At 33.9% G+C, this 69228-nt stretch overlaps 3 protein-coding genes across 3 annotated transcripts; 1 reads left to right on the plus strand and 2 right to left on the minus strand.

Annotated features, from left to right (window-relative positions):
* Positions 1 to 5382: 5382 nt before the first annotated feature.
* Naxd (NAD(P)HX dehydratase) lies at positions 5383 to 13150 on the minus strand. Its single transcript, XM_085823343.1, has one exon. The coding sequence runs from the start codon at positions 13101 to 13103 to the stop codon at positions 12186 to 12188; it is 918 nt and encodes a 305-aa protein (XP_085679469.1). The 5' UTR covers positions 13104 to 13150; the 3' UTR covers positions 5383 to 12185.
* Positions 13151 to 13470: 320 nt separating this feature from the next.
* Positions 13471 to 14292, plus strand: LOC118183797 (protein YIPF6). The gene has a single exon (XM_035353404.2). It carries the CDS (start codon positions 13562 to 13564, stop codon positions 14213 to 14215), a length of 654 nt encoding a protein of 217 aa, XP_035209295.1. The 5' UTR covers positions 13471 to 13561; the 3' UTR covers positions 14216 to 14292.
* Positions 14293 to 31414: 17122 nt separating this feature from the next.
* LOC118183798 (uncharacterized) lies at positions 31415 to 59211 on the minus strand. Its single transcript, XM_035353405.2, has 6 exons — positions 59137 to 59211; positions 58808 to 58925; positions 52331 to 52404; positions 45441 to 45623; positions 40626 to 40712; positions 31415 to 32278 (listed from the first exon to the last, which is right to left on the minus strand). The coding sequence occupies exons 2-6, from the start codon at positions 58920 to 58922 to the stop codon at positions 32267 to 32269; spliced, it is 471 nt and encodes a 156-aa protein (XP_035209296.2). The 5' UTR covers positions 58923 to 58925; positions 59137 to 59211; the 3' UTR covers positions 31415 to 32266.
* Positions 59212 to 69228: the final 10017 nt, after the last annotated feature.

The raw sequence follows: 69228 nt of genomic DNA on the forward strand, positions 1-69228 counted from the left end.
CAATGAAAATTTTTAAAGCAGTTATTGACTTTGTTGTAAAAAGTCCCCTACTTTACACTATTCGCACTCAGTTTGAGTGTAGCTCTTGCAGTTTGAAAACTTGCACCGTATTCTTTTCTGACCATATTGGCCAATGATTTATACCAATTCTACGAATGTCCTATGGAACGGATTGGGCAGTCCCTTTGCATCTTTTAGTCTGAGACATTTGTTCTATTGAAGTATTACTAGGTCTTCCTCTTTTAGCATTTCGATCGTACCCCATTTTGCATAAGCATGATGCAACTTCAGATTTGAATTTTTGTAAATTCATTAGATTTTTTTTTAATTTTCAGATTTCATATCAGTTTCCACATTCTTTTATAGTAACCATGCATTTACGATAACTAGATCTAACAAATGAAAGAAAAATTCTCATATACCATTTCTTGCTTCTCATTAATATTTTGTGTCGAGCTATTATGCTATCGTGTAAGTCAACACTTCCCATATGTTTGTTATATTCTTCAATAGCATGAGGCCTAATAATTTCTACACGATCTTTAGTTTTCTTGTCATGTCTCGATACTTTTCCAAGTGGTTTTTCACCAGCAAATGTTGAGGCCATTATTACAGTTTTATTGTCTTTCCATGTAGTCACAGAGATTTCTACATCATTATAATTCTCAACAAATTCCATTGAATGTCCTCATTCCATTTTATTGAAAACGTTTTCAGTGGGAATTTTGGAATTAGGAATTCGGTTCCTATTTATGGTTCCTAAAGAATATATCTCTTCTTTAGATAAATATGCTAAAAGTGGAATAGAAGTATAATAATTATCAAAGTAGAGTGTATAATTTTTATTACGACGTATAATTCTTGCTAATCGTATTACGACATTTGCACTAGAACCTAAATCTGGTTCACCCTTCAGCCTACACTTTTCATTATTTTCTTGGCCTGAATGTAACTCTAATTTATAGGCAAAACCTGATATCCTACAAAGTACAAAAAATTTAAATCCCCATTTATGTGGCTTCAATCGTAAGTATCGTTTCACATAATGTCTTACTTTAGTTGATCATATTTGCTCATCGATAGATCGATGCCTTTCTAAAGGAACTTTAGCAAAATTTTTATTTAGCTCATCCTCAAGGAGTCTAATTTTATATAGCCTATCATGGTTAAGATGATGTCTTGGTAGTTGTTCGTCATTATCATTAAAATGGAGATACTGTCTAATAGTTTCAAATTTTTTAAAAGGCATTGTTTCTTTAATTCGATCAAATCCAAGCTCTTCTGATTACTTCTTCAATCAATGAAATGTTTTGGTTTTTCCATAAAATATTGTTTGACAATGTTTTATTATTCTTAACAGTTAAATTAAAAAAAAAAAAAAAGGTTCTCTGACTGAAATATATCAGCGGCCGAACGGTAAAGTCGCTGAACACTGGTCGTTCGGTCCGAGGTTCGAATCCCGCGAACGGGGCTGGCTGCATGATCGTTTTCGTGGTTTTTCCCATGTGTAACTTGTATACAAGCCAGTTTCCCTTAGAAAATCCTCCACGAAGGCATCCCTTCCCGTAGGCAGATAGCTCTCGACGCTTTACCATAATCACATACACACACTGACTGAAATATTTCTATCAAATTTATTATCATCATCATCGGATTTTTTTTTTTTATATTCTGAATTGTATTTTGTGAAACAACACTATTTTCACAGTCGCTATCCGAATCATCATTAGATGACACAATCAGATAAAAAATGAACATCATCAGCAGAATGTTAAAGACCATCCTCACTTAACTCACTTAATTTGTCCAAATTATTTATATATCTAGCAATTTCATCTTGGGTTAGTATACGCTTTTTGGCCATGTCAAAATAGTAACCAAAGACCAATGTTGCAGATCTGCAACATATAATTAAAATCAAATTTCTTTCAAACATTTTCCCTTAGAAAATCAAAATTACTTTTAAATGAACATAAAATGTTTAAATTTCTTACCTGGTAATTTTTTTCGTCAATAAACAAGAGGAAGCATAAAATATAATGGGTTCTTTTTATAGCAAAAACACAGTTCTTGAGGCATCAGAGATTTTTATAATTGTTGTGATTTCTGGAAAAAATGTGCTGCTATCTAGTGACAAAATTAGCATGTATTTCGTTGCAGTAATCTTTTTTTCTTAGATAAGTGATTTGTTGCTAATTAAAAAAAAAATATTGAGTCTGTTAAATTAAAATAAATCATACGTTGCAGAAATGCAATAGTGGGAAGTTAAGGGTTAACTGTGCTTTACTGTATTTTCTCTTTTAATATATGCAGTTTTCAAACGCATCGTAGTCTGGGTTGCAAAGTATTCTTCCGAAAGAAAGGCAATTCAAATAAATAAAATCAAATTCTGGAAAATTTATATTAATAAATATATTTAAAATGCTCAATTCGAAGGAATAAATAGAAAAATTTTAAACAATTATCTGAAGAGACAATGCAACACAAACGATTAAAATAAAAGTATAAAAATTTAAAAATTACCTAAAATAATAACTATGACAAAAAAATATATATAAAGAAAACTATTTGAAAAAAAAAATAATAATAATAAACTTTATTTACACAGTTCGAATAGGTAAATAGAAATTTTTAAAACAGTTATTCGAAAAAAACCATGCAACTTAAACAATTAAAATGAAAAAATTAGTTAAAATAATAACAGTTATAATTAAAAATATAATATAAAGAATATTATTTGGAAAAAAGGAACGATGGTGACTTTTTCCCCTCTCATGGGAAAGGAAACTAGGTTGCCATATATTAAGAAATTCGCCAAGTGAACTATTCTTGGCGCAAACTGAAAAAAAAAAAGTGGTGAATTTCTCCGTAAACTTGGCTCCAAAATTACAAAATTTCATATTTAGGCGTAATTTGAGTTGTAGAATCGAAATATGTAAAACAATTGGTATGTTATTTCAGAAATAGTTCGATTTTGTGTCAAAATACCTATATTAGAATAGTGCTATATATAAATCTAATATATATCTTAAGTCGCCCTTTCGAAACATGAAAAACGCAGTTTGAATTTTGTCAATCGGCCCAGTAGAACGGGAGATATAGCACTGTCCTTTTTTTTTTTTTTTTTTTTTTTTTTTTTTTTTTAACAGTGTACTTAAATGGATAACAAATATTTTTAATGTATATATGTTACGGTGAAACACCGAAATCTGGAGAATGTGGACTTTCACCGGTGAATGTCAACATTCACATAGTCGCTTGGTGTATGTCCGAAATATTTTCCAAATACTCTTATTTCTGACTTACACCGGTGAATGTCGACATTCACCATGTACTATTGGTGAATGTTGAACATATAAGAATATTATATTTCCTTCTCCGTAATTCATTCGCGAAAAAACGCACTTGAGACTCAGAATAAGAACTTAAGAACATAAGAACTTAAAACACACAGTACATGCAAAATGAGAAAGGAAAATAATAGAAGTTATAAACTTACCAAATTATTTGATTCAAATCTTATTTATTGCAATAACTTAAACTATTATGACACTTTGAATTGCACAAGAGGCCCTTGCTTTTACAACTGCATTTATTTGTGGAACACTTCCTTTTGGAATGGCAGTGTGTACATATACTCCTCTCTTTTCGACCTACACCAGAGCATATCTGTGATTGTCGACATACACCGGTGAGGGTCCGAATGTACAAGAATGTAAAGAAATATTCGATCTTTCACCGATGTATTTGGTGAATGTTGACATTCTCCAGTGAAAGTCGACATTCTCCAATTTCGGTCTTTCACGGTAACATATATACAGCTTGGCCTTTTTCAAAGTTAAAAAATTCTCAACAAAAGCATTCCTACCTTTTGGCATATAGTCTTCATGTGCTTTATCATAATTTTAGAACACCATATGCATGTTTCAGCTGGATTGTTCCCACATATAAAATCAGAGTAAAAAATATAAGCATATTACACTACTTTTTCATGTTCTCCAGTATGCAGACCCCCACCAGTGGCCTAGTGATTAAGACTTCTCAATACTGATAGTTCAGTCTAGGTTCAAATCCAGGAGAACGAGCTCCCTGCATAAGTTTTCCTCATGTGTAACATGAACAGCTCTTAGAACCACACTACACAAAGGCAACCCTTTCCTTAGGCAAATAGCTCTCGTGTGTTTTCGAATTTTCAATTAATTTAGCCTAATCTTCATTATACATATTTATATATATATATATATATTTATACAAGTTTGTTTGTTTCAGAGTAGGAAAGTTTCAATCGCACCGAATTAATGACTAGTTAGAGTAACTATTATATCAAGACTATTATCTACAAACATAAGAGAAAAAATCAACTTTTTTGAGGAATAAGCTGCAGAATGCCCTCGAATTTTACAAAAAATAGTTTAATTAATTCTAAGTCATTCCCTAAATTACGTTTTTTAATGTGCAAGGTTGTTGTTGAATCAACAGTGCAATATTTTTCTGTCTTTAGATTCCGAATCAGATATTCTCTATATAAGCTGCATCAGTTACACAAGAAATTTCACACTCATTCTTTTCTTCAACATAGCAGTCATTTCATGTTTAGTATTTTTCCTTAAATACAAGAAATTGCTCTTAAAAGGAATGCACACCTTTACTTATAACTCTCGTAAATTGATACAATTCATTGTAAAATTCTAATGCAATTTAAGCAAAGGAAAATAAGCTGACGGGCATCGCCTTAGAGGAGGCTAATAAATTTAAAACTCAGAAAATTTCATTATTGTTTAACTGTATCATATAACAACATTCTTATCAAGTGCTTTTAATTTGTAGCTATGTACTTAGCAATTGATTTTAAAGTCAATACACTTTAAAATCAATTGTTCAAAACGAAATGCGTCACACTGGCATTTCCAACTCGTCTTTCATAGTTAATAGCATTCAGTGTGCTGAACAGCATCAGCTTTCAGTTTTAGGTTCATTTTATTATACTAAAGCTCATGAGGGCTATCTCTGAAAGAGGAAGGATGCCTTCTTGGAGAACTTTCTAAGAGAAATGGCTTGTATTCACATTACACATGGGAAAAGTACAAAGGCGACCATGCAGTCAGCCTATTCTCTGGTATTGGAATCCGGATCAAATTACCAGTTTCAGCAACTTTAACACTCAGCTGTTGGTAGGCCCTCCACAGTGACACAGAAGAGAGTGATTGTTATTTCATTCATTCCTAAGTGTAATTACATTTAAGCTAAGGTGGTCCTCTTTTTTTTTTTTTTTTTTTTTTTTTTGTGTGTGTGTGTGTGTGTGTGTGTGTGTGTGTGTGTGCTTAAAACTTCACAGTGTAATGAATATTCAGTTTAAATTTGATTAATTTTTAATTTCCAGAATTTTTTTTTTTTTTTTTTTTTTATTTTCAAAAAACAGTGTTTTAAAGATGTAATAGTTAGCATTTTAGAAGGTGCTTTAAAGTTGTGAGAAAGTGTTTTAAGGTTGTAGCATTTTAGAATGTGTTTTAAACTAGTAATAGTTGGCATTATAATGGATCTCTTAAATTATTGCCATATCTATAAAGCTTTATTATGACACAGTAATAAAAAACCCATGGGTATTTTAAAATGATTAATAGATTGTGTAAGCCTCTTGGGAAAACAAAAGCTGCTATTTAGAGGCCATGAATGATGAACCTATAGATTCAATAAAGAGGGGAAACACTGGATAATTGCTAAATTTTCTCAGCTTGTATAAAACTATGCTTCATAATCAATAGAAAGAAAGCAAAATTTTCTGTGGGGCATTCCCTTCTATTCAGAATGACCTTATAAATTGCATTTCAAAAATTTTTATGAGTACTATAAAAAAAAAGATATAGCAAATTCTCAGTTTGCTTCAGTCATTATAGATAAAACAATACTCAGTCAATAAGTAACAATTATATACATGCCTCAGATATGTAAATGGTAAAGGAAAGCCCTAAGAAATATTTATAGATTTCTCTGACTTACACGCTCATTCTGCTAATGCACTATATGAGCCTGTTTACAAAATTGCAACAGAATTTGATTTTCAATAAAAATGTATCGAACAGATCTATGATGAAGCAGCACTCATGGCAAGGCAAATAACTGCACTACAAAAATGAGTACAAGAAAATCACTAGAAAGAAAATATCCAACAGTCACTTTTACATATGTTGCATTTTAAAATTGATTTTACAACAATCTGCATGTGCTATTAGAGAGTTGCCTGTTTTTTAAAACATTGTGTGGTATGTCTACATTTTTTTAAATGCCTATGAAAAGAATTCATGCTCTTAAACAGTTCACAGAGGAAAAGATACCTAAAATTTCACCTACAATATAGAACTTTTGATCCAGAAAAATTGGAATGAAAAAGAATTAGTACGTTTTTTAAAAATATTACAAAGAATTGTGATCATTGGAATCCATTATGTGTCACTAGTGCACGGATTCATTAAATTTTTGGCTGGATGTAAGAAACAATTTCAAGAGAGGTGTTTTCAATATTTTGCCACTCAGATATACTTTTTGAGATTTTAAAAAAGAAAACCTTTGATATTACTGTTAAAAGAAAAATGCAAAATTTCAATGTGTGCTCAGGTTACAAAGAAAGGAGTTCAAAGCAGTAAGGGAAAATGCATACTGCAGTCACAAGAGACAAATGAATTCTGAGTTAAAAGAATGTGTATTGACAGATATGAAATCAGGCAACTTTACATTAATAGTTTATATAACATAAAATCGAACAGCCACAATATTTGACTCCCTTACTAAACTTGAGTTTATGGCCCTTCTTAATGAACAGAACTTAGTTTCTTACAACTTTAATTTTCTTGAAATATTGTTAAATAAATATAGTTCATATTCCGAACTGTTTCATTCTGTAAAACTCGAGTAGATTGGTTTACATTCTTCTATGAAGTTTGAAAATAGACCTGCACATACTATATGAATATCAACATTATCCATAGCATTATGAGTGAAGTTACAAATTAGCTTGACTCATTCTATTAACACCAGCTTTACCTGCATCAGCAAGAATGACCATTTTCATCATTATATTAGATAATGAAGTCACAGGACAGATTAAGTGCATTTAGCATAACATCGATTGAGAAACAACTTTCGAGAGTTAAAGCATTGCCCTCACTTTATGAAGGTGCTATAAGGAATTTACTATTAAAAGTAGAAGGGACGAGTTCACATTCAAATAATTTTAATTCTATTGAGGGTAATCTAAGTGTTATTTCTAAAATTGAATTATATCTTAAGCCTCAGGTATATGCTGTTATTTACTTAAACTAGATAATATATGTATCATAAATACACATTTTTGACAAATATTAATAGATTTTATAATTCTCAGAAAAACCTAAACACATGAGTTTCAGGTGTTTATTATTTATACTTTATAATTTTATTTATTTATTAATATATAAATATAATGCTTTATTTTAATTAAATTAATTTGTTAATAAATAAATGCATTAATAAGAACAGAGAGTTTTAGATACAGACAATAATTTTCATGAAATTTCATCTCTGAGAATTTCAAAATCATCAGTACTTCTTAAATTATTTTCAGAAATTACATTAACTCAATAACCTGCATCTGTAATAGCAAGAAAATTATTATTTCTTATCTTAACAGTTAAACTATCATCATTTGTTAGGTGAAGTTTGATTTTGATAAGCTGAAGGGGGGGTGAACATTTCTTCAAACCGAATTTCAAGACAAATGGTCTTGCAGTATTATATCTTGATAATTAAAATATGGTTGAGGATTCTGCCTTAGAACAGTAAATCTGAATATATTAAGAATACTTTCCTGTTGTTGGGATGAACTTGAAGTTGCAAAAAACTTTTGCACAATGGAAATTCAGTTTTTAAGCAAGCAAGCATTTTGTACAGATAATAAAAAGCTCAATTATCTGGAAAGCATGGAAAATGCTGAATTCTAGATATATGAAAATTTTGGATAACTCGGCATATAAAAATTGTAATTTGCATTATAAAGGCCAAATGAATGGGAAATTATCAACTTGAATATTAAATGCCTACATTTAAATTACATGATATTTTGAAAGAAAAAAGGGCATTTTAGACATACACGCCAAAGAAAGATATCATATTTCATTATGAAATTCTGTTGACCATGAAAATTATTAAAGATCTCCCAAAACTTGAGCCAGTTGTTATGACAGAAGTTTGAAGGAATAGATCATTCTTTACTTGGTTAGATAACACATGCAAGTTATGGACATAGCATACAGAAAAATTTAAATCATTTACCATATTTTTTATGCTACATTGTCAGTGTTAATCCATTTTCACATAAGACACACTTTTCTTGATGCCAGAATTCCAAATTTTAAAAAATATTCAACTGCATTCCCGCTCCCTAGAAGACAAGTTCCAAATTTTAATCTTTTTTTTTTTTTTTTTTTTTGATAAAAGTATATTTTAGGCTACCCCTCGGAGAAACTTGGGGATTTTTGGAGGTACATGGATACCAAGTTTGTGCAATTCTTTGACTTGTTATTCTGGCTTGCGTAGCGCCGATTTTTGAGCCAAAAATGGCAACACAAAGCCAAAATAAAAAGACAAAGAATTGCACTAACTCGGTATGCATGTACATCGACCTACTTTCACTTAAAACAAAATCACAGAATTGCACAAAAATGGCATTATGCACTCCCTTGACTTTAATGTACATATCAACTATTTTCACTTAAAAAAACATCAGAGAATTGCACAAACTAGGCCAATTTGCAAAGACAAAGACAAAATAACAAGACAAAGAATTGCTCAAACTCTGTATGCATGTACACTTCAACCTATTTTCACTTAAAAAAAATCCCAGAATTGCACAAACTATGCCTTATGCACTCCTTCGAGTTTGTCCCTGTACACATCGATATTATTACGTTTTTTTATTCTTCTGACACCAGTTGTTGCGTTATTTTCTTCCTTCGCATTCTTACGGGGTCCGTAGATTGAGTGAATAATGACGACCCTTGATGAAGTATTGAAACACACTTTATTTAGCCAATATTAATCAGGACAGCTCCAATAACACTTTTTACAGTTGTCGAAGATCTACTCTAAACACGCTGGAACAATCAGTGACACAGCCTTCACACTTTCAGGTAATAACAGTGGAGACAGCTCCACTGCAAAGCTCCTGATTCTGCTCGGTCTTTCTCGAAACGTACTCTCGAGACTCTCCACGCTACAACTCGCGATGCACTCGACAACACACAAGCACAGCTCCCGACTCTTCGGTTCAGTCGTTACCAGAGCTGAACACGCTCTCTCGACGATGCACTAACCATGATATACTATGAGACTTACGGTGCACTCGATGACCCAGTCGGCAATTGCTGCCCAGCTGTCAACTCGATCCACTCCGCAAGGACCGACTCGCTAGACGAGACACACACACTAACTGACGGTGATTAGCACGGTTTATATAGCTTTCGGCTTGTGTTCGAGAACATTTTGGGCTAAGTCGGTAAGAATTCGTTCCAGAAGGTTCTCCATCCATCCATGGTATATCGCCAATTTTCCCTTGCCATTTTATGGCAACTCTAAAACTGCTTTGCGGGGAAGCTATCTCACTGCACCTGTACATTTCGTAACAATATATTTTAACTTAAAAAGTCAAAGGAGCAACCAGTTTCACAGTAGAGGTAAACAAAAAATACATAATCTCAATAAACTACATTTTAAACCAAAATGACACACAAAATTCTTTAACAGCATCCAAAACCTTCCTAAAATTATCTGAACTAGAATCTGTATATCGGCATCGCCACATAAATTCACAAAAGTAAGAGGCAAAAATATACTATGTAGTTCCGGACTGTCCAGAAAATGGCTACTAAGTGAACCTTCATTACACACCAGTCAATTAATGCACTTTTCCCCTTTCATTTCAAATCATACAGAAACTTCAAATTAATCTTACTACATTCAGCCATTGTAGCGTCTAAACAATGAAATAAGCAATGTATTTCCTAAGCAACACACACTACAAAAGCCCTTGCAAAACATCCCATGATTCAAAATTTTCCGGAATAATGCATAGGATTACGCCATAATAGAGTTTCCATAACATTCAACTACTCAGGTTACCATAAATGATACAACAACTTAACGATAAACGAAACAACTTGGCGATAAATGAAACAACAACATCGCAATAATACAAAGGGCTTGTGCCCTAAAGTCAACTCTAGCCATTTTTTTTTTTAAAGGTGCTTAAAAAACAAATAAATAGCAGTTAACTTATATCTTTTTTTTTTTTTTCCTTTTACAAAAATTAAACTAACTTATTGATAATAAATTGAGGTTTATATAAATACAAAACATTAATTCATGCTTATCCATTATTTACATTAAATCACACTTTTCAACAATAGTTCTTGTTTGATTTGAATCATAATCTTTCTTAATTATATGTTAAAAAAGTTTCAAAAATATTTCAAATACTTGAGCTTTCGAGTTAAGCTGAATGCTGGATAATCAGGCTTTTACTATAATAACATACCATATTGCTCTGACAATCTTTGTATTGAAGACATCAATTATAATTTTATTATTTAAATGTAATGAAGAACCTAATTTTAATTTTTGATAGAAATGCTTATTGATATCTTTAAAGTTGTTCTGAGTAACCAAAACAACATTTTCTTAACTAAAAAAGTACATTAAAAATTTTCTTTTAACAAATTCCTTTCTTTAATTTCAATACAATTGCAGATATAAAATAATAAGACTTCACCTTTTAAAAAAATCTGGGAAGATATTTATCTTTTACAGAAATATTTTTTTGCAATGCACCATTTTTCAAAAAACATGAACCATTTATATCTTTAGTAAGATCAGATATAGGACATTAAAATTTTCCTATCCAAAGAAACAATATCAGAATTATAGTAAGCATTATTTATAATAATGAACTAATAAATTTCTTACTTTATAACAACAACAAAAATAATTTAAACATATATCACTAACAAGATAACAACTCCAAACCAGAAATGAAAAGTAGATAAATGAATAGTGTAAGAAATTAACACATATTTCTGCTGATCATGGAGATGCACATAAATAAGTCACTAGGCATAACTTTACCATAAACACAATGCTGAAATATTTTTATTTTACTTGCAGCTCAAGTTCTCACTTGTTTTGAAGCACTGCATAATTGTTGTTAAGACTTAGTAAGTAACTTAATTAAACAATTTTTTCCTTTCTTTCACTTCTTGACATTTCTCTTATATAAGCAATAATTTAAATAGATACATTATGCCCTGCACTGAAAATTTGATTGTCTTTGAAAATTTGGTCACAAACAACACTTCTTTTTAATTTCGTAGATGAACTTCTTGATGCACATTAAAGATTAACTCATTCTGCCAATTCTTTATAAATGCAATAATTTAGGATGCAAGAGAAGACATGTACTTTTAATCATGGCCAATAGTTAGAAATGGCACTAGCATGTAGAATCTGTATTTGCAATCAGATGTAACCTTTGTGACTATTCAATACATTTTATTTCTGGACAAACCAATTCTTTAGAAGCATATTCTGATTCACACATCATTATGGATGCAATTAGCATCCATTCTTCCCATTTTTGCACCTTTTCAACATCTTAAGACAAACACAATGGATAAAATAGAGAGGAAAGCAAGGACACATTAGCTCAAAGTAAGTAAAGCAGGAGTGTGTCACATTCAAAAGAAAGGTTGGGAAAGAGTCAAAAGGTTATAGTTCTCAAAGAAGCTTGATTTCAGTTGAAATCTGATATGCTTAAATGTACCTGTATTAGCAGCATTATGTAAGATTATATGATATGGATTAATTTGAAATGGCACAGTAGTATATATTATTATTTTTAGGACAGAAAGGAAAAATACCCAAATTAAAATGAAAATTATATGGGGCTATTGCCAATTAAAATTAAAAGTTTGCTTAACATATTTCTATTTTTATTTATTTATTTATTTTATTTTATGTATATATAATAAAAAGGTTTAGTTTGGAAGATTATATACTCTACTAAACATTAAATACTGGACAAAATTTGAAAATTTAATTCATTTCTTGGAATATATACAACACAAAATGGGCACAGTTTTTTTAGCATACCTACTTCACAATCATGTTAAAGCAGGGAACAAAGAGGAAAAGGCATTATGAATTTCAGAAACCATATCACTTGTCAGAGTGCTTCTTTGGAACTTCTGAAATGCTAATTTGTTACATCTTCTTGTTAACATGCATGCTCCCAGTGCTGCTATAATGGTTGCATTGCAGGACAAATTACCAGGTTTTGACTGTCGCTTACTATAATTCTGAGCCCAAAAGTTAAATACGCCTAAGGATCCTGACAATAAGTCACCCTGTCCACCACAACGTCGTGGACTACCTTCTTCAGCACAAACTATTGTATCAATACCATCTGATATTACATCCACAAGACCTTTTTTAACTATAGTGACATTACCGAGAAGTTTTGCTACTTGTGCAACATGTTTATCAGTAAAATCATGTTCTATTTGCTCATTTGATACTGCACTATACAGCCGACCAAATTCGACTTTGTTAGGTGTGAGAATAGCATTTTTATAACCCGCAATACAATCTGGTGTATTTTTCAAAAGAAATAATGCGTCAGCATCAAATACTATCGGCAATTTGCTTTCCTTTGCTAATTTTATCAACTCCCGCGTAGATTCAAAAATAGATTCTTCACGACCTAATCCAGGACCAATTACGAGGGAGTGCAAATAAGGTAGATGCCCTGAAATTTCTTCAATGAAATTAGGGCTGTCTAGAATAGGGTGTACGATAAGTTCTGGACTATAAGATTTTATAACCGGAGAAGCATCTTTCGTACAAAATACATGGGCGAGATCACAACCAGTTTTCAAGGCAGATATAGCCGCAAAGTATGGTGCACCAGTGTAGTTTTTGCTTCCGCCTATTACACCTATTCTGCCATCAAGGCCTTTATGTGATTTGTTTGACAGAATTGGAATAATTAATTCAACTTCAGCTTTCAAGTCGGGATTCATCCTCTACCACATTCACCGTTTCGAATCAGTCCAAAACAAAAATAAAGTTGAAGTGCTTAGCTAGCAGTTTCATTAAAATACATAAAATTTATAAATAGATTTTTTTTCATTCTTATTATGAAAATCTGCACTAAAAAGGACAAGGAACGTGTCTAATCTCAATTAAAACATTTTTTATCTTTATCTATAACTTTCATATTTCGTATTGTAGAAAATCCATCTCCATGTATTAGAAATTAAAGTCTTATAATAATAATTTTTTCTTGCATTAATAATATTCAAATATAATCTTTTATTTCTATTATTTTAATTTTAATGCATCAAAATTAAAATAATTGTGTCGACAAACTTCAAAGAAAACTGTAACTATAGCTACAAATATGAACGATGATTTGTAAACGTCATTTCAGTGGAAAACGAAATATATTTGTTAATGTTATGTGCTTAATTAGTTAATTATGGAATCTCCTGACTCTCTTGCATATCAGAAAAGCGATGATACCAGTCTGGAAGGAGATATTTCTGGCAGTCCAACAGGTCAAGACAATGCGGAATATCACACCTTAGATGAACCTGTTAAAGAGACAATACTGCGAGATCTAAAAGCTGTGGGCACGAAATTCTATCATGTTTTATATCCTAAGCAGAAGAAAGCTCTGCTGAAAGATTGGGATTTATGGGGACCTCTTATTCTCTGCGTATTTCTCGCTGCTGCGTTACAAGATGAAAGTAAGAACAACGAAAATGACAGTGGATTGCAGTTCGCCGAGATATTTTTTATTGTATGGGTCGGCGCAATTGTTGTTACTATAAACTCCAAACTTTTAGGTGGAAATATATCTTTCTTCCAAAGTGTGTGTGTCTTGGGTTACTGCTTGCTTGCACCTTGTATGGCTTTATTATTTTGTTTATTCCTCGATGTTCTCTTCAGTCAGACCCTAGCACTTTTCATATTTAAATTTATTATAGCTGCTGCAGGATTTGTGTGGGCTCTTATCGGAGCTACTGTGTTTTTGGGTGACAGTCAACCACCAAGAAGGAAAGCTCTTGCTGTATATCCAATATTTCTGTTTTATTTTGTTGTCAGCTGGATGATTATATCTCGCTCGTAAATGTTTTATTGTGTATTGAAGATATATTATTCTTATTAATATGCTATAGAAATTACTAATAAAACTTCAATTTTTAAGTTTTGTCACTTTTGTATACGAGAATGTCAGCACTGCATTTTAAAATTAACACTAAATTGAAATTGTCACCCTAATTTAAATTGAATTTTTAAATTCATGTATTTCATGCCTTAATAGCTTTTTACTTTTAATACAATATAAACTTATAACTCGCATATGAAATTTTCTGATTATTGATATGTTATATCTTTTTCGAAGGTGTTTAATTGTAAAAGCTACAGTTAAAAACTTAAAAATATGGACATATATTTAAAAGTTATTTTGTGGAATAAAATCACTACCTTTATTAAAAATTTTTTAAAACAATATATATATGAAGGGAATTTTACTGATCTCCAGATAACAAAAAAAAAAAAAAAAAGATTAAAATAAAAATTGTAATTTAAAATATAAGACGAATTCGATAATGCCTTATACTAGTTTTGTTATGAAATCTCTCTAAGTGTTGCTTTTTAGTGTCACTACAATAATAAATTAATGAACTTCTAATGAATGATGAATATATATTAATTTTTATTCAAGTAACTTTTGTTAATATTTATTTGTAAATTAATTTTATTTTCTCTAATAACTAACATCTGTATTAATGTAATAGTTTTAATTTTCTGTGTATATGGTATAAGTAAGACAGATATGAGTTGATAATTATCCTTATTTTAGAAAAGTAGATGTAATACTATAATGTGTACTACTATTACTTTGAATTTAATATAAGCATTTCTAATGAAATATATTAATATAAAACTAGCATTTAATGCAATTTAAATTCTTTGCAAAGTTACTGTATGAATTTGTAAAAAGTTTTAATCTCTCATTTGTTTATCAGTTATATTTGAGTAAAATTCCAAAATTTCCATTTTACCCAAATACAAATAATATACAAACTTATACAAATACAAGTAATATTTTATAACTTATATCCAAAAGGGAATATTTATGATTGTAATAAAAATACAATTATTAACAAAGAATCCCCCTTTATTTGAATTATGAAAATAAATTTTTATATTAATTTGTCAATTTAGAACTGTATAGAAACTTTTATATTAATTTCTTAAAATTAGGTGTACAGTATGGAATTTTTGTATGCCTAAAGATTTTCAAATAATAAGCTTAATTAATATTTATTTATTGCAAATATCAAGGTTGACTGGCTTCTTATTTTTATCTATATATTAATTTAGAAAATCAGTTTGATCTGTAGATCAACATTCTATATGATATGTTACAATGCTATGTAAATTATTTTTTATTGGCAAATAGACTACGAGTAACTACGTTGATTTCATGATTGTTTCCCTGTGTAACTTGAAATGTCGTCTGTAATGTTTTTTTCTTCTGAGGCAAATAGTCCTAGTGTGCTTTGCCCAGAAAACAAAAAATAAGAAAAGGAGAGAGATTATGAAAATTAATGCTAAAATGAAATATTGTAATAAACTGGTCAATAAATTACATCTATTATGAGCAATTTTGGGGGACATTACTATATAGCTTAATTGGAGTGATTTAGGGATAGGGAAATATATTTTATGATCATTACCATTCATTCATATTCTGTCAAATGATGTGCCATGATGCTTTCAATTATGATTAGAAATTCTATAATTATTACTTTTTTTCATTTGAGTATTTGAGTATGAACTCCTTATTCAAACTCATCCTCAGATCTTTTTTCATTAAAATATATAAAAGTGTCTTTTTTTTTTCTTTTTTTTACATGGACAAGAAATTTTTGCAATAGATAGAGCGTTATGGATCCAGATTTCCTGTCTCTGGATACTTTTGCAAATTTACATATCTGTGTTATTTTATGTTATATTTTTGGACCAGTGAATCTCTGCAGAGAAGTGAAATTCATTTAGGCACTTATATATTTTTTATTAAACCATTTTTGACAAACAGAAACTATCGCAAACAGCACAGTTAGTATTGGTAATCGATAAGAATACATTTTTGGTTTTATGTAACAGTGATCTTCAGTAAGCTAGGTTTATTTTTTGTAAAGAAGGCAATAAGTTAAATGCAGTTTCTGTGCTTTTCTTTTGCATTTTCAAAAAATTATTAAAATTTTGAATTTGCCTTCTTCAGAATAAATAATGGAATATTTTCAAATTTACTGTGTCGTCATAATAGTATACAAAATACTTAAAAATTCTGGCAAAATGGTGCAGTAAAAACTCTACAAAGTCATATGAAACCATTTAATTCCTAATTAAGGGAATGCATGTTATGTCTAGATCTAGTTCACAAAGAAGACTACAGTCAAAAAAAAGTCTGTAATCCGGACTCTTCGGGACTTCGGCGATTCCGGATCATCAGTTTAAGTCTGGTGAGATGGCATGCAGAAATTTATAAAATTAAAAATATGAAACCGTAATTTATAAAATAATGAGCAATTATGATCTAAAGGGTATCAAAATTTAGGTACAACTCTAATATACGCCCTAATTTCAAGAAATGTGGCGATATGTGTTCTGCGCTGGTTTTTGGTGCGATTGTGTGTTCTATGGCAACCGTGTTGACGTTGAAAAATCTTTCGCTGGAGCTCGTTGATTCGCCTCTGTGTCTGAGAAGATGGGAGGGAAAGATAAAATGGTAGTTGTTGAATTGAAGTTCGGCAAAAAGAAATATCATTGTGGCTATCCTGTTGAGGGGTAGTGGGTATTTGGAAGTGTGGAAAGAGGGTCTGGGAGATTACTTTTAATGGCAGTGCATGATAGAAGTAGGGATTTGTGATTTTATTTATTTGTGAACCATAGTATAAATTTTCTGGATAGTGTGTCTGGCTGTCATGTAAATACAATAGTGATTACGTGGCGGCATGTTAAAGGCGGTATGAAATTTATATTTCTGCTATTCGAAAACGCATTAATTCATGGTAAGTGCATTTTATTTTATCCTTGTTCTTATTTTGTAGAATGTTATGTTCTTTAGTATGAATTTCTGTTGTTATTGTTGTTTTTTTAAATTGTTTGAAATTTATTTTAGTTTATTTTGTTGCTTAGTGTCTAGACTGTGCAATTCGTAGATGTTTTTTAAAGTTGAAACAGAACGCTGTGTACATGGTATTATTTGAAATTTATTGTTGTTACGTTATTTTATTAAAGCGAGGAGTGCGTAGATCGTAGATTCCTTCCTTGCCTAAATTGTGCAATTTGTAGAATTTTTTTTAAGTTTAAACAGGATGCTGTGTACATGGTATTCTTTGAAATTTATTGTTGTTATGTTAATTTTTAAAGCGAGGTGTACGTAGTTTGTAGATTCATTCGTTGCCTACATTGTGCCATTCGTAGATGTTTTTTTAAAGTTAAAACATGTTGCTGTGTACATGGATTCTTGTCAAATATTTTTGGTTAGAAACTTTACGTTTTTGCTATCTAAATTTTTTGTTTTTGTTTCGGATTTTTAGCTAAATTGTGTGTTCAAAACATAGTTTTTGCATGTGCGAAAACCGCGTTTTTGAAGACATTTTAGGCTAAAAGTTCGAAATGTAGACAAAAAATTTAGATAGTAATATGGCAGCGTAAAGTTTCTCGCCAAAAATATTTGGCAAGAAATTTGGCGACTTGAGGGCGCATATCAGAGTAGTTCCAAAATTTACAAAAAAAAAAGCTTAATATTTATTTGATTACTTTATCAAACATTTCTTTCAACACGCGCATGTATAAAGCATACATTATGCATAGCCGAAAGTAGAAAATTGCAACCAGAAAACTATTTGATTTGTATTCGTGATATTTATAATGACGAGGAATTTGATTTAAATCATATCAAAGACGGAGTACATCGAGATGAAATACTACATTTAGTAAGGAATTATAAGCCGAATAAAATAAAAACATCTGCCCTGAAGATAACGATAGTGCTGACAGATCAACTTCTAGTTCATTGCACGCCGCGACGTCCCCCCCCCCTTCCGCGCAGAGCAGCGTGAAATTGATAAACAGATTTCGGAACGGTTAGATAAACAAAGGATACGCCTTTATCCATTTTTTGGAGCAATTCCACTTTTTCTTTGATGGACATCGAAACATACTTCGTTTTAGATCCTTTGGGAGCTCCAGCATCGGAAATTCTTGTTGACATAATCGAAAGTTCAAGCTTACCTTTATAAAATTGCTCTAACAGTCTGCAAAAAATAATAAGCCGGATCCAATTCGAAGATTAAGGAACAACACAATCATCAACATTAATTGAAATAGATAATTAGATAATTTTAGCTTATACCGTCCGTTATACATTAAACGCGCACGCGAAAACGTATTCTGCGCTTGCTCACACGCATATGTGCAGTTTAAAGGTCTTACGTGCACGCATAAACGCCTATGTGCATGCGTCAACGCGGCGCATTCGCAGAAAGTTTTTAGCTTTGAGGTCTGGATTATGGGTGTCCGAATTAACGACTTTTGACTGTATTTTGTAGTTATATAACAAAGTCTGAGATCCGCACTGGTCGGGACTTCGGCGATACCGGATTTGGGATTTTTTCGGATATTAGATCATCAGTTTAAACCTACTAAGATGGCATGTAGAAATTATAAAATTAAAAAATGAAATTGTGATTTGTGACCTGAGGGCTATCAAAATTTATGAAAAAAGCTTAATATTTATTTGTTTACTTTATTAAACATGTCTTTCAATGTAAGTTTGTTCAAGTTACTTCGTTTTCTGTGCTAACACTTTCTCTTTAATTCTATAGATAGATCTAATTTCTTGTTCAGTTACAAAGTTCCATTGTTCAAGTCCCATAATTGTTGCTTCGAGAATTCCAACTAACTCATCAATCGAAATTTTTTCCTTTTCAGTAACCTCTCTGTCACTTTCTTCACTATCGGTTGCGGTATTTTCTGGATCTGGAACCATACTACAGATTTCCCCATTTATTAATTGATTGATGGTTGGGGCATTGTCATCACACTGAAAAACTTCTGTTGTATCATCTACATTTCTTTACGAAATGCATTAATTGGAAAATTTCACCTTTGGTTTGCAATATCTGAAATCTTTCAAATCCGTGGCTATCATCTTCATCAGGCTTACAATGAAATATGGTAGCTGGCCATAAATTATACCAAGCATTTTTTAAAGTATCTGGAGGCACAGCCTCCCACAACTCCCACTCCTGCACTTTTTTTATAGCTGAATGATGGACATATAGTTTGGAGGAAAGAATAATGTGGATACATTATCTTTCCACTAAAGCTTCAAGTGAAGTATGAGCCGAACAGTTTTCTATAATCATGATAATTTTTGCATTCATTAGGTAAACAAAACAATTCAAATGTTGCCGAGCCTCAGGTATAAAATGATTTAAAAACCAGTCATTCATTAACATTTGTGTTATCCATGCTCTTTCATTTGCATGGTATATAACGGGAAATCTTTACACCTTTAAATGCTCAATGTTGTGTATTTTTACTGATTACTAAAAGTTTACACTTATGCATTTGCGCATGCTAAAATCGTTAGTCTCGCTTTGGAATCTTTGACACAAACTTGAGCCTTTTCTGCAGAGTATGCCAAGGTATTTTGTAGTACATATTTTCAGAAAAACCCAGTTTCATCAGCATTGTGAATTTGTTGAGATAACTTTTCACTATTAGCAAATTCAATAAATTCATCTGCAAATAGCATCTGCAGCTCCAGTAATCGAAAATGTAAATGTTAGCTATCACAAGATTGGCGACGAAAGACAAGTTGTTTTGCTAAATTTTGTCTTGCTTCTATCGTGTACTAAGACAAGTAAGCCTGAATTGTATTATTTTAGTTATTTATTGTATGTGCATCTATTTCTCGCACATGCATAAAACTTAAGAGTCGTGAATAAATAAATTTCCACATACACTTAAGGGTTATCGACGGCCAGTGTTAGATAGCTTACCACCTGATGCAGTCTCTTCTAAATTCTGCTAACAAGCACCTCCCTAAGGTCTAAATTTTGGGTCCTAGTGCTTTCCTTAAATTCTTAAAATTTTGTTGCTCGGCCCTTATGTAAATTTTTTAAAAAATCCGGTGCGGCCATGCCAGTTCTGAGTTTATGTGAATTTTTAAAATTTTGTTGCTTGGTGCTTCTCTAAATTCCAAAAATTTTGTCTTCCCTAAATTCTGTCGCCTGGTGCGGCCATACGAGCTCTGGCGCCAGTTCTTGGTTTATGTGAATAACAAATCAGTTATTTGTAATTTAAATAGCACTAAATGTAATCTTTTAGCCTATGAATATCATTAACAAAATCTATTTTTAGCATATGAAAAGAAATTTTTTTTAAATTTTCCTCATCAACATTTCTTAGTGCATTTAACTTAAATCTGTAATCATTGCCAAGCGTATTGTCAAAAGAAAAGTTTACAGTATTCTTTGTTCTTCAATATAAAATATATATAAAAAATTGTTATAAATATAAAAAAATATAATATAAAAAAATTGCACGAGTCATTACGTAAGTTGTCTTGCCGATAAACATGCGGTGATGAAAGCCAATTTTAATAAATCATGATTTGCCAGGTTGGCATCCAGGATATAAAATATTAGTTTGAGTAAAATTAATGATGTTTCTATGTAGAATATTTCGGTTTGAGATGTATGCCAAGCAGATATTATGGAGTCAAATTATTGATCGTACAAATTTATGCTAAAATGATTGTTTCTTCAATAACGAGGTGTTTTATTTAGTGCCAAAGTGAAGGTAAGAATCAGGACTCTCCACATGTTTTATTTTGGGAGGAAATCAAATGCACATGCGAAAAGCATACCAAAAAAAAAAAGTTAATGCCTTTGAGGTCCGGATTTTAGATCATTCCAGAACTCGGACTTTGTACTGTATTTTAAATGTCATTAAAGAATTTGGGCAGTCAATATGAATGGCATAAGTTTAAAGGAATTTATTTGTCAGATAATTTCAAAGCTTGAGCTTTTGTTTATTTTAGTTTTTTGTGTTCTATATCAGTAACTTGTTGATTGTCTAATTTAATGCAGATGCAATCTGTGATTATCAAATTAAAGCAAGCTGTTCCTTCAGTCTTCTGCCTGAATGATTGATTAAAATTTTGAGGATATCTTTCATTTCCCATAGTTGAATGTGAAAATATGTAAATACCTTCATTTAATTCACTTTATTGGTGGAGTTTTGACTTTCACAAAGAAACTTTTTTGAAGGAAAAAAAATGGGTTTCTTTTCATCTCTATGACAGTGAAATATACTTTATTACAGATAAATAACTTCCTGTACTTTTAAGGTGATATATTTTAGAGATTAACAATTAGTAATGATACATTTTACAGGTTTATACTGTAGAAGAATAAAAACTGGTAGAATTTATCACTGGGCTCTCAGATAAAAATAAGGATTTTATCTACGATATTGCTTAAAATTTAGAATCCAGTAAAACAAAGAAAATTCTGAAATAATTTACTCCATGCAATCTCCTTTTTATTCAAACTGAGTATTTGGCCATGATTCTTGTAAAAACCAATAACAGAATGGAATTTGATATGGAGTCAAAAATGAGGATATCTGTAACTCATTTTTTTACAAGATTTGGGAAATTTATGTAACAGGCATGACAAAAATGCAGCTCTTTGACCCTTAATTATAACTTGTGAACCGAACACAACCCTTGACCCCTTAAATGCAATTTGCTTGTAAGAGACAGTAATTGCATTTTGAAACAGAACTTCTTTCAGGAGAAGAAAAAATTGTTCACACAGAGCTCTTTCAGTTTTAACTATATTTGATGGCTAGTTGATTCATATGTAGATTATTTGGTGGTTAATTAAAACTTCCCACTAATGATTTTTCAGCAGCGTTCCCATGTACAGTGTGTTAAAAAAAAATTGGGACATCCTTAAAATCCCCCCTCCCCTGTACTCAGTTGATTGATGAAATTCAACTTGCATTTTTCATGTTTCAAAAGCACATCTTAAGATATATACTAAATTAATATGTAGCAGTTTTCTAACTTGCAGACTTTGACACAGACTTTATCTGAAATGACATGATTTTTTATCCATATTTTGATTTTATGACTCAAATTATGCGTAAATATCGAATCTTTTTAAATTTGTCCAGAGTAATTTCAGAATTTAGCTTCGCACACTTTTTTCAATTTGCATCAAGATTAATTCATGTGGTGAACTCAGTTTAAAGTATCATATTTCATTTTTTCTTTGATTCTGCATAAACAGAAAACAAAAAGTTGCTTTGGCTATCTTGTAACTATATTTACTTTATATCATATTTTTGAATCACAGTTGTTAATGTTAGATAACTTTTTTATTTTATTTAATTTGAACTGTTTGAGTTGCATGATTAAATTATAGTTCTTAAAATAATTATTTTTAAAATTTACATTTATTATTAAATAATAATATTTTCATATATTTATTTTATTAAAATTTATATTTAATATTTATTTTATAATTTATATTTATATATCAACATTATTTATTATGATAATTTATCATATAATATTTATTATTATTATTTTATATTTTTAAAATTTATATTTATATTATTTATTCATTCAAACCTTAGTATATTTGTTAATGTAAATGTTTTTAGAGTATGATATTCATCTGAGTTGCATTTCATTTGAAAGAATACTTTGTGACTCAGTATAGGTCACGATGTATTTGGAAACTGTATATATTAAAAGAGAAAATAAGATAAAGCACAGTTAATACATCTTTCAGTGAGCCATTCAGAAAGAGCTCAAAATGAGAAAGATGTATAATCGATATTTTAATTTAGAAGGAGATGCATATATTGCTTTACATGGTTTTATTATCCTACTTTTAATTCGTTCAAATATGGTCCATATTCTAGAAAAGATTAAATATTTCATTTTTAAATTTGCAAGAATCAAACAGTACCGCGATTTTCTTGAGACATTCTACAAATACTGTCATCCACATGTTTTTATTTGCTATGAACTATAAACACTTTTGAAATATTTTGGTTTTGCGACATTCTTCTGTATTGCTTTCCATTTCATACAGTATTTGCTCAGCATAAAATTGTGAAGCGATTTAAACTATGATTCAGAAGGTAGGGATTTTGAAAACTGTACATGAAAGAAAAAGACTGATTTCATCAACAATGAAACATTTTTTTTTTTTTTTTTAGCTGTTATCCATATGCTTTTGATAAATTCTTGAATTTACAACAAATTTGGCTGAGGCATCTTTGATTCTTAGTTTATGATATTGTTGCGTTTTTGTTTTCTGACACCAATTTTTACGTTATTTTCTTCTTTCACTTCAAGTTCATATGGGATTCCTGCAGATTTGGAGTGAATAATGACAATACTTCTTGATGAAGTATCAAAACACACTTTATTTACTAATATTAATTAGATAGCTCCAAAATCACGTTGCAGTCGTCGAACTGTTATAAACACGCTGACACGTTCAGCGACACAGTCTTCACACTGTCAGGCAATAACGATGGAGACAGCTTCACTGCAAAGCACCAGAGTACAGCACCCGACTTTGTTCGGTCGTTCTCAGAACTCCACGTACTCTCGAAACTCTCCACGCTACAACTCGCGATGCACTCGACAACAGACAGAGCACAGCTCCCGACTCTTCGGTTCAGTCTTTCCCGGAGCTGAACACGCTCTCTCGACGATGCACTAACCACGATACACTAACAGACTATCAGTTCTTACTGACAATGACTGACTATCAGTTCGCTAGACGAGGCACACACTCAAAACTAACTGACTCTCCACGTACCAGCAGGGTTTGACTGGTGTTCGAGAACATTCTGGACTAAACCGTTAAGAATTCGTTCCAGAAGGTTCTCCATCCGTCCATGTCATATCGCCAAATGCGGCAACCCGGCCTTCCCTTGTCATTATGGCTTTGCGGGGAAAGCCATCCTACTGCACCTGTACATTTTGTAACAATATGAGATTCTGTTATGTAATTTAAATTTATGCAGCCTTTCAGTGAAAAAACATTGCCCTTTGTATTCACCTGCTATATTATTTTTTGTTTCTTTTCTGTTAGCATAGAGGCAAAATATGGTTTGAATCTTCCGACGGCAAAATATAGTTTCATCTTAAACATGCAGCTTCTTTGAAGCAGATTTTCCACAAACTATTGTATTTTTTCCAAATTGATTTTTGAACGTACGATTCATATTCCTAGATGAAAAATATCAATGTTTCTCCTGTAGCCGATATATGTGAAAGCACATGGACACGATTTACTAAATTTCCGAAAAACTAAAATTAGGGATGGGATTTTTTAAAAATCGAATAACGAATTTTACTGATAGGTAAGATAATGCCTTGAAATTCGAGCTTATTGAGAATTTGAGTAATTTTGTAATTGATAGAAATATCAAATATCTGGACAAACTTTGCTATAACATCGTCGCATGTTTTTGTCTAAATTGTCAGCTAAACAGGCTGTCAGTTAAATCTACTATCGGGCTAAATGTGATGTCTTTAACCTTTAAAAATTTTTCAAAAACTCAATTTTTCAGTTTTGTAATAATTTAATAGCTCAGTCATTTCTGAGTAATTTAGTGCCATCGTTTTACCATACGTTCATTAGTTTGCGAGATAGTGAAAATAATGTTAAACATCAAAGTAGCTGTTTTTCTTGCACCCATAATGATGGTGACAGCTACTGCAGTATTTGTTTATAATTTAAAGTTCCTGAGTTTGGATTTCGTGCCCTGAAATCCAGCCATTACTATTGTTAAATAAAAATATGCCAGCGGAAGAACACGAGATAAAAAGTGACTAATTTTGTTTTGATATTTCGTTATCGCTAGTTATGTTGCTGTAGAAAGTGCAAAAGCTAAGACAAAAACTGGGATTTCGTTTGATGTTTATTGCTTTGATTCATAGTATTTGAGCTTGGTTTTTTTTTTTTTTTTTTTTTTTTTCTAAGCGTATTCCCAGTGAATTTTTTAATTTCCTTGTGTGGAACCCCCTGTGTCCAAAAACTAGTGGGTCGAGTAAACTTTTACTGCTCAAATTCCTGCATATGAAGCCATTATATTATTCAGTGATGTGAGAATAGGTTGACTAGAGTAGCGCTCGCCGACCGGTGGTCCGCGAAAACTTTTGATGGTCCGCTGAAAAATTGGAACATTTTTTATATTTTTATTAAGATTCAGTTTAAAAAATGATGAGTAACAAAACCTATTATGGAATAGGGATTATACTTTTTTTTTAAATTTTAGCGAAATTCATTCTGAATTTAGCGATGTTTCAGCTACTTTTGCAAGTGTATCTAGTGACATTTGAATGTGAAAGTTGGCATCCATGGATATGCTGCTATTATCAAAAATAGTGCGAACTGGAATTCTCTTTCCTTTTGAATTACAAACATATGCCATTTTGTGGTCGCTAATAATGGGTTCGTGACACTCAGCCGACGGGACACTTAGCCGACAGGTCATTTAGCCGATACGGACAGTTAGCCAAGACTTTAGCCGGCAGGACATTTAGCTGGCATGGACAGTTAGCTGACAGGACACTTAGCCAACAGAAAGAGTTATCCGTCAGGACATTTAGCTACGGGACACTTAACTGTCAAGGAATTTAGTCAACAGGACACTAAGCCGATAGTGACGTTTAGCTGACACATACCCAATAAATATTTAAACTTACTATCAATTAACAAAATTTTTCGACTTCTCAATAAGTTCAATATTCAAGTTATTTTTTTTCACCTATCAGTAAAATTCATTTTTCGGTTCTTAAAGATCTCATATATGCTTAAATTTTTGTGTAATTTAGTATTGTTTGATATGTATTGTGCTGTTTGGTGTATATTGGCCAAATTGAAAAAGCGTTGAAATTTCTAAGGCAAGCAAAATTTTAAATGATTTGGACCTCTATAATAGGCAGTTAATGCCACCATTCTTGAAATAAAAATTCTGTAACATTATATTGACCACGCCTCTCGCTTAATATACTTACTTCGGTTAATGTTTATAGCTCTAAAGTTATGTATAATGTTTAATTTAGAAGTAAAATATTCTTTAAAGTTTTGTTTTATTCAGAAAATATATTTCCGCAAAAACTACCGTAATTTCCGAAAGAAACGCCGCGGCGTTTACGTGTTTAAAACTTAAATTTTCAGCGGGTGCGGCGTTTAGGTGCACTAAAAATAAAATATTTCCTATGATGGTCATTGTACATAGTTTGGATGGCCTTGTCATTGTGCATAGACTGGTGCTGTTTCCACACAAAAGACCACTCAGTTGCTTTTTGCGAACGTTATTTTCTTTACATTCTTTCCCTTGAACGGACCTACATGCCTTATTCACCCTAAACGAGATCTCAGAACAATAACATTCTTCCCCCTTTCAAATCAACATTCTCATCAGTTTGAATAGTCTCTCTCCTCTGCCATTCGATGAATCTTCCAGGACCCATCCTCTCCCCACCCCTGCCTTTTCTGCAATTTTTTTCAAAGGCGGACACGACTCCACCTGCCTCGCAATAATGAACTCTGACGTATTTCCCTTTCAGCATGAATGGATTTTTCTTGGCATTCTGCCAGATACAGATCCCATCAGTTTGGGTACAAGTACTTGTTGGATAGTTTTTAAGTAAGAAGGGAGTGGAAAATTTTTGAAAATGGCACTTAAACGGCAGAGAAGCTATACTGCTGGTTTTAAGCTTAATGTAATTTCACGTGCTGAACAAATTGGAGATCGAGCAGCAGCTCGAGAGTTTGAAGTGGGCGAGAGATGTATTCGACGTTGGAGAACTGAAAAAGAACTTAAAAATATGCCACAACAGAAACGAGCCAAAAGAAGTGGTACTGTAAGGTGGCCGAATCTAAAGGACAACCTTGAAAACTGGATAAAGGAGCAACGAGGAAAGAGAATGGCAATTTCGACTGTAAAAATTCGCTTACAAGCAAAATTTATAGCAAAACGAATGAACATAAATGATTTCAAAGGAGGTGTAGCAGATTTATGAAAAAAAAAAATATTTCTGTGCGTACTAGAACAACAGTCGGGCAACAATTACCAATGGACTGGCAGGATAAAAAGGCATCTTTTCTAAAGTATGTGACAGATATTATTGACCCCCCCCCCAAAAAAAAAAAAAAAAAAACTTCTTCGGTCACAGATAATAAATATGGATGAAACGCCGTTAGCTTTCGACTCTCCTGCAAACAGAACTGTTGATGAAACTGGTGCAAAAACTGTATCTGTGCTTGGCATGAAAAAATCTGATTTACATGTATGTTAGCTTGTGCCGCAAACGGTAACAAGCTAATGCAATTGAAAATTTTTAAATGAAAGACTATTCCGAAGGGAGATTTTCCTAATGACGTAATTATTTGTGCAAACGAGAACGGCTGAATGTGCGAAACAATCATGCATGTGTGGCTACAAAAAGTTTGGCAGTGTCGTATAGGATCTTTTTTCCAACCAAAAGGGTTATTGATAATGGATTCCATGCATGCTCATTTGCTTGAGTCAGTGAAAACCAGATGTCAAAAATTGTCTACGACCGAAGCAATAATTCCTCGTGGTTTGACAAAAATCTTACAACCGTTAGATTTGTCAGGTAATAAATCCTTCAAAGCTGAAATCCGAAAGCGGTGGGAGTGTTGGATGAGTGAAGGATTGCATACGTATACCAAAAGCGGTAAAATGCGTGGAAATCGGTAAAAAAAAACATCGTCAATAATAGCAGGGTTCAAAGAAGCTGAAATTATATCCTTAGATAAAGAGACTGTAAACCAAGAGGATGAATGATCTGGAAGACTTGAACTTAGATCAGGATATACTAAATCTTTTTAATTCAGATAGTGAAGAATCAGGTTTTGATGGCTTTATATGATGTCTAGTTTGCTGTAATTCCTTTTGTAAAGGAAAAGTAAAGTAAAATTAAAAATCTTAAGTAAAATTTAAAATTTCCTTTTGTCATCCAAATTTAATATTTCGTTGTTGCAGCATTTTTTATAATATAGTCTGAGTATTACAAATATGGACTTCTTTAGTGGGTAATTATAAGTATATACGTGAAGGTAAATATATTTTCCACATTTCTTACCTTTAATTTATTTTTGAGTTATGGTTTCATTTCATGCATTTTTCTTAACTGTTATGTCATATATCAGGACTTAGGTTGAGATTTTGCATCTATGCGGCCCACGACGATGTCACGTGCAATTTAATCTATTGCGGCCTTTCTGTGTAACTTTAATTCATTCCAACTTTTTTTTTTCCCGCCATTTTTCTCGAGTGCGGCGTTTACGCTGATGCGGCCTTTCTTCCGGAAATTACGGTACGTTTTTCACTCTTCATATATCGAAAACGTTGCTGATATGCTACTCCACTCTTATTTTCTAACCACGCCTACTTTGGATTTCTACTTTTTTAACACGTCACGATTTGGATGGTGTTGGCATTGCGCGGATTCATTTTGAGTATTATTTACCGAAATTGGATGGATTGTGCGTATACATAGAATACACTCTAAAATTATACATAGAATTTCTCATTTCCTAATTATTTGTGTAAAAATTATGTACTCTGTTTTGAAATTCGCGATGTATAATTTTCAATATAAAATTTATTTCCCAAACAGTATTGATCAATTGACCATATTATCTCCCAAGTTTAATTAAAGTAGAACCACTTTAAAAGTGTGAATCCACACTGGCAAGTCACATTTTGAAAGATGTTTTGAAGCAATTTGAAAGCAAAATGTCAACAATGTCCCAACGGGGACTGGAGCCAAATCACCATGAAGAACAAAATTTCAATTGCAAAAGGAAAAATTAAAACAAGTAATCATTGTCATTGATCGGAAATTAGTTGACTTTTCAAGGGGAACAAACCAACTCCCGTTCAATGAACAATAATTGATAAAAATACGTAAATACGAAAGTGTTTCGTCTTTACTCGAGTTATAAGTTAAAGCCAAACCGGCAATTCCAGTCAGGCCAAATATTTCCGCGAATAGAAGGAATTGTGAACCAACGCTGACACTCAAAGAACCCACTCCTATGAAGCATTCCAGTCAATTCAATCTGGAGCAAAAATCAATCACTGTAGAGAAATCCTATTTAACTCGAGTAACCGTCCCCGACACCTTCATGTTTATGCATTTGAGTACCATATTATCTGTAGAAATCAAACACCGGAAATTGTCACCATGAAACCGAATTCAAAGCAAAGTTCAAACAAATATAGAAGACCACAAAATAAGACAAAGAATGCAAACCCTGTAAAAACAAACCAAAGACAATATAAAAATAACGTAGAAAATAATATATACGATGCCCAGATTGATAAATATATGATGCCTAACGTGAGTATAGCATTCTGAGGGTGTAAACAAAGAATTTAAGAAAAAAAAAAGTAGTTCCAGTGTGGAACTGACAGGGAAAGGAAGTTTCATTAGTGGGAGGAGCGAAACTACTTTGAGGAAAGTAGAAATGAAATGCAGAAGTATTGAATCTGAAAGCATTAGGAAGAGCGAGACTTATTGTAGGTTTAATGTCCTGTCGGCAAAATATTCTGTCGGCTAAGTGTCCTTGTCGGCTAACTGTCCGTACTGGCTAAATGTTCTGTCGGCTAAATGTCCTGACGGTTAAGTGTATTGTCGGCTAAGTGTCCGCGACCGGTTAATAACACAGTTTTCTCGTATCAATGGGCAACTTGATGGATTTTTATGAGAACCATCTACATTCTTGTTTATTAATTGCATCACTGGAAGTTTCCGTTTTTGTTTTGTCTAACTGTTCATCGATGGGGCAATTGCTGAGTAAACGATGATTATTATGTTTAGAATGATTAAAAATTGGCGGCATAATACTTTCAGTTTATTGATATTGCTTTGCGTTTGCCGGTTTGTTCTAGCTTTTTTTAAAGTTCCTTTTCAGTGGTATGGAAATGTGAAGCATTCTGAACAAGATGGTAAGATTTTTGTGCTTTTCATATAATTTTTCAATGTGAACGAAATATGTGTATCAGTGAGATGTTAATAGTGTTTTAATTGTTACTCATAATCAGGGGCGTAGCCTGAATTTTCATAAAGGCATGCTGTTGAACACCAAATTTTTCGAAAATTATATTAACAAATGAAAATTAGAATTACATGTATTGGAAAGTTAAATAATGTGTTTGCGTATATTGTTTTTAAGGTCTGATTTAATGTTTTTTTTTTTTTTTTTTAATTCATAGTAGTGGTCCGCCAAATATAAAATTATATATGTAGTGGTCCGTGAAGTTCTAAGGGTTGACGACTGCTGGACTAGAGTGTATGAAGAGAATGAACTTTAGCGTAGGACAAGGAGCAATTGAATTAGGAAAAGGAAGCTGATAAAAGTGGAATCTGCGATGCCCGAAATCAGTACTTCAGCAATGAGTTTAGAATCTCGTAGACCCATGGCAGATGCTATAAAATTTGAAGCACAGAAGGAAATACAGGGAAATTTAAAATTTTAAAGTTTTTTATTTTTTCCTAATAAATTTAAATATTCCATAACAACTAGATTATATATATATCTGTTATCTAACCTGAGGTATGTCTGTAATTATATCTTAGATTTTTTTTCTTTTATTTAAGTCGATTTGAAAATTTTGTATTTTTTTAGAGAATTTAGTTTTTTTTCGAAGATATTTGTGACACGCAAGTGTACATAATAAGTCATTTTTTTTAGTTCTTTAATGTTTCAATACAAAATCCGTTAATATATTGGTGAATAGTTATATGGATAAAATGTATTTTTTCAGGAAAGTTTAAATTAGAGTACTTTGCTTATAAATTTATTCTTTACTTGCATTTAATCTCAAATTGCTATTTTTTCCAACTTGCGCGTGGGATATTTCCATAACTATTTAAGTAAATTTGTACACACTTAACAACAATTATGACTGCTCTTGTGTTCTACAGAGATTGATATAAAATGTAAATTAAAAATTTTATTGCCTTTTTAAAAGCAAAAGTTATGTAAAATTAATTTATATTTGTATATTAAAATATTTAGAAATAAAAATTTTAAAATAAATAATATACAATAGTACAAAATTAGAAACTAAATCTTTACTTAAATTGAGCATTAAATTTATTAACATATAGATATAGTCAATATAAAATAAAATACCTTGCTCTCAGTAAAAAGTTGAACTTTCGAACTTTCAAAAAATTAAAATATCCTTTCCTTTTATTTCAGATCATTTAGGTACATCTTTTCATTTTATTTTTAATATATTATCAATAATAAATGTACATAATCAGAAAATTTTATGCATATAACTGAAAAAATATGTTTTTCAAAAAATTAGGAACAGTGGTCAAATTTAGAATATTTTAGGCTTGTTAAAGGTATACTATCCCCTCGTTTGAATGTCCTATGTTGATACCAGACAAACCAGGAATAGTGCACAGCTTTACTTCGAAGCATCAGGTGATTTTGAAAATTATGGAAATAGCTCTGCAATTAGCCTCCAGGTAAATGAAAGCGGGATAAAAATTCAATCCTAATTACTCGACCACAGAATGAACATTTGTATTTTCAAGAAATCAATAAATAAAATGTACCCTAAAATTATAAAATGTACTCAAAATATGAAAAAAACCGTCTGTTAAATTTTAATACTCAATAAAATTTACCTTTTAGTTGACTAAATATTATGCAGGCTTTCACTTTGACTCAGGATTAATATGCAGGTTTTCACTTTCGAACGAAACGTCGAGCCAAAATCTGCAGTTCATAGCAAAAGATAGCCACTTGTATTAGCGTACTCTTTTGCGAATTTTGATATTACACATTAATAAATTTATTCCTCATAAAAGATAATATCAAAATATAAATTTTACTGTAAAGATTTTATCTTTTTTCTTCTAATTTTTCAGTTATTAAGATTCGATAAAAGTAATCTGTATAAGAATCGGGGAACATTTTATTAGATCTGCATTAATTTCAAACTACAAAAAATATCTTCCTTTCCACGTTTTCGGCTTGATCATTATTTCTGTTCAGCAGCATTCCTGGAAAGAAAGTTACAAAGAGAATTTTAAACATTAAATATTTTTCTTAACATACTACTATAAAGAACGCTGGGCTAATATAAATAACACTGGGGAACAGCAATTTCATTATATTGTCATTCATTGCATTCATTGTACTGCCATTTATTTTTGACTAACTTTTGGCATCTGAACTAAAATATAGCCTCAGATTTTTCTATCACGTCAACTTTTTAAGCTATAGGATACCCTCCATTTGTCTCAAAAGTCGTATGAAATATGCATTTAAAGGGAAAACTTAAAAATATACTGTTCACAAATAGTTTTGTTCATACAAAAGGCAATATGTAGTTACAAGTTAAATTTTGCTAATGCAAATAATATTTTTACCAATTGGTAAACATGCATATTAAGCTAAAAATTTTAGCTTATAGCTTTCTTCTGGAGTGTTTGATCTGTGGACATTCTCGTTGATCGTTTGATGCTCCAACAACAGTCAGCCATTATATGTATACTTTGCACACACACACACACACACACAAAAAAAATCTCCCGTTCTACAGCGCCGACTGACAAAATTAAACTCGCGTTTTTTATGCCTCGAAAGCGCGACTTAGGATACGTATCAGATTTTTATATAATATTATTCGAACATATTTATTCTGATTAAAATCAGACATCCGATTTATCTTGGAACCATGCCCTTATGACCTTCAAATTTTCGTGGAATCACTCACCCCGTTTGTCACTGCCTGCACCAAGATTTTTCAGGAAGTTATCAAAATGGCTATGTAAAAAATGCAATTTGATGTTCATATTGCAACGAAGCTCTCCAAACGTTGCTAGACAATTTCGCTGTAATTCTGTGCTCATACATTTCCAAGAAAGTCTTTGACAATACTTCAGAATGCCAACCAAACGTTCTTTTGAAGTTCTCCCATTGTTTCGATGAAATGTTCATTTTTAAGAAGCTGCTGAATCTGTTGACCATCAAACACACTGGCCTTTATCTTTTTAAATGACAGGCTAGAAAATATCAAAATGAGAGACTTGAAACAATCTCCTTTAATTGGCAAATGTTTAATAAATTGCTTCATGAGACCAGTTTACGCAGAAATGGAAATATTATTTCTTTCTGTCGACAAGTGGCTGATGTAGAATGTTTGGATTACCAGGTTCAGGTTTGATCTTGGCGGCCAATTCGACTGCACCCATTGCTTCTCGTAAGCTGTGCTGTCCCACATACACAAAAAACAGGCATACTTGATATATCCGCGTTGCTGGCAGAGAAGGAAAAAGAGCATTAAACAGAATAGCCTATTGGGACTGCACCAAATAAATTTACATTGTGAAGGAGGTTACACTTCGAGCTCCGCCTTGAGCTACCGACGAACAATCGGCCATTGATTTGCGTTATAAGTTGAAATTCCAGACTCTTTCATAAAACCATGTGCGTTATGGCAATACACAAATTCATCGTCCCTTTGAAAGTGTTTCAGAAACGCACTTTCTCTTGATCGAAAACAGTATAATTTAGCTCCTTTTTGAAACACGTTTTTCTTGTGCAGATGTTAACAGCTCTGAAGCATTTTTTGGATAGTCCCAAATCTTGTGCCAAATCGTTCAATTCATGCTGGTCAAACCCCTTACGATCGAAATCATCTTAATTTTTTAATCTTCGTTGTTGGGGTCAATTTGATATTCACCAGAATCGTATTCCTGTATTTCCAAAGAGGGTCATTCTTTAAAAACTGGCTCTGCGAGTTCAGCTGAGTGAGGCATTTCGCGCGTAGCCTGTTGGTAAACTAGGATACTCTATTTTACATTTATTTTTCTTGTTATATCCTGATATTTTAACTTACAAAAGTAACAATCGCTTGAGTAATCTTTGGTCTCTTGCCGACTCATAGATATAACAAATCGAAGTTTATAATGTGTTCTCTTCATCCACATCCGTAAACTCTCGACACACTGCTTGTTTTGTGAGGAGCCCATGATTTATTTTGGTCACCAATTTTCACTCTAAAATAGGCAAAATAAGCTTGCCTGACAAATATACTGATGTTTTCCTTTGACTAGGAACGAACATAACAAATCGGAGCTGTATAAGAGCTTAAGATGTGAACTAGCAGAAGCAAAGTTAAGGAAATCTTTCAGTTCACGTATAAATAAAAAGAAAACACTGATAACTTTGCATACAAACAAGAACTCGGACTTCACATAGAAATGCGCACAGCGTCAATAGGAAGATTTATGCCAGCCAATAGGAGAGGAGTAGTAATTTCTGTGATTCATGCTGAAAACTTTGGAGAGTGGTCACATTCATATAAGGTGACGAGTAAAAGCTTGACGAGGTGGAGGAAACTAAATACAATTTTGAAATCAGCATGCTTATTCTAAAACAGCTGAAAAACCGAACTCGTCAGAAATTGTGTTACAAATTTATTCCCCAGTGTAATTCATCTCATTTGAAAACACTGTATTTTTTAAAGTATTGCTAGTAACTGCTGCACGAAAAAGGAAACCGAAAAATGCCAGTTTTTCCTCATGTGCTACAAATATTTTATTATTGGTCACACAGCATACATCCAAGCATTAGATGAAATTAATCCATACATATTGTAGTATAGCATACAGGTCTTCTGCTCTAACACACGGTAACTTCTTCCTCTAGAAATACGTTAAGAATTGCATTTTCGTACACAATCGCACTGCCATTGAGATTACGGATGGCATCAGTGCGAACGTGATGAACGTTGACAGAAATAAACTACAAAAGGCATAGATCAAACTCGTCTTTCGTATGGAAGTGTATCTTGTAATACACTGGGGCGGATGGAGCTGGTCTGACCGATGTAGCCAATGCGAATAAAGGTACCGCCGCCTCCTAAGAGTTGACCGTTGCTTGTAAATACACAAGGGTACCGGTATCCTTGCCAAGTTCAAATTATACTACGCAGAGTCTTTGGGTTAATTGACAAATTATGTACCACGATGCCCTGTAAACGGTGAGGTGAAGTTGGCGGCGGAGCGATTGATTTATGCCCGTTCAGAACATAAGCTGGTTTTACACGATCATTGGATACAGGTGAGTACAGTTTTGCCATTTATGTCTAGATAAAAGACCTTCTATGTTCTACGAACAACTAAAAACGGTCCATCATAAGAAGGTTGAAGTGGGCGTCTCACCATATCATGATGACGAAAAACATGGGTAGCAGTTGCTAAATCACGGTGTATAAAGGTTTTGATATCACCATGTCTCTTGGGTGGTATAGGGCGATGTGTTTGCATATGTTCACGTAAGTGGCTGACAAAATCTGTGGGGTCAGCCGGTTGTTGAGCAGGAACCAGGAACTCACCAGGCAGACGAATGGCGGTGCTAAAAACCAAATCTGCTGGTGTGCAACCCAAATCTTCTTTCATAGCAGCAAGAAAACCAAGAAGGATCACAGAAAGGAGTTCAGTCCACCGCTCAGTGGCATGGCACGTGATAGCAGTCTTAAGAGGTCGATGCAGTTCCTCTATTAACCCATTCGACTGGGGGTAGTAACTAGTCGTCCTCGATCTCTGAATGCCCAAGTGATGAGTGAGAGAGCGAAAACGTGAAGCTTCAAATTGGCGTCCTTGGTCAGTTGTCAGAGTAGAGGGCACTTCCTACATAGAGACTCAGGATGGGAAAAATGCTTCTGCAACAGTTTCAGCAGAGATATCCTTGAGTGGTTGAGCTTCTGGTCATCGAGAGAAACGGTTAAAGTCAAGCAGTAAAAATAACCATTTGAGGGACGGAGAGGGCCTATAAGATCCAAATGAACGTGGTCAAATCTTTGCGAAGGCTCCTTAAAACTTGTCAGAGGTGCTTTTGCATGCCGATGAATTTTAGCCTTTTGACACGCGATGCAACATTTGGTCCGTTCAGTTATATCCGATAACATTCTCGGCCAAACAAATCGTGACATCACAATGTGGTGTGTTCTGCGTACACCAGGATGAGCCATGTTGTGCAATGAGGCAAAAACATCCTGGCGAAACTGAGTTGGACATAGGGACGAACTCTGCCAGTCGAATACATCACAGAATAGATCACAGATGTTTGATTCCGGGAGAGTAATGTTTTTAACTGCAGGGATGTGTCTGATGACAGTAAGGACTTCAACTCATCATCCAACGTTTTTGCTGTAGTTATTTTAGAATAATCAGTTGATGCAGGAAGAGTTAAGGCGGGACATGACATCTGCAGGAATATTCTCAGGTCCTGGAATGTATTGTATGTTAGTTGTGAATTGCGAGATGAAATCTAAATGCGTGAAGAGCACTTGTCATTCTTTTGATGGAAAGTATATGTGAGAGGCTTATGATCAGTAAAGGGGACAAACTCTGTCTGAAATGGGGAATGGATGCATAAGCAGGAAGGAGCTCCTGGTCATAAGCACTGTACTGAGTTTCTGCTCTACTGAGCTTCCTCAAGAAGAAACCTAAGGACTGCAATTTGGAATCCACAACCTGATACAAAGCACCACCAATTTCATGATTAGATGCATCTACATGCAAAGCAAGTGGGGCAATGGGAGAAGGATGAGCAAGTAACGGGGCATTAGCTAGTGCTTGTTTGAATTTGTTAAAAGCCTCATTTGCAAACGGAGTCCAAATAATTTTTCCTTCCAGAAGATCCCTTTAAAACGTTGCTTAATAAGGCCTGGTTGTATGCATGAGGCAAAAACTTACGATAGAAATTAATTAGGCCTAGGAACTTATGCAAATTACCAATATTTTTCAGGCAACTTAAAATCTAGGACTGCTTGGACTTTATTTTGCAAGGGTTTACCCCTTTCAGGCTTATAAGGTGACCAAGAAACTCTAGATCAGTGACACCAAACACACATTTTGAAACATTTAACTTGAGACCATAAGTACTCAGTCGTTGAAAGATAGCATATATGTGCTCCACTGAATCATTTGAAAAACATAGTATATCATCATTGTAAATATAACAGAATGGGAAACGCCTTCGAACCTCGTGCATAAAGCTCATGAAGGTTTAGAGTGCATTCACTAAGGCAAAACACAGATGAGTATACTCGTAGAGACCCCATGGAGTTATGACTGCTGTTTTAGGAATGTCAGCTTCTGCAATAGGAATTTGGTGAAATGCTTTAAAAATGTCTACATTTGAGAAAATAGATTTACCGTAGAGTGAATGAGCAAAGTCTTGAAGGTACGGATTTGGATAACTATCAAATTCAGTGAGAGAATTCAGCTTGCTGTAATCTCCAACCGGACGAACTGTGGAATCCTGCTTAAGAACGACATGCAATGGTGAACTCCATGGACTCTTGAAAGGACGGATTATCCCTTGATCCAGAAGGAATTCGAACTCAGATTTCACTGCTTCGTGTAGCTTGGGGTGCAATCGTCTTGGTTTTGAGGTCACAGGTGGCCCACGAGTCAAGATATGATGCACTGTGTTATGAGGAACAGTCTGCTTAATTAGAGTAGGATTTGTTATATCTAGAAACTCAGTAGGAAAGGAGTCATAATCTGAATTTACAGAAATAGTGACAATTGAAGGTTGACTTTTGTGAGCAACATTGCCATAAGTAAACAATGAAGATTCAGGATTGATAAGACACTGTCGTTTCAAATCAACAAGAAGATTACAATGTTTCAAAACGTCAGCACCGACGATAGGAGAACTTACATCAGCAATCACAAATGCCCATCAGAAATGTTTCTGGAGACCCAAGTCCATCTGTCTGTGTACAAATCCATCTGCAGGAATTTTAGAGTTGTTGGCAGCAAAAAGCGCAAATGTTTCACTACAGTTTCTTTTATCTTTAGGGGAAAGAGGTAACACTGAGATCTCATTACCAGAATCAATCAAAAATTTTTGGCCAGTCTTCCTGTCGTGAAAAAATAACCGACTGGGCTTTTTGGATACTTCCGTCATCCCAGCTATGACTTGAGTTAGAGGTGTTTTTGCTGTTGATAAGCGCAAGTCTTAGCACATTTACGTGCCTTATCACCAAAAAAGTTATGATAGAGACACACATTACTGGAAGCATTATCTCTCCTGGAACGAGAGGTTGAGCGACTCCATAACCTAGTTGTCGTACGTGCACGACAAAGTTCAGAAACTTGGCGTGTAAGTTCTTCGATTTGCCTGGTTAGGGTTTAACTGGTTAGGGTTTCAGTTGTGATGCCACTGGTATCAAAGAATGTTTCAGCTCCAGAAGTAGCACAGATGGCGCTAGGTTGGACAACCTCAGCAACTTTATCAGCTATAATTGCTAGCTGATAAAGTGTTTCAGAAGAAGCAAACAAAACTGTTTGGATATGGGCTGGCATCCGTTGCATCCATAAATTTTGCAAAAAGTCATCATTTAGATGTCTCCCAGATAGCTCTTTCATTTTCCGTAGGAGATGACTAGGCCGTTCATCCCCCAGCTGAAGTTCAGTGAGGAGTTTTTTAATTTTCTGGTGTTCAGAATCTTCAAATTCACTGATGAGCCTCTCAGACTGTTTTTTATAGTTGTCAGAGTTCGGAGGGTTTAGCACGATATCTGAGACGTGTGACAGAGTTTCCGCATCCATATTCGCTATAAGAGCAGAAAATTTCGTTTCATCACTTGTAATTCCGCTGTAAATGAAGGTATTGTCACACCGTGCGATCCATAACCGCACGTTAGCCTTCCAGAAAGGTGGAATGCGAAGTGCAACTTTCACGACTTGACTCTGCTGATCGGGAGGAGGCATCGCAAGTATGTTGAAACAGTTCCGGAGAGCAGAAGGAAAATAATCGTAATTATTCAGAAAGCGAAGTCGCCATAGTGGGATGGGCTTAACACAGCAGGCTTAGCAAAGCACGTGACCAATTAACTTAATTTATTTTTCGTCCGTAGGTCACCAATTACGGCAGGTTGGTTCTGCATATTCATAAATAAGCTAAGCTCACTCAATTAATCACATTTATTTACAATTACATAGCGAAAGAAAAGAGCATGCTACCAAAATATATCACACCGCGTTTCTGCACGCTAGCGATAACAGCACAGGCACGAGGAAGACTAACACACAAGAATCAGTTCACGTCACTTGAGAAGAAAAGTCCAGAGTTTAGTTGCAGCACTGCTATACATGGAAAAGATAAATAGTTAACATTAAATTAGCATTTAATTTAAAAGTTCGTTGCACGGTTGCTGCACACCCAACAGTTTTAAATTTGGGATGAGCTAATGAAGAGAGAAGGTTAAGATTATAGATGTAGTACCTTTTACCATTAGTTTAGCTTTAGTTTATTTTTAAGCCTGAAACGCCCATGATTCTGAAAAATCCAATTTTGCATTTGTTTTAAATTTTATAATCTTTTGTTTTAATTTATCTTTCACAATTTAGCTTTATCAGTTCTGATTTCCATACTATACACTACACCTTCAGTTTAAAGAACTTTAGATCTTTCCTTTCATTAGGAAGCATAATAAATATTGCTGGAGTGGCATTTGTTACAGAAATTATTGTGTTGAAGTTTACATGAATTGTATACAACTGCACAAATTAATTTAGGAGAGTTTTTTAAAATCCCAATAGAAAAAATATTGCACTATTCATCAAAATAGTCGCTCACTTTCTTGGATAGCAAATACCAATTCTTTTTCCTTCGTAGTTTAAAAATGCTAAGAGAATAAACTTTGACCATTCGGGAGAAATCATATTTTCATTAAACGGAACAGCTATACATACTACTTTGAATAATCAGCTTGCTAAAAATAATATTCTGGCAATTAGTTTTCATAATTTCTCTGTACTTATTTTTCTTGGTCTTTAAAAAATTAACTAGAATATGCTTTCTGCATGTCCTGAATGTCAAACAATATTCGCATTAACTTATGAGTATAAATTCTTCAGATTCATGGAAATGTCGATTACTAAGCAGGGAATGAATGCGAGCTGACGAAAGCAAATAAATTTAAATGACAATAGGAATAACTACTAGTTGCCTTTAGTCGATATATTTCTCTAATGGTCCAAAATGGATGATCTCCTTGCACATTTATCCTAATGAATAGGAGAAGAGATATAAACTTTGATTTCTTCTCGGATCTACCACGCTCGCAGGAAGCGTTGCGCAGAACTTTTACGTGGGTATTTACCACCTGAAGCTTCATGCTCCTAACATGAGTAAAACAAGGAAAATGAAAGGTCATACATTTCACGCTTTAGATAGAGAACGGCAGTTAATCTATTTATAGCTTTGATAAAGCAAATTTTTCGTTGCATATCGAGTTGGGAGTTTACGTAAGCCTAACATTCTAAGGTTTACTTTATAACCTATGTCTTAATATAGTTCTAGATTTTATCATTATTAGCTTACTTGAAGCATTGTCCGTGCTGTTGTACCATCTATCTTTGCCATATTCAGGATGCATTTCGAAATCACCCAGCCTTTACTTGTAACAGCCTGAGGAACGTAAAAAATTAATTTTATTCTAACTAAAAGTATATTTTATTAAAATTCAAAGAAACTCTTTTTAGCAATAATTCCTGTAGTTATTTAGTCTTTCTGAAACAACTCTGTTTAAATTTAAGATATTTTACTTCGTGAAATTATATACGTTTTGTTAGGACCACTCTTTCAGTACAAACACACGCCTGATACAAAAGTACATATACACTTCTTTCAAAAGTTAAGGACGCGAGGCTAATTTTAAGGCTCAAAACGGGCATTTCAACTTCATTCAGTGAAACCCTTTGTGGTTGTAAAAATACTGATGTAACGAATGTCTCGACAAATATGCAAATTAAACATCGATTGAGGGCAATACTTTTCTGAAGTAAATAAGTTTATACAGAAAGGGAATTTTGGTTACTTTTTGATTAGATAAGATCTTGCAACTGAAAGACGATGATTAGACGACTTTCAAGACTGGCACTCGTGCTGTCAACCGGCTTCAAGCATAGCAGTTTATTAAAAGATGTCGCTATTTTCTTTGGTCCTGACCGCATTGGAATTTCTCACGTTTGAAAACAATTTCATATGAGTGGGTCAGTTGTCTGAAGACACGTTACCGATCCCCCCAGGATTACCGCATCCTCTGATCATAAGTGTATGGCTTTTTAAACAACTATGTACTCCATAAGAGCGAGCTTGTAAGAAAAGTGGTTATTACAATAATTAGAAGATTAATATCTGCTGCTACAGTGCGACAAAAATAAATGAAAGAGTTGCATGTCTGGAGTATCGCGCTGTTTAAAGCTAAGGGAGCACAGCTGAATAAGAGTTGTTATCATGCGAATTAGAAAGCAGGTGAATGATCTAATGTACCACTCACGGATGAGTCCATATTTGTACTGGAGTCTGATAATAAACGCGTGAAGATCTGGAAAGAATCAGAAACAAGTAAAGAGCCCATTTATGCCATTGAACGCACTCATTCGGGGCTGACAATATAATGGTGTGGGTTGGATCTCCTTTAAGTTACCAGACTGATTTGCAGACCTTTACAGGAAGTTCTGCAGCAGTTTAGAGGGATCGGAATGAAGTCCATGATCCCATTTTGAAATTGTATACAGAACAAACCTACTGGATGAAAACCTCGAGAATGAAGGCATTGCTCGCATGGAGTGGCCAGCCTATTCACTCCACCTTAACATACTTGTAGATTTTATAAGATGCCAGTGGTCGTTCTGTTTTTCCTTGAGAATTCTCTCTGCTTACTCCCAAAAAGCTAAAAGCTGCTCTATTAGAAAAATGGCAATTATCTGTTACTCTTTGGGTGCGCATAAACACTTCATTGAAGCATGGAGAATTTTTTCAGAGTTTGTATGTAGGTCAGAGATGATTGCATCACTTCACTTATTACGATGTATTTTGTTTGTTTCCATAGCTTACAATTGTTTTTACTAACGTGCAAAGTATGGTATACATATACAAAGGATTACAAATGTACTTAAATGTATTTTATTTATTATTTACCCTGCCCTCCAAAAGTTAAGAAAGAGCATGTTTTTGAAACCTCACCATTACAAAAATGTCAGTAGCATTTAAATTCACAATTTATATGCATGACAGTAATGAAGTTTAAGAAAATATAAGAAAAAAATAGCTACCACTTTTACTTTATAGAAAGGCATACTCATGTAGGAGTTGGAGAGAAAAAGGCAAAAATTGTAAATTTTGTCCACGAGTTTTGATCTTCAATTGTTATTAGCAATTTCGTTGACAATATCCATAAGAGTCTTTTCGGCATTTCCTTACCTGCAGCGCTCCTAGAAGTACCAAAGTTCGATAGCCGGAACACAACCTGCAATTTCGCAGGTTAATCGCGGCAAACAAAGCAAGTTGGAGTTGGAGAATGAGAGTCTATCAATGTCCAGGAAAAGTCATTTGCCCGATTCGCTGAGGTGACGGGCGATCGGATGGATGGAAATGGGGATGTCACAAGCTGATGCTGCTAACGTCTCAATATCTCTCGTAATGTACACTACGGAATCAGTTTAAATTCGAGGATTCTGTGTCTAAAAGACAACTTCCAGGCAGATCTAGAGTTACAACATCTGCAGGAAACCGTTATTTAGTTCTCTTGGCCTGAAGGAGGAGTAACATTGTATTTAGTATACTGTGTCTCAGCTCATGGCAGATTATTTAATGGCAACAGGAACAAGAATTTAAACTACTAGAGTGCACAGACGCCTGCACTATACAGATCAGTATGCAAGATGACCAGCTGTTTGTGTCTCTTTGACCTGAGGACACAGAGGTGACCGTTTATCTTGGGCAAGAGAACACGTCTCCTGGACCAGTCAACAATGGGTGTCTGTTCCTTTCACAGACGAGTCCAGGTTCACACTAAAGAGTGATTCAAGTTGTCAGCTGATCTGGAGGAACAACGCACCAGATGCAACCAATCCCACATTGTGGAAAGACACAATTACAGAGGTGGTGGAATAATGGCTATGATCTCTCTCGGTGGTCACACTGATCTGCATGTGTTCCATGCAGGAACTTTGACCGGTGTGAGATGTTGAAATGAGATCCTTAATCAATATATCTTCTCACATGCCGCTGTTATTAGTCCTGGATTTCTTCTGGTGAATGAAAATGCGCGACCACACCGAGCTCGGCTTGCTGAAGATCTTAAGGGTCACGGTATGGAGCGGACGTAATGGCCAGCTCAGTCCGCAGACCTGAATGCGATAAAGCATCTTTGTTATTACTCTGGGAGACAGGTTTCTGCTTTAAGTCTTCCTTCAAGGTCGTTAGATAGGCTTGAACAAGGATTACTCCGTGTCTGGTTGTTGCTTCCCATTTCACTGACCGGCAATTTAATTTACAGCATGGAACGTCGCTGCCGCCAATGTATTGCAGCTACAGGTGGACCCATATTTTAGTAGTACCTATTTTTGTAATGCTACCACCCCATTTTTCCTCAAAACACTGTTATATACTGTTTCTCCAAGACTGGATTTCTATGCCAAGAGTGCAATTTTTTTTTTTTTTTTTCTGTAACTCATGTTTGTGTTGAACTTTAGAAATGTTCCTATGTCGCATTCATTAAAGAACTGTTTAGTGAACATATCCTCTAAATTTCTGGTTTCTATGTTACTTCATTCTCAAATTAGACAGAAAAAAACGTACTGTTCCTAAAATTTTGAAGGGCATTATATTATAATTTCTCGATCAAGAATATATAACCGAACTGAATACCTTAGTGAGAAATTTTTGGATCAAACGTAACTTTTCCATAACTGTCGAATTTCGTGTTGCGTACTTAACGTTTGGAGACACGTGTATGTCATCGTAGTTTATTACAAATTAGCATCTGAAACGAAATATCCAGAAGACGAAGGATTCTGTTTCTCTATAGAAAATGGAGGTATTTTCATTATTCTTTCGATATTATTCTTACAAAATTTGACTGCATATGGATCGCAAATTTTGGAAATTTTATGCGTTAGCACAAGACAGAAATAAATTAATTTATAAAAACTGGAGTAACATTTTGGTAGTATAAATTTTTACTTTATAGAAGAGGGGTTAATTATCCCCTTCCATTTCTGTTGTTAGCTCTTGCATTTAAGCACATAAGCCCATACGAAAGCCTCATCAACAGTTTAAGTGTTAAAAATAAAACAGGCAAATCAACAACCTTGTATTTGGCATATATTTTGCTCGTAAAATCCCAATCGATTTCGAGGGCAAAACGGGTTCCCCTTCATCAGGAGCAAAAAATTCTGCAATAACAAGAAGGCGAATGTCGATCATATTTATACCCTACAGGCAGGGACAGGGACAGGGAAAAGTGAACGGAGCACCAGAACTTCGTCAGTGACTTTTACAGGTGTTGCCCCGCCGCACTACTGTACCCCGCTGGGCTTTTAGTTGGCCCGCATCGGATGCTAGCCTACCAAGACATTTACATAGACATTTACCCTACAGGCAACCAGTGCCCTCGAAATCGATGGGATTTTACAAAATCTACGCCGAATACAAGCTTGTCGATTTGCCTGTTTTATTTTCCACGTTGACGTGTTTCTATTGCGTCTTGAGTTTGAATGTTGTTTGGGGGCATATTTGTCGTTGACTAATGGCGAAGGTCAAAATTGGTGATAAAATGATTTTATCTGTAATTCAATCTCAATTTTGGCGGAAACTACTCTTGCAGTTAAAAGTTCTCAAGACAGTTTTTCTCTTACTAGTAAACTATCAAAAGAACTTTCGAATCGACAGATACAAAGTTCCCCCATTCCAAAAGATATCAACCAGTCATAATCTTCCATTGCATAAGATTTGAGTCTAGGCTCTCAGAAGTTGCTAACCAAATCTCACTAATCACTATACCAGCCGAAGAAGCACTTTTCTTGCAATATCCATCTTTGTCAAACTATCGCTCTATATGAAGAAAAATAAAACAATCTTATTTATTCATTTTGGAAAAAAAAATCATCCTGCTTCATGCTTCAGATATGACGAGCGATATATCTATAAAATTATCTGTTTAAGTGACTAATATTGCAAACTTGTAATACTGTCAATATTACAAATACTTATTCGTATTATAAATCGGAAATCTTCTAGAATTCCTAAAGAAATATTAGAAGAGAAATTAATTAAAACACGAGGGGAAAAAAATAATGTAGTGCCGGAAAAAGGAAGTTAAAGAAAAGAAGAAAACAGTTTTTATCCTACCTGAATGCTTGGAGCCATGTATATGTCTGGCCGAATGTAAGTGTATCCGCATATCTTCTCTGTATTTAGATCTGATGCTGGTTCCCATGGGTTATAATCTTGAATGTTCACACCCTGTCGCATCGTCTGGCCAAAATTCGTTTTGTAGGCAAAATAACCGCAGTATTGCACACTTCGAGCAAGCTAAATTTGAAACACAGAAGATTTCATTCAACAAGAATCTTTTTAGTCCAAAGGGGCAATTTGCCCTGAAGGACTATTAATTTCATTTTGGCTTTCAATTTTTCATTCATTTTATGAATATACAGGATTTTGATATTTTAACTTAATCCTCGTACACTGCTGTGCAAAATTTAAGCAACAGCAGGGTTTCTTGCCATAACTCCAGGAGAAATCAACTGAGAGACATGAAATGCAGAAATGAAGGAGACTATTATGTACGTAAAGGATGACGAAAGCATCGGAGCTGAAAAAGGAATACAATGCATACGGTATCGAATCAAACAAAAACAAGCTTTATTGAACGCATAGTATCGTGACTCATGATTGTCTATCCAAGAGGAAGAACAACAAGCAGATGTTCCTTAATATGGGATATGCCCTCCCCTCACTGCAATGGTTGCTTCGCACCGTCTCCGCATACTCAGAACCAGCTGGTGCAACATTTCTTGCGGTAGGAGTGCCCATTCCTCAATCAGCATCTGTTTGAGTTGTTGAGTGTTCTCCGGAGGATGTAAGCGTGCTGCAATGCGTCTTCCTAAAGCATCCCACACATGTTCGATGGGATTTAAATCTGTGGAGTACGCTGGCCAATCCTTTCGAGGGATACCTCCACTTCCCAGTAGCTCCTCAGCAGCAAGAGTCCGATATGGCCGTGCATTGTCATCCACAAAAGTTAATTCTGGGCCACTGGCACCTCGGAACAGATGCAATGGGGAAAGAGTACCTCCTCACAATAGCCATCCCCGGTTACAGACCCTCTGTCGAAAATGTGGAGCTCAGTTCGCCCGTTCAGCATAATGCCTCTCCAGACAAGAACTCCAGGACCACTGTTACGGTGTCTTTCCTTTATGTTACTGAGGTAAAACTGAGTCCCGACCTCTCTCCAAATCAAAACGCGTTGAGAATCGCTTCTAGTACTTAACCGACTCTCATCCATAAAGAGAACACGACTCCATTGATCAGTTGTTTAGTTTTTGTGCTCTCTGCACCACTGTAAACGGTGGCGTCGGCGGCCAACATTCAACGTGAGGCAGCGTTCAGGATGGAGGCCCCCTTTGTGAAGGCGTCTGGCCACAGTAAACCGCGACACTTGTCGCCCTTTTGCTGTACAAGAGTTGCTGAGCAATGGCGCTTGCTAATTGCTGTCGGCCTCTTTTCGCCTGCAGGACGATATATCGGTCATCCTCTGCAGTTGTCGTCCTCGGGCGGCCACCACCAACCTTTCTAACAGCTGTACCTGTGATTTGGAACGCTTTCCAAGCGCGCGAAACGACAGTTTTTTGATTCTGAACTCTGCAGCTACACTGGTGACAGTACGCCCCTCCTCCAGCTTTCCGATCATTCTTTCACTTGTGAAGTCGTCCAGGTGATTTCTTCTAGCCATGTTTCACGAACTGACTCATTGGCACTTGCAGCGAATATGTTGAATTGCGTCTCCGTCCTTCCTTTTATTCTACTGTTGAGCTGCTCGCGCCGACATCACGCCTTTTGTGTACGCTCACGTCGCCTCTGACGTTTCGTTCCTGATATTTGTATACTCATGACGTTTCTACTGACTTACGTGTTCATTGTACTGATCTCCAGACCTCCTTTTCTGCAATTTCATGGCTATCTGCTAAATTTTTACATTGTTGCTTAAGTTTTGCACACCAGTTTATATGGCAAAGCAAACGAAAATCACTATATACTTGTAACAGTATACAGTCAAACCCAGCTATAACAAATTCCCAAAGGCCAGAATTGTGGCTCGCTATATCCAGTGGTTCGCTATTTTCGATCCGATAAAAAAAATATATTACCTCATAAAAAAGTTTAAAAAATGAATGATGAATAAAAATAAAGAAAATGATTGATAAACATTTTTACATCTACCAAAAGAAGTAAATAATAAATATAACTTAAAAATTCTGATATGGATATCACATGACTTCCTTGTACGACCTATTAAATTATATACACTTTTTCTGAACCTCATTTAAACTTATTTATTCAAATTAATTTAATTAATTAATCGATCCCTCGAGGCAAGTTGAAAATGAAATCAAAAATTGCAAATTTTAAAATTAAACATCTCAGTCAATTTTTATCTTATTGTGAGTTAAACTCTTCATAATTTATTTTTTCGTAATGAGTATAAAATTTTTCCAAGTATAAGTATACGAAATCAGAGACTACACCAAAAACTACATTTCATTATTTCTCCAATTTTTTTTTTTTTTTTTTTTTTTTTTTTTTTTTTTTAAATTTGACATTGCCTAAAGATGAATATTTTCGTCATTTATAACTCTTCTGTAATTGGAAGGATATGACTCACGATTGCGAAAATTAAGGCCGGCATTGACTTATGAACCGTATAAAAGTGTGTATATCTAATTCAAAAAATTATTTTTTACAAGATTATCCTAGCTGAGGAAAAATGTAGGGCCAATAAATGGTTCGTAAACTAGACGTGAAAAAAATTTTTAAGCCTAAGATGTAAACTAAACTTTTGTTATAAAAGTGGAAAAAAAATGTAAGAAGTGATGTAAACAATTAAATTATTATATAAAATAAAAATAATACATATAAACTATTAATTACATTTTTTAATGTTTCAAAGAGAACCTTATAAGGGGTTAGAGTTTAAAATATTAAAACAGTACGATTAATGAGTGCTAAAGAATATGTTTCGTTCTTCTCGACATTATATGTCTTAAACCGTTGTAAATTAATTTTCTTGCTTTAAAATTATTTTTCTGATAGTCTTACAATGTCAAAGAACTACCCTTACATGTCCTCCATCTATCAATTAAAAATACAGAATATAATATACAAACAGCTTTAATCAAATTGTAAAAATACCAAACTACAAAAACAAAGTATACTGAAAGAAAAATTAGAAAAACTGTACACATATACTTTCTAAAGTTATCCATTTAAATTAAGAAAACTTCCGAGCAGTCAAACTTAGAGTGCACACACACAAGTACTCACACACACACACATATATATGTATAATATATTGATATATATATATATATATATATATATATATATATATAATATATAAAGATGGATCTTTTCATCAATCAGCTATAAAATTGCACGTCTTTTACAGAAATTTAACTTTCGGGTCGTTTATTCTGCTATCAATAAAATTCTGAGTTCCAAACTCAAGGACCCCATTCCAGATATGAATTCCTGGGGTATTTACAGGATTCCTTGCCAGTGTGCTTTAATTTACATTGTTCAAAGTATGAGAGCCTTGAAATTTCTCGTTAAGAAATATGAGGCATATTAGAAAAGAGGAAACACAGAAGTCTTCTGTTGCCCAGCATTGTTGGTCCGAAAATCACACTTTCAATTTTTCTGCAGCCAAAATTATTCAAAAAACATCTTCCATTGGTGAATTAGATTTTCTAGACGCGTTTCACATTAAAAAAAAAAAAAAGCTTTCTATTCTAATTAACGAACCTAATTCCAATCCATCTTCGCCTTCAGCCTTTAAGGAAATTATGTTTTAGTTTTCGTTTCATCAATAGATGGTGGCAGTAGCTTAACTCCTGTCCAGCAATTCTTATCCTATCTTATCTAATCACTATATATTATCTCGTTCTTTTGCTCTTTGGCAGCTGAGGATGATGGTTCGGTAAAACCATCACTTTAATCACTTTTAACTTCAAAACTTTACGAGTTATTTTACTTGGTGTTAGAAGATATGCCCAGTTCCGATGCAATGCATCTTTGAATCGGTGGATCTTCTTTCAGGATGAGAGACTTCACACTTTCTTGACACTTACCTGCGTTCGAACAGTCTAAGGATGCTGTTCTGCAGCATTTTTTTTTTAATTTTATTTTTAGCTAGATTTTTTTAGTCCTTTGAAATTTAATATATTAGACATAACTTTCTTAGAAATGCATTAACCTTGATTTTTTGCATTTTACATTCATTACTTGATGCATTTACCTAACCTTCGAGCTATCTATTTTTAGGAGCTATTTCTAATAAAATACATGTCTTATTCGGCTTCTTGATCAAAACAAAAGACTAGCAAGCTATTATATTGAAAATTCCAAATCTTTATCTCAAAACAGTAGCGAGAAAATTTAAACAGAAAATAATTTCTATAAAGTGAGAACAACTTTTTATACGTGCAGTTATTAAATTTGTTTCTCTATTTTTATACGTGCAGTTATTAAATTTTTTCCAGTCTCTCCAATGCGTCTGGAAAATTCATTGGCCTTTGCCTGAAGCAGTTCTCCAAGTACTGGTAGATTATAGCTTCAAAATCGTAAAAAACAACCTTATATTTAGCGTAGGTATAATGAAACACTCAATCGATTTCGAGGGCAGCTAAAGTTCCCTCCTCATCAGGAGAAAGAAATACATAGAAAGAAGAAAATAGGAGAAGGAGTCACAGAAACACGTAGTGCTTATCAGCACTGCACGTGGTTATAACTAGATTTTTAATCAGAGTTGCACTGGCCGCCTACTTTTACTGAGCCAGGCTGTCTGATCAAGCATAAAGAAATATTAGCGAAGTTAAAATAGGGAGCGAGGGGCAAATGCACATTACGCCCCAAAATCTGAACTTCAAATAATGATTCACATTAGCGTGTTTCTCTATAATCTAGTCTAGATTATAGCTTCTTTGAATGGCGAATTATTTCAGCAATGCTTCTTCATCAACCTTTCTCCACTCTTCCTCGTAACCAAATTTTTTCCATGAACAATAATATCTAAGAAAACGTTGACATTATATATAACATTATATTGCCATGTAAAACATCGTGGGAGAAAACAAAGCAAGGACAAAACACTACAGTTCTAAAACGTCGTGGTATAAAACATCGTCAATGAAAATAAAGTGTTTCAAAAACATCGTCGTCGAAAACATCGTGGTAAAATATCAAGCACCTACAGTTCATCGCATGACGATAATATCACAAACATGACTCTAGGCTTTAAAAGTTGTAAATGCATATTCGCATAATGACTTATGAGCTCAAGAAGGAATGGGGAATATTTTTACTTTTATATTTCCTGTTTTTTTCATTAACTAATAAATTTTTGTATGCTGAAAAAATAAAAAACAAGTTCAAAAACTAAGAAATGAGTAGAAAAATAATGCTAAGTTATATCAGTTAATAGAATCTTAAATTTGTATAGTTAATAAAGATTATTAAGAAATTAATGTAGTCTAAAAACGATTAGAAAAAGGAAGATGAGTAACTGCATGTTGTTACCTCTATAAAAATTGCTTAATTAACTTTCATTCTTAATAAAATTCATTCAATTCATTAATTCAAAAACATAAAAAATACATTCCTTATTCCTTCTTGCGCTCACAAATAATTATGCAAATATGCATTGACAACTTTTAAAGCTTGGAAAACGCATGTGTGCGATGTTATCGTCATGCGATGATTTGTAGGTGGTTTAATTTTTTACGGATATTTTTCCGATTATTTTCGACAACGGCGTCTTTAAACTGCGAAGTTTTTGAATAGCAATATTTTGAATCGCTTTAAACTGCGACGAATCTGAATAGCTGTATCTGGAATAGCTGTAACGACGTTTTGCACTATGTTTTAGAACTGCCATATGTTCTCCCACGAGGGCATTTTCGCCTTGTGCTGTTTTCTCTGCGACGTTTTCGTTCGTTATGTTTTTGCCTCAATGTTTATGCCTGTAACCATAGGGATGAAGAAAGTTAACAACATTAAATAATTAAAACAGTAAGTAATAAAATTAAATAAAACGTAAGGAATTAAATAAAAAATTATAATGTATTAATTTAATTGCAGATAGTTAAATAACAAATTAAACGCTGGAACTACTCTTATTTACGATCTTGCTCGAAGACCCAGAAATAAAAGTCGACCTTCAGCTTAATTTAAAATATGGTTAATAGCCATAGTCAATCAAGATCTTCAGTTTGGCTTGCTTTGCTAAGAATAATTAATTCTTATGTTCTCTCTCAACGTAAAATTAAAAGTTTGAACATTTAGACAAAACTCTTATATGCCGCTGAAATGAAAAAGTCTGTATATGAATTCAACAGAATAAGCTCTTTTTTTTTTTCTTTTTTTTTCTTTTCTTTTCTTTTCTTTTTTTTTTTTTTTTTTTTTTTTTTTATTTTTGACTAACGTGCAAGCGCGCCAGAGGAGCGGCTTTTCAAACAAACAAGCAATTCGTAAATAAATATTTTGTTACCAAATTAGCATTTTTAGAGTTTTTAATCAATATCTCAAAACAACCCGTGACAATCAAAAATTAATATCTTGCTTATCCCGCAACAACCAATTCATAAGTAAGTTTTTTGTTGCCAAATTAACGTTTTCAGAGTTTTTAATATCTCGCAACAACCCGCAGCAATCAGTAATTAATATCTCGCGCAACCTGCAACAGCCAATTCGTAAATAATTTTTTTATTGCCAAACTAGCGCTTTCGGAGTTTTTAACTAATATCTCGGCAGACTAAAAGTATACGAAGATGAAAATGATCGAAATGGCTTCTCACGAAGTTTTGGAATCCATGGGGAAGGGGGAGAGGTACCTCCCTTGAAACTTTATTTCCTGCTGTTCCGGAGAAGATGATGTTATAAAAAAGCTAACTAACAAACAGCCAGATGCACATAGATTTTAAAAGTATAGATAATACTTTTCATAGAACTTTCATACTAACCGTAAATGCATTATCAGGAGAAACAAAACGTTCCATGCAGTTTATTTTATATAATCTGTAATCCACAGGAACACCTGCAAGACATAAAATTAAATTACTACTTTTAAACTGATTTCTTTTTTAACTAAACTTATGTCCACTTATGATCACCCAACGACAGAGTGGATGATATCACTGAACCTTATTAATTCGTCTCATTAATTAGAACTATATGAAACATCTGAGTTTACGTTGACTATAGAAATCGATAGCATATGGATTTCAAGTTAATTAAAATTACGTACTGTAACAGAATGAAAAAGCTGGTTTAATTTAATCATAACGTTTATTGCTTCAAAATCGCCACTGGAAGCCATTTTGCATAACATTTTATTGGAATAATCTTGCTAGGCAAACACTTCTGTTTCATTTAACTGATCTAGAGTACATATTATTTTATGATATCATTCCTGGTATTATGGTTCGGAAAATAATTAGTAGCAGGTAATAATTTTCATCTAATTCTGTTCAAGAAAGATTTTCTGATGTTTTATTAATTTCCTTGAAATAGGACAGAACATTTTTATTCGAACGTTCATAACACCTGGGTGGTTAACGACCCATCCTTTTTTAAATCCCAAAATGATTATACTGATTTCACCAGGACACAATCTCCCAACGAAACGTGCCAATCTCTCAGTGTCTCTGAATACTCTTATGTGAGATCTTATTCAATTATTTCAAATGGCCGAATGTTTTTCTAAATAATCTACTTATCTAAAGTAACTGGAATCAGATGAAAGTGAACAGAGTAAAAGTGATAATAAATCGGCGGAAATCGCTCAATGTGAAACCAGAGTTCCATTTTAGGGTGCACACTGGAATGAAAAATTAAAGAGAAATTGATAAAAAATGGGCACAACTGCTTCTCTCTTCCAGAATGAAATACAAAAGTAGATGGTATGAGACTTTGAAATTAATTTTTGATATACAAGAAAAAGTAACAACAAAACAAAAAGCAATATTTAAATCTTACAGATGCAAAAAAAATACCAACTGGAAAGAATTCAAGAAGACGTGTAAATTTCACTGACAAAAGCATAAAACTGGCTAATACGCTGTTTATGAAAATGAATAAAATGAGTTTAAAAGATTTTGAAGAAGCAAGTTTCTCTGTTTCTTAACTCTTTAAGGCTCCTAATAAAGACAATGATTATAATTATATAAAGAAAGTAAGACGCTGAAAATAAGAACAGACTGAAAATTTGCGACGTTCAAGCATCCTTAACATGTTTAGCTGTGTATAAGTTTGGGGAAATGCGCATAGTGATCCATTTTTATTTTATTCATTTCACTTGCCAAACACCCAGAGACTAGTACATTCGATAAGGTCGTTTATTATTATTCATTGTTAAAGGGTTGTCTAAAAATTGTCACTGTTTGAGCCTAGATTTCATGTTTTTGTTTCTGAGCATTCAAGGAACCATCTTTGAATACGGTACAAAGTCTCTATTCCGGACGTCCATTATCCAGAATGATCTATAATCCGGACCTCAAAGCCACGAACTTACGCATGCGCGTTTGTTGCGCGCGTCCATTACGCATGTTCGTAAAGCCAGCAAAGCGTTTACCCATGCGCGCTTCCGGATAGTGAAGAAAGTAACAGAGAACGTTTTTGAAAACGAAAAAATTTCGATTAACAAGTTAGTCGGTATTCTCAACACAGCAATTACAGGACTTGAACAGTGGAACTTTGTAACTGAACAAGAAATTATATTTGTTTATAGAATTAAAGAGAAAGTATTAACACAAAAAAACGAAGCAACTTAAACAACTTACATTGATAGAAATGTTTACTAAAGTAAAATATATATTAAGCTTTTTTTTTGGTAAATTTTGATACATTTTAGATCATAATTGCTCTTTATTTCATAAATTACGGTTTCATATTTTTAATTGTATAATTTCTGCATGCCATCTTATCAGATTTAAATTGATGATCTATAATCCGGAAAAACCCCTAATCCGGAATCGTCGAAGTCCCGACGAGTCCGGATTACGGACTTTGTACTGTATATAGTACTGTTCTGTTATCGGGACTGGATTCAGATATCGCCAAAAGCTGACGATCTGGTGGCGAAAAGTTCGAAGCATAAAAATAATCGCCAAAATTTAAGATACGGTTAATTTGAAAAAAAATCCAAGGGAAAAATACATAAGAGATATTCGTAAAATTAGAAAAGTTTAATGTAAATTTAACAGTTTGCAAAAATAAATAAATAAATAAATAAATAAATAAATAAAAATAGGGGGAAAAATTGGTTAGCGAATTAAGATTAACACGGAGGCATGAAACTGCAGATATCATTAAAATGTCTGAAAACATTCGCGTTTTAGGAGGCTGCTACCGCGACATAAACTCAATTAAATAAGAACCTAATTCGTTACGATCAGTTTGCCGTGTTGACTTCGTTACTTTGCTCGGTCCTATGACTTTTCAATAGTTGGAGTATGACAAACAGTATCGGGATCGATAAAATTTTGTTTATGGTAAATGCAGAAATGTTCAAATTCGACCTCTCTTTATTCTTCAGTGTTATATCCTTTCCAACAGTCTGAGTATATATAGTGCCATCAATAATATTTTCTTGTAACTTTAGCAAAGTCCTGACAGAGTGGTTAGGCATAGCAACTAAACACATTCTTTTATTTTTCTCGGAAAATCTCGCCGCATACCCAGTGGAGCGGATGAATACGACCAACGTTTCTTTTTTCGACGTGGAAACAGACTTTCGTCAGCTTCAATGATATTACGAGTGTAGCTTATTTTAATTGACGGCCTAGACATTAACGCACAGCCACAGATTTCCCTTATATAACTGTTCCAATCAAAAATAGTGCTTTGAAAGTGAATAAATCCTCGTTCCTGAAGAAATTGTATGGAAGATGTTTCATCATTAGGTAAGTTCCAAATTATCATATCCATGGTAAATACAGTAAATTTATGGCGAAACATAAGTGACCGTCACATCTTAAGAAATAATATTCTCGTTGCCAATTCTGAAAACATATTCTTTTACGTTTTTCAAAAAAAAAAGTAAATATTGTAACCATTTTAAAGGTAAACATTGGCCACTTCATATGAACCAATATCTTGGCCAGTTTAGCAAAACATTTTGGCGAGGAGTCCAATCCCGATAATAGAAAAGTACCAAATATATAGTGATCTACAGAGGCTGTTCGCACATTTTTAGGCGATTTTCATTGTATTTACAGAATTTGGCGGGTGGCGTTTGTACCCCGAGGACAAATGTCCAGAACCGCCCCCTTGAGGGAGGAGACCTGGCATTTGATCTTAGAAGCGGAGGCCGGCACCTGACCTGGAAGTTGAATGTCCGAACCTACTGGAACTGACCGTGCGCGGAAGGAAAGGCAGGAGACCTGGTGTTCGACCAAAGGGCAGGGGTTGAGGGAATAGAGACGGGAAAACCTGCTCTCGTCTCCCTCAGTTCAGTATCAGCCTCCTCGTGGCGCCCGCTTGTAACTATGTCGGCTGAGGTTTCGGCCTTGGCTGGCATAGGCTAATGATGCTGGACAACCCATCCTTTGAGATCGACTGGTAGGGATTTCCGGAACCAATCATTTTTGAGAGGGGACCCGGGGTTCTTCCAGACCACTGGCTGGACTTGTGCCCTGACAGCTTCGGTTTCTTGGGTAGATAATCAGTCTTCACAGTGACATGAACCATCGATTATACGGTGGTAGGTGCAGGCTTTGCAGGTACCGTACTGGTACTGTCGTGTCTGTGACCTTGGATGTGGGGACGCTCTCATGTACATATTAATTGCTGTACGGGGGCTGGTTACCCGCTCAGTCCTCGGCGATGGATGGTGGCTATGAACATGAGAAGTCCCCGTGGGCTGATCGGTGGGTGTGGCGCCCCTCCGTACAGTCTCTGGGCGTGGAGAGCTATTAACATGTAAGGCAGCTCAAAGAAAGTAGCCAGGGAATGGATACTCCACTCTTGGTGTCAACGTCAATGTATTTACAGAAATATTTTACCTCAAATTTTTCAGTTTTAAATGTTCCAGTTCATAACTATCATTCTATACCGTAATTTCCAAGAGAATAAAGCTTTTTTTAGTAGCGCAAAAGCTATTTTATCCCACTCCTCTTGAACAGTTTTCCGATAATTAAGACACAATAACACGCCGAATAAATACTAATTCAGAAGTCAAACAACAAAAATCAGCGTTATAACTACAAAATTTTCACAGGACTAGTTTCGATGGTTTTACCGAACCATCATCTTCAGCTGCAAACCGCATTTTGCGGTTTTCCGATGTCCAAGGAGGGTAGTAGGTCGACATTTGGACAATCCACTTTTCCTCTTTTTAAAAGTCCAAAGCGCAAAAATCCGTCGATGATACATCAGATCTAGCAGGGATATGAATGTATGAGCAGTTGAGAGAGCAGGGATATGTGATACCTTGATACCCGTTTCTTTGGTCAACTTTTTCAAGGAAATTAACAACAGATTTTGACGTGTGGCTGTTTGCTTTGTCTTGATGCAGTTCTACTGATTGGTGGCTCCGTGGGTACAGAGAAAGTGTTTCATATTTGAAATTTGGGCATAAAATATGTTTCTGATAACATGTGAAGTTGACCTGAAGAGTTTTCTGTACTCTCTTTAATTTTTATTTGTAGTTATATCAAAAACCAGCAACTATCATAAATCCCTTTGGAAAACTTTCTTTAGATACTTTGAACCATGTTTTAAGATTTCTTTCTCCTCTTTGATGTTACCAAATGGGTCTACTTTTTTTATTGCGGTCATTTAAATATACCCAGGATTCCTCAATTGTGACAATACTTTCTCATTTTTATCCTAGTAATTGTTTCTCATAAAGAACTCTGCAGCGCGTTCTGCTGTCGAAAAGCCGATTCACATTGTGTTTATTAGCCTTTTTAGGATTCATTTCAGCATTAATCACTTACTGAGCATTTTAATGATTATGCAACTGTCATTTTACTTCGAAGATTTTCTTACCTTTACAACATTCGAAGCATTCCCTTTCTTCCTTGGATATGTATGTTGAACGATTTTTCTCCTTGAAGTCAAACTTTGATGTACTTTAAGTTTCTTTTTGACAATATTATCTGTCATTGCTTTACCTACCGAAAAATCATGGCTTTTACAGCATTTTTTAATAACTAAATACGAATATTTTTTTTCGGAAAGAACACAAACATGGCCTTCCGTCTATTGCTTCTTTAAAAGACCCCATTTTGTATGAAAATAAAATCATCAAAGAGCAGACGGTAATTTACACTTATATTAAAAAATATATATTTTTTATAAGCAGGCAACTTTTTATAGCAAAGTAAAGCTTCTAAAAAGTGTGCGAACAGCCTCTATAAGAGATCATTTAGCATCATTCTACCACAAATAATGATTCCCCCCCCTTCTAAATCTATGTCTTTCCAGTTGCTGGAACTGTGGCTTCTCTTAAATTCTCTCTGGATAAATATATATCTGAAATCGCTATTCAAGCACAATTTAGACTCATTTGTGGGAAAAAAGCAGTCAGCCATATCCGCAAATAAATCCATTTACGATGCTGCCTTATTTTAAACGCTGAAGTAAGAGGAATACAAACAATGAATATTATCGAGTAGAAGGTGTTTTCGTGCAATAAATCTTGTCGTATGCTTCTCTGTAAATGAAGAAAGCTCAAGAACTTCAAATTATATTTGCATCCAACATCAGTATTCTTTCCGTTGTTAAAGTCATTGAAGGGTCCTCGATGTTGTTAAGGTCTTTAATTCTATAGAAGAAATGTTCTGTAGAAGGCAGGTTGAAAATTTTTAGTCACTTTTTAAAAATGGGTGGGATACAGTAATAACTAATTTGGTTTAATTCCAGAATATGGTATACACGGGATTTGGCGATGTTATGATGACCAGTAAACGCGTCATTTTGGTGCTGGCGATAATTTTCAAAACTTGCAAAGGCCGTACCGTATACTAGGATTTTACTTCTAATTTATATCCTTATTCATAAAAATAAAACGTAACTTATTCAGAATCAACCTGGGCTGTCACATCAAATGAAAGCGCAGCTATTATGAGTGTGTTGCTGAATCACGCTTATCCATAACTGGCGCTAAATCGTGCCGCTTGGAGCCCGTTTCACAATCGACAGGATAATACTTAAGGACCTTATAATGCAGAATCTCGATTATCGGAAGCGATGTTTTTCTTTGGAATGCACTGATGTATGAGTACTTATAGAGAATGGTGTACTTTGAAGGTAAATATTTGACAGCTTTTTTCTGAAACTTGATGATTGTGGTTTCTCGACAGACAGATTTTTCTTTAACTTTCAGGCTTGTTTAATCGGTATTTCTTGAAATTTTACACTTGCTCAATAGCTAACAAAATCATTTGGAGAAGAAATGAGTAAACAGAAATATAATGAAAATTGTTAGGACTTACTACAGAGGCAGTGCATAAATTTCACTTCACTCGAAAACCGACTATGAGTCGCAGTTATTCTTTTAGAAAAAGTTGATATAAAAAAGAATATAAAAAACTTCGTTAGATGATGCATTTCCTGTAGGAAAAAAGATACATATTTAAAAATTCCCGAGGAGTAAATAAATTTTGCATTAATAAACGTTTAAAATAAAGAAACTAAAACAAAGTTATTAATTGCAAAACTATCTTAAAATGATGTGCATGATAATAAGAACTCGAGAACGAAATATGAGCCCCTAAAAACCTTTCATTAATATATTTATATATATATTAAAAAAGATAATTACCTTTTCCAGAGTGAAATTAAATTGATTATTTTATATTTTGTTTTATGAGTCATATATAAACAAATGTAAATAAAAAATCGTTTTTAAATAAGTGGAATGATTACAGTTAATTCATAGTCATGGCTCGTGAAAAAATACTTTTAAGTTCATATTTTTGAGAACCAATAAGGCTATAAAGAAAATTTTTGTTTGATAATATTGAATAAGATTAGCATCTGGATTTATTTTTATTATATTACTATCAAAGCAGAGGAAAATAAACTGAATATTACTTAAGACAATTATTAAAAATTAAAAACAACTTCATGCCATTTTGCATTCAAATTGTAATGAAAGAATTGGCGTTAACGTATAAATTGATACTTGTGGCGGAACATCTGTTTGATTAATTTTCCACTATATTAAGTTTTATTTAAACAGACCACAAAGAAGAATGCTTTGCATAGTTCTATAATAAGCCTTCAGCCGCTCGAAAATGTTACGGAAGAGGAAGTTTACTTAACGTAAAAGTCCATACGCAGCCTGACCTTTGGTCATAGACATATGTAAATTCCAGTTAAAAAAAAGGTCTTTTTCAGTTCCCTGCTATACACCAGAATAAGCAACGAAAGCATCAAAACATCAAAAGTATTTTTCCGGGTACTTAGGCAACCACTTTAGTAGAAATCGCCGAATTTTCTGAATGTAACAAACTCTGGCAACCACGCGCATAACCACTCTTTAGGGAATCACTCTTATAACACTCTTAAGCGAACGGATCATTTTCGTATGCGTTCTTTTTTTTTTTTTTTTTTTTTTTTTTTTTTGCTTGTATTCCAAGTTCCAAAGGTTTTTGTAAACAAACCGTGCTTTTTTGCCTTAATTTTAAAATATGCACTTGTGGAATTTGCCTGCAATGGAAGAAACTTGGGTATAATTGCTGCAGGAATGCAGAATTTTACCGCAAAATCTCTACGGGAACAACGAAGAGATGCGTTTGGTCGATAGCCAGTTTTGTCGAGGTTTGCGCAAAGACTCACTGCAATTCTCTGATTTATTTAAGCGAAAAAAGATCGCTGTGTACTTGGGGAAAGACTATTTCAGCTGGTGTTCTACGGGGATTCTTACTGGGCCCCACTCTGTTCATCATTTATATGAATGACGTTCCTCGCATACCCAACACTACATTTCTAATGTACACTGACGATACAGCGATCTTTGCTCAGAATGCATTTCTTAGTCCAGTCATAAAATATTTCAAAAATCCCATCTATGCATTAGAGGCTTGGCCACGTAAATGAGAAGTTATGGTAAATGTTGAAAAAACTCTTGCAATATTAATTTACCAAGAAGAAGCTCATTAAACAGCATCTGCAGTTCTATGTAGAAACTCTTTCCTGGGCTGAGCAAGTCCCTTATATTAGGGTGATCTTCACAAATTCTCTCACATGGAACCCATACATACATTCTATTATCCAGAAGTTTCGGGTGCATAAAGCTTGACTCTACCCCTAATTGCCCGAAATAGCATTTCTATCTTTTGATAACAAACTACTCATAAGTCCATCCTGCGGCCCATGCTGTGTTATGCTTGTCCGGTCTGGGCATATTCATGTAAATCTTACAGGAAAAAGTTGCAAACTGTCTAGAACAGTGTTTTGAGGTAGATTACGGAACGTACCACGTAACATTCGTAGTAATAGTATCATGAGGAGCTTGGGATTACCAAGCTCAGAGCCTTTTACTACCACCTTGCTAAAAGTTTTGTTGTCGTATGAGTATTGTCGTATTGTCGTATGATTCATTGTCGTATGAGAAATAGTAACAACACTGAACTGCGAATTTACAGTTACGATTATAATTATGTGCAAACATAAGACGGCTATGACTATTCTAAATCCTAGAATTAATTATAGAAGATTAATGTATCATTACTTTGCTTTCTTTTCCTACTTGTATGTTTGTGTATTTTTATAAGTAACTTTTATTCGACCTTTCTACTGTTGGTATGACTTTTTGCACTTGCTCACCTTTCCGTATTGTACCAAGCTCGACGGCGTTCTGATGCTTTTCCCCATTTACCCATTTTCTGGCACAAATATTAATACTTTTTGTAATTTTTAAAAGGAAACAAAAAGAAATATTAGTATAAATCGATACATATAATTTTATTATAATCAACCTAAAGTTAGTTCAGATACTATTTCGAAACTTTGCATTATTCGACTCGGGGTAGCATTCGCCCAGGTATCCGGGTGTCTTAAACACCGTTCCATAAGAAGAAGAAGAAGAATATAAATAAATAAATAAATAAAAGAAAAGAAAGAAAGAAGAAGAAGCCGAATGTAAATGCTTTATTTTTTAATGTATCATGAAATCACGAAATCTTTATTTTTTGTATTTAAAATTGCTATTGCGCCAAGGTGGCTAAGTTAATGGGTAAGTGCCCTTTTCCGTTATATACCTGAAATGCACTTTGGTGGGTTTTTTAATTGTAAATAATTTCTAATTGTAAGAGTAATTTATAGATAACATATACAAACGGTACTTTTCCATTGAACACACTTGCCAAAATGCGTGGTAGGTGCGTAATGGAAATATACCAAAAACTGCTTTTTCGAAATCTCCGGTAAACAGTGATTTTCTCTTACTGTAGTTCGAGATGAATTGCACGAAATTTTACCAAGCTCGAATATAACTATAGAACAGTGGAGAACTAACGCTGTGCTATGAAACCGTTTTCGTAAGAAATGGTTGATGTTAGATCTTTTTTCGGAAAATCGCCATCCACTTTGGCTGATTTCTTCATCATTTTCGAAATTATCGCTAAAAATCCATAGAGCGTGCAAACAAATTCTGCTTTAAAGGTTCTGCACTAGTGGTGCTGAACCTAAATTAAAGCGAAACAGTTTAGAATTTAAAAAATTTTGGCGAGCATCAACTATATGTTTGACTTTTAGTATTTCATATTATTCGGGGTGATTCTAAATTGTTTTTACAAATTAAGAGAAGTGATAGTACCCACCCAGACGAGCAATAATTACCATAGAACATAGGGTCGAATAAAGCGAATGAACGAGACCAAAAGTTGCGCAATCAGATTTATTTTTTTAGTGAAAAACTTGCAGAAAGTGCTCAAAATGCCTACAACTCGCTCTTCCATTTCTGGCGTTCGTGCATTTCGCGAACGTCCTGCATTGCTTTTTGAGATGGTAAAACAACGGCACCCAGAGACATTAACTTTTGAATAACGTAGACCTCCACTCGAATATGGGCATCTGGAAGCCTAAATTTGGAATTTGTTTTATTATCGATTTTATATTTTGCAAAACTTTTACGAATTTTTGATTAACAAACTTAATTAAATTAAATTTCAAAGTAAATTAAATTTCAAGTACATCAGCACTGTACGGGAGGGAAAAAAAAAAAAAAAATTCCAGGGCGCGAGACTGTATATCGGAAATTCTAAAGATCTGCTCTTTTTAAATTATTTTGCGATATTACTTCTGTTGAGTTGAATTTTACTGTTTAAGTACGAAGAACATGAAAATATTTAATAAATAAAAATAACACACGAAAACGTTAAAAAAAACGCCACTTTGGGCGTACTATAAAATCTGAAAGCTTTCAGTGTTTATATATATATATAATGTAACATGAAAATCTAGAGGAGCGAAGCTTACCGGAAAAGTAAGAGTGCATGGCAAATCTACTTAACATTGTCTTAGTATTGTGTAAATGGCTATCTCGTTAAATTAGCGAGATATCGCCAAGTGGCAGCGATTTTGGTGGTTCATTTTCGTAGCCAAATTTGGCGAGAAATATCCAAGAGTCGCCAGACTTAGCGACCATTTGGCGATATTTTCTTCGGTTCCTGTATCACCATAATAGATATTGCAATTGAATAACTTTAATTTATTTCATGTGTAACTGTAACTGTATTCGACCCTCATATGCCTTCCAGTAATTTCAAGGAGCAGAAATTACTAGAAATATATCAGATTTCCGTGTACCTCCTTTGGGTAGTCGCTCACTTCAATTGCAGCTCCGTAGATAAAATGTATATCAGCAACCTCCGCTTTCATGCAAGGATGCATACCATTAGAAAACTTCACGGAGAGTAAAAATTTACGCAATCACTGCTTTTACCTATCTCTGATCAACGCTTTGTACCACCTCAACGCGCCACTTAGGCACACATATTCCATTAAAAAATCTACATATTTCAGTTCCATGTACTGTTTTTACGTTTTTGTCAGATATTATTTAATCACCTTGCATATACTACATGCATAGTATAAAATTTCGTGAACAATCAACTTCAATCATTATTTGATAGCAATGTGTTCTTTTCACATTCTCGTTATTTTTTGTGGCAATTAAAGCCCATAAAACTCTTTAATCTGATATTTAATCAGTGCTATTGTTTCAGCAGGCGATTTCTATTCTGTGTCTAAATTTTTCTTTGGTGGAAACTTCGAAAGAAAGTTTTTCAAGCGTATCTGCATAACACATCCATCTCGGTTCTTGGTGATAATAAATGTTGATAATAACAATTGTTAAAAAATGTTATACAACTGTTGTAATAAAAAATGTTATACAACTATTGTAATACACCAAAGAAAGGAGGAGAAAAAAGGGGGTTTAACTTGTTACGTTTAGTTTGATTTCTTCCGTACTGTTAACTTCAAAAAGCGAATGAGCATGGGTGATCCTGTAAACGCCTTTTCGCTCCATTATTTCCCCCTATATACGAGGGCAAGTTAAAAATTATCTACACTTTTAATCATAACTTTTCTTACATCGCGCACTTTGTCTTCTGTCCTCGCATATTTTATTGTTGTACTGTTGTGATAATGCTGTGAAAGTTTGATCTTAATTCCTCCATTTTTCTTCCTTCTGTTGCAGATATATCATGGCTACTCCATTAGCAGTTTGTACTAAAGAGGAACAACGAGCATTGATCGATTCCTCTGGTCGGAGGGTATCAAAGGGTCAGACATTCATCGCAGACTATCATCGCAATATGGGAGGAGTACAATTGTGTTTTGACAAAGCGTTGACAGACCCTAACACGAGTGAGCTTGTTCTGCAGTAAGCTTTCTTGGTATCCATCGTACACAGACTTTATGAAAACCGAGCTCGTCGTGGAGGATTTGATGCGCAGAGCCATGACTGATGTTCAGAGCAGATGCTACTCATCGATAGTGATTCGCCTATTCATGTCTAACCCTTTGACACCCTCCGACCAGAGCAGAGGTGGGCAAAAGCCGGCCCTTTTTGCTTACTTCATCCGGTCCGTTTAAAAATCCTGCATGCAATTTTTTTAATCTCTTATATGCCGCAACATCCTCTTAAAATATATCTTATTAAATCTCTTATATATATGTCTTATTTCTTAATAATATATATATATATATATATATTATTTTATTGTAATAATTAAATTATTTATTTGTAGGCCTTTGTAAAATGAGTCAATCTAAAAAAGAAAAGTTGATTTGGAGTGCAGAAATTTCAATGAAGCATGGACGGTAAAATACCTTTTTACAAACATTGATAAGAAAGCAATTTGTTTAGTTTGCCAGGAAACAATTGCTGTTTTCAAGGAATACAATTTAAACAGGCATTTTAAATCAAAACATCCAAAATATGCATCACTTTCTTTAAAAGAACTTCAAAGTGCAGCAGAAAACATGACAAAAAACTTGAATGAGCAACAAAATATTTGTACCAAACAAAGTAATATCGAGAAATCTACCACAAAAGCAAGTTATGTTGTTGCACACAAAATTGCTAAGTTCTGTAAACCTTTTACTGAAGCAGAATTTGTTAAACAATGCATGATACAAGTGTCAGAGATATGTTGTCCTGAAAAGAAACATATTTTTGAAAATGTAAGCCTTTCGAGAAGAGCAATAGTACGACGGATCGAAAATATTGCAGAAAATTTACTTGACCAGCTAAGAACAAAAATTGCTGATTTTACATATTGTTCTCTGGCTTTAGATGAGTCCTACGATATTACTGACACAAGTCAATTATTAATATTTATCTGAGTTATTAACAAGAAATGTGAAATTAGCGAGGAACTTCTTAATGTGCTTCCAATGAAAGATACAACTACCGGTGAAGACTTCTTTATCGCTGTTGAAGAGTGTTTAGTTAAAGTAAATTTAACTTGGAACAAAATAAGCATCAGTACGCATAGCTGTCTTAGTTTAACAGAGACAAATTTGGGTTTACGAAAACGAATCAGCTACAAAGTAAAAGAGTTGCAGCCAGAACAGGATATATTATTTTTGCACTGCATTATTCATCAGGAAATGTTATGTAGAAAAGTCTTGAAATTGAATCACGTCGTTACTGTTGTGACAAAAATTGTGAATTTTATCCGGAAACGTGCCTTAAATCATCGACAGTTTGTTGATTTTTGAAAGAAATTGAAAGTTTCTTTTACGAAATTCCTTATTACACTGAAGTGCGATGGCTTAGCATAGGTAAAGTTTTGGACAGGTTTCAATATTTACTTGATGAAATAGTACCCTTCTTGTCGATTTAAAAAAAAAAAAAAAAAAAAAAAAAAAAAAAAAAAAAACTACATGATTTTCCTGAATAGCAAAATGAGGCATGGCTATACGATTTCTCGTTTGCAGTAGATATTGTAAAACATTTGAACGAACTAAATATAAATCTACAAGAGAAAAACCAATTCGCTTTCAATATGCACTCAAACGTCAAAGCATTTATAATAAAACTCAATTTATTTGCTAAAAACTTTAATAAGAAATTACTAAATCATTTCCCTTCATTACAATCACGACGAGAATCATTGAAAAATACCGATTTTCTTAAATATAGTGGAATAACACAAGACCTGCATTCTGAATTCTAAAGAAGATTTCAAAGCTATTGAAAAACCTTTATCATTAATTAGTCAACCTTTCAATTTTGACGTGCAAGAAGCTCCTGTTAAAATTCAAATAGAACTAATTGACTTACAGTCAAATAATTTACTAAAAGAAAATTTTCACTCAAACGAGTTGAGTGTTTTCTACGGTGCTTTGAATACGGAACATTTCAAACATTTTTTGAACTATGTTCAAAAACTCCTAGTTTTATTTGGTTCAACATATATTTGTGAAAGAACTTTTTCGTTAATGGTTTACACGAAAAATAAATATCGATCAGAAATTACTGACGAAAATCTATACTCGGTATTAAGGATTGCTACAAGTGATTTGGATCCAAATTTTGAAAAAAATAATATCAAATGAACATTTCAGATTTCACGTTTCGCGTTAACTAAAACTATTCTATTTTAACGTTTGATGTTTGTCTTTTCTTTTTATAATTCTATTTACTATTATACTTACAAAATGTAATATAAATATAAAAATATAATAACTATGATCAAAATAAAATAATTTGTATCGTTAAGATATAAATAAATAAATATCAAAATAAAATCTTTCATTAACTGATTTATTTTATGATCATTAATTTAATATAATGGATCATATTTCTTTAAAAATTACGTGACATATTTTACTGGGCACAAATTGTTCGCATATACACCTAAGTAAGACAATTTATTATTACTATTATCTTTTTATTAACTGTCAAATTTCTCTGTCCAAATGCTTTAAATTCTAAAGTTTAAAATTATACTTATAATGTTTTTTTTTTTTTTTTTTTTTTTTTTTTTTTTTTTGTCAAAAAAATTTCTTGGGCTGGGAAAAAAAATCCTCCCAAAACATTCGCGTGTGCACAACCAACACCTTCTTAAACAGAAGTAGCCCACTAGCGGCCGAGCGGTAAAGTCGCTGAACACTGGTAGTTCGGTCCGAGGTTCGAATCCCGCGAACGGGCTGGCTGCATGGGCATTTTCGTGGTTTTCCCCATGTGTAACGTGTATACGAGCCAGTTTCCCTTAGAAAGTCCTTCACGAAGGCATCCCTCCCCTTAAGCAGATAGCCCAAGTGTGCTTTGCCGTAATCTCAATAAATCAAACCAAACCAAAACCAAACCTTAAACAGAAGCCCAACTACGAGATCGTGACGTCACAAACTGGTGGCTGACAATCGCCGTTGGTCACCTACTATCTGCCTTTAAAGTATATATGTTTTTAAAGCTTTACTAACAAGAGGGTATTTTCTAATGATGCAGATACATATTATTTTTCGTTTTTTTACTTTATATTGAAAATATATATTTTCAATTCATTCGCGAATATAATATTGGAAACATTTTCCTTTGCACAAAATATATTATGTATTATTAATTTTTCTATGATCTTATATTGTATGTTTACAGTTAAAATAATGCTTTAAAGTAGTGGTTGACTTAACATAAGTAACAGTAAGGTATAATAAGACAGTAAGGTAATGTTAGAATCTCCCTACATACTAATAATATTGTTACGAATTTGGTATTTAAAAAGCTAATGTTAGTTCAATTATAAATTAAATGGTTTTATTTCTCGCGCAGTGCAGCGCGTGACGAATATTAAAAGAAAGCTAAGCCGGAAAATTGAAAATACAAGAGCGCGTGCATTAAATAAATAAATATCTCTTTTTGATTTCGAGAAAGTACTTGAAAATTCTAGCGCGTGATTTTAAAATCTTATAAAAGGAGGAAAACACTCAGTTTGTAGTAGTTGCTTAGTTTGTTGTTGTTTAAAAAACTGCTCTTGTTGATTGTAGCGAATTCGCGGATTAGCGTTCTTTAGCTGTTTTGAATTACGTTCTATTGGATATTTGAGTAGTTAAAAGATAACTACTGTGAGATATTGTAATACTGCATGATAATTTGAGAAAATTTAAGCATTTTTTTGTTGTGATAATAATAAATTTTTGTTCATTTTTCATTGGACTTGTGCATTCATTTCATAACGAACCCGTACGCACGCAACAATTTTTGGTGTCAGGAGTGGGATTTGAATGCCAATAACAAGAGCGATGGAAGAACAATTGAGACAGCTCATTAGTGCTTTTGCTGCATTCCAAGAAAAGATGGAAGCTGGCCAAGCATCATTTAAAGAAGAGATGAAAGACTCTGTTAAAGCAGAGATTAGATCCGTTAAAGCAGAAATGAAATTGGGCCAGGAATCCGTTAAGGACGAAATGAAAGCCGTTCAAGCTGGTCAAGAAGAAATGAAAAGAGAAATTACTTGCATAATAGAAAATAAATTTGAAGCTATGGAAGGTAGAATTGACGCAGTTGAAAATAAAGTTGGACATATTGAAGAAAGAGTTTCTTCGGTGAAAGAAGAAATAGAAGAAAGAGTTTCTTCTGTAAAAGAACATATAGAAGGGAGAGTTTCTGCTGTGGAGGAACGAATTGAAGGAAGAGTTTGTGCCGTCCAACACCAAATCGAACAACAAATTGATGAGAGAGTTTCTGCAGTTGCCAAAGAAATGGATACTTTAAAGAAATTCGTAGCGTCGGCAGGGAGCAGGAGTGATGATTTTAAATTCTTACCAATGCCTGCTCGTCCACCTCTGAAGCTATCCACATATGATGGGAAGACCTCCTGGCAGGTGTATAAGACACAATTTTCTATGCGAATGGATTCTATGCGGATGCGAATGGATGGGATTCCCAAGCTAAGGCCTGTCATCTCGCCGCTTCTCTAAGAGCCGACGCAGCGGATATCCTTCAGACTCTTCCCGAAAACAAAAGGTTAGATTTCGAAGCTCTGTCCGGCGCCTTGGAGTTGCGCTTTGGGGAGAAGTGTCTAAAAGACTACAGCAGGCTCCAATTAAAATCTCGTCAACAGAAGCCTACCGAAACACTTCAGGAGCTCGCCGCGGATGTTGAAAGGCTGTCCCATCTCGCCTTTTCGGAATGCCCGACAGAAACAAGGGAAATCCTGTCCTTGCAATACTTTATCGACGGCATCCGAGATACTGAAATACAGAAAGCTCTACGAATGGCGGATGTAAAAGATTTAAAAAGTGCTCTAGTGTACGCCATGAAATTTGAGGCAGCCCAGCAAGCCACTCGTCGAGACCGCCACCCAGTCAGAGCTGCTCAAGTCCAGGAGCCAGGGGATCAAGTCACCGCTCGACTTGACGATTTAACTAGACAACTGAACGCCTTGAGACGGAA

Source organism: Stegodyphus dumicola, chromosome 9 (genome assembly GCF_044657685.1).
Source record: "Stegodyphus dumicola isolate Sdum_Otavi_A_Nest chromosome 9, ASM4465768v1".
In the NCBI taxonomy this organism is placed as follows: Eukaryota; Metazoa; Arthropoda; class Arachnida; order Araneae; family Eresidae; genus Stegodyphus; species Stegodyphus dumicola.

Coding starts and splice junctions, on each gene's coding strand:
- Naxd (XM_085823343.1), bottom strand. CDS start 13,103: ATGAATCCCGACTTGAAAGCTGAAGTTGAATTAATTATTCCAATTCTG.
- LOC118183797 (XM_035353404.2), top strand. CDS start 13,562: ATGGAATCTCCTGACTCTCTTGCATATCAGAAAAGCGATGATACCAGT.
- LOC118183798 (XM_035353405.2), bottom strand. CDS start 58,922: ATGCATCATCTAACGAAGTTTTTTATATTCTTTTTTATATCAACTTTT. Junction 52,405..58,807: donor ATTTATGCACTGCCTCTGTA/GTAAGTCCTAAC, acceptor TATGTCTTGCAG/GTGTTCCTGTGGATTACAGA. Junction 40,713..45,440: donor ACATGGCTCCAAGCATTCAG/GTAGGATAAAAA, acceptor TACGTTCCTCAG/GCTGTTACAAGTAAAGGCTG.